We start from the raw sequence: 70900 nt of genomic DNA on the forward strand, positions 1-70900 counted from the left end.
TGCCACACATCATACGCCAAACGGCCGGCCGAGAGAAAGGTTAAAAAAAAGGACATTTATCATTTCTTCTCCAGCCAGCCAGCCAGCCAGCCCTTCTCATGGTTTTTACAAAGTACACAGCACAGCAGATTCTGCAATATCCTTACACATCAATTACACATGGAAACCTACCTACCTACTTCTGTCTTCATTCTAAACAATTACACTTTCTGGAAAGTGCTTTCAATAAAACACAAAACAAAGCCATCTTTTCTTTGCTTTTTTTTATTCAACATCTCTTCACGGTGTAGTGAGGAAGGCGAAAAGCAAAGAGAGCATATCAAGGTAATATTCAAGTAGGCGCACTTTTGAAGTGGTGAAAGGCAAAGGCATGAGTGCAAGCCTAATAAAAGCTAATAGGAGAGATGTCGAGCAGGCGGAGGACTTGGCTGGAGCAGGAAAAAGCAAAAAGGAAAGGCGAGTGCACGTCTCCCCGCCCCCCAAGCCAGGCCGAGAGAAGGCTTGAAAAAAAAGGACATTTATCATTTCTTCTTCAGCCAGCTGTTTTTCTCATGGTTTTTCCAAAGTACACAGCACAGCAGATTCTGCAATATTCTTACACACTAATTAAGCATTGGAAACCTACCTACTTCTTTGTTCATTGTAAACAATTGTACTTTCTGTAAAGTGGTTTGAATTAAAGAGAAAAGAAAAGTATGTTTTGTTTTGTTTTTTTTCTTCAAGATCTGTTCACATGTACTTAGCAAGAGTGAGTACACAGCGTTAAAAAATGGTACTTAGTGTAGTGAGGAAGGCGAAAAGCAAAGAGAGCATATGAAGGTAATATTGAAGTAGGCGCAGTTTTGAAGTGGTGAAAGGCAAAGGCATGAGTGCAAGCGTAATAAAAGCTAATAGGAGAGATGTCGAGCAGGCGGAGGACTTGGCTGGAGCAGGAAAAGGCAAAAGGGGAAACGCGAATGCGCATCCCCGCCCCCCAAGCTAGGGCCGTGGCAGCGAGATCGTGGGGGTTCGAACTGGTGGCGCTCTGTACCAGAGTGCTCTGCCACACATCATACGCCAAACTGCCGGCCGAGAGAACGGTTAAAAAAAAGGACATTTATCATTTCTTCTCCAGCCAGCCAGCCAGCCAGCCCTTCTCATGGTTTTTACAAAGTACACAGCACAGCAGATTCTGCAATATTCTTACACATCAATTACACATGGAAACCTACCTACCTACTTCTGTCTTCATTCTAAACAATTACACTTTCTGGAAAGTGCTTTCAATAAAACACAAAACAAAACCATCTTTTCTTTGCTTTTTTTTATTCAACATCTCTTCACGGTGTAGTGAGGAAGGCCAAAAACAAAGAGAGCCTATCAAGGTAATATTCAAGTAGGCGCACTTTTGAAGTGGTGAAAGGCAAAGGCATGAGTGCAAGCCTAATAAAAGCTAATAGGAGAGATAGAGCCGGCAGAGGACTTGGCAAGAGCAGGAAAAAGCAAAAAGGAAAGGCGAGTGCACGTCTCCCCGCCCCCCAAGCCAGGCCGAGAGAAGGCTTGAAAAAAAAGGACATTTATCATTTCTTCTTCAGCCAGCTGTTTTTCTCATGGTTTTTCCAAAGTACACAGCACAGCAGATTCTGCAATATTCTTACACACTAATTAAGCATTGGAAACCTACCTACTTCTTTGTTCATTGTAAACAATTGTACTTTCTGTAAAGTGGTTTGAATTAAAGAGAAAAGAAAAGTATGTTTTGTTTTGTTTTTTTTCTTCAAGATCTGTTCACATGTACTTAGCAAGAGTGAGTACACAGCGTTAAAAAATGGTACTTAGTGTAGTGAGGAAGGCGAAAAGCAAAGAGAGCATATGAAGGTAATATTGAAGTAGGCGCAGTTTTGAAGTGGTGAAAGGCAAAGGCATGAGTGCAAGCGTAATAAAAGCTAATAGGAGAGATGTCGAGCAGGCGGAGGACTTGGCTGGAGCAGGAAAAGGCAAAAGGGGAAACGCGAATGCCCGCCCCCCAAGCTAGGGCCGTGGCAGCGAGATCGTGGGGGTTCGAACTGGCGGCGCTCTGTACCAGAGTGCTCTGCCACACATCATACGCCAAACTGCCGGCCGAGAGAACGGTTAAAAAAAAGGACATTTATCATTTCTTCTCCAGCCAGCCAGCCAGCCAGCCCTTCTCATGGTTTTTACAAAGTACACAGCACAGCAGATTCTGCAATATCCTTACACATCAATTACACATGGAAACCTACCTACCTACTTCTGTCTTCATTCTAAACAATTACACTTTCTGGAAAGTGCTTTCAATAAAACACAAAACAAAGCCATCTTTTCTTTGCTTTTTTTTATTCAACATCTCTTCACGGTGTAGTGAGGAAGGCGAAAAGCAAAGAGAGCATATCAAGGTAATATTCAAGTAGGCGCACTTTTGAAGTGGTGAAAGGCAAAGGCATGAGTGCAAGCGTAATAAAAGCTAATAGGAGAGATGTCGAGCAGGCGGAGGACTTGGCTGGAGCAGGAAAAAGCAAAAAGGAAAGGCGAGTGCACGTCTCCCCGCCCCCCAAGCCAGGCCGAGAGAAGGCTTGAAAAAAAAGGACATTTATCATTTCTTCTTCAGCCAGCTGTTTTTCTCATGGTTTTTCCAAAGTACACAGCACAGCAGATTCTGCAATATTCTTACACACTAATTAAGCATTGGAAACCTACCTACTTCTTTGTTCATTGTAAACAATTGTACTTTCTGTAAAGTGGTTTGAATTAAAGAGAAAAGAAAAGTATGTTTTGTTTTGTTTTTTTTCTTCAAGATCTGTTCACATGTACTTAGCAAGAGTGAGTACACAGCGTTAAAAAATGGTACTTAGTGTAGTGAGGAAGGCGAAAAGCAAAGAGAGCATATGAAGGTAATATTGAAGTAGGCGCAGTTTTGAAGTGGTGAAAGGCAAAGGCATGAGTGCAAGCGTAATAAAAGCTAATAGGAGAGATGTCGAGCAGGCGGAGGACTTGGCTGGAGCAGGAAAAGGCAAAATGGGAAACGCGAATGCGCATCCCCGCCCCCCAAGCTAGGGCCGTGGCAGCGAGATCGTGGGGGTTCGAACTGGCGGCGCTCTGTACCAGAGTGCTCTGCCACACATCATACGCCAAACTGCCGGCCGAGAGAACGGTTAAAAAAAAGGACATTTATCATTTCTTCTCCAGCCAGCCAGCCAGCCAGCCCTTCTCATGGTTTTTACAAAGTACACAGCACAGCAGATTCTGCAATATTCTTACACATCAATTACACATGGAAACCTACCTACCTACTTCTGTCTTCATTCTAAACAATTACACTTTCTGGAAAGTGCTTTCAATAAAACACAAAACAAAACCATCTTTTCTTTGCTTTTTTTTATTCAACATCTCTTCACGGTGTAGTGAGGAAGGCCAAAAACAAAGAGAGCCTATCAAGGTAATATTCAAGTAGGCGCACTTTTGAAGTGGTGAAAGGCAAAGGCATGAGTGCAAGCCTAATAAAAGCTAATAGGAGAGATAGAGCCGGCAGAGGACTTGGCAAGAGCAGGAAAAAGCAAAAAGGAAAGGCGAGTGCACGTCTCCCCGCCCCCCAAGCCAGGCCGAGAGAAGGCTTGAAAAAAAAGGACATTTATCATTTCTTCTTCAGCCAGCTGTTTTTCTCATGGTTTTTCCAAAGTACACAGCACAGCAGATTCTGCAATATTCTTACACACTAATTAAGCATTGGAAACCTACCTACTTCTTTGTTCATTGTAAACAATTGTACTTTCTGTAAAGTGGTTTGAATTAAAGAGAAAAGAAAAGTATGTTTTGTTTTGTTTTTTTTCTTCAAGATCTGTTCACATGTACTTAGCAAGAGTGAGTACACAGCGTTAAAAAATGGTACTTAGTGTAGTGAGGAAGGCGAAAAGCAAAGAGAGCATATGAAGGTAATATTGAAGTAGGCGCAGTTTTGAAGTGGTGAAAGGCAAAGGCATGAGTGCAAGCGTAATAAAAGCTAATAGGAGAGATGTCGAGCAGGCGGAGGACTTGGCTGGAGCAGGAAAAAGCAAAAAGGAAAGGCGAGTGCACGTCTCCCCGCCCCCCAAGCCAGGCCGAGAGAAGGCTTGAAAAAAAAGGACATTTATCATTTCTTCTTCAGCCAGCTGTTTTTCTCATGGTTTTTCCAAAGTACACAGCACAGCAGATTCTGCAATATTCTTACACACTAATTAAGCATTGGAAACCTACCTACTTCTTTGTTCATTGTAAACAATTGTACTTTCTGTAAAGTGGTTTGAATTAAAGAGAAAAGAAAAGTATGTTTTGTTTTGTTTTTTTTCTTCAAGATCTGTTCACATGTACTTAGCAAGAGTGAGTACACAGCGTTAAAAAATGGTACTTAGTGTAGTGAGGAAGGCGAAAAGCAAAGAGAGCATATGAAGGTAATATTGAAGTAGGCGCAGTTTTGAAGTGGTGAAAGGCAAAGGCATGAGTGCAAGCGTAATAAAAGGTAATAGGAGAGATGTCGAGCAGGCGGAGGACTTGGCTGGAGCAGGAAAAGGCAAAAGGGGAAACGCGAATGCGCATCCCCGCCCCCCAAGCTAGGGCCGTGGCAGCGAGATCGTGGGGGTTCGAACTGGCGGCGCTCTGTACCAGAGTGCTCTGCCACACATCATACGCCAAACGGCCGGCCGAGAGAACGGTTAAAAAAAAGGACATTTATCATTTCTTCTCCAGCCAGCCAGCCAGCCAGCCAGCCCTTCTCATGGTTTTTACAAAGTACACAGCACAGCAGATTCTGCAATATTCTTACACATCAATTACACATGGAAACCTACCTACCTACTTCTGTCTTCATTCTAAACAATTACACTTTCTGGAAAGTGCTTTCAATAAAACACAAAACAAAGCCATCTTTTCTTTGCTTTTTTTTATTCAACATCTCTTCACGGTGTAGTGAGGAAGGCGAAAAGCAAAGAGAGCATATCAAGGTAATATTCAAGTAGGCGCACTTTTGAAGTGGTGAAAGGCAAAGGCATGAGTGCAAGCCTAATAAAAGCTAATAGGAGAGATAGAGCCGGCAGAGGACTTGGCAAGAGCAGGAAAAAGCAAAAAGGAAAGGCGAGTGCACGTCTCCCCGCCCCCCAAGCCAGGCCGAGAGAAGGCTTGAAAAAAAAGGACATTTATCATTTCTTCTTCAGCCAGCTGTTTTTCTCATGGTTTTTCCAAAGTACACAGCACAGCAGATTCTGCAATATTCTTACACACTAATTAAGCATTGGAAACCTACCTACTTCTTTGTTCATTGTAAACAATTGTACTTTCTGTAAAGTGGTTTGAATTAAAGAGAAAAGAAAAGTATGTTTTGTTTTGTTTTTTTTCTTCAAGATCTGTTCACATGTACTTAGCAAGAGTGAGTACACAGCGTTAAAAAATGGTACTTAGTGTAGTGAGGAAGGCGAAAAGCAAAGAGAGCATATGAAGGTAATATTGAAGTAGGCGCAGTTTTGAAGTGGTGAAAGGCAAAGGCATGAGTGCAAGCGTAATAAAAGCTAATAGGAGAGATGTCGAGCAGGCGGAGGACTTGGCTGGAGCAGGAAAAGGCAAAAGGGGAAACGCGAATGCGCATCCCCGCCCCCCAAGCTAGGGCCGTGGCAGCGAGATCGTGGGGGTTCGAACTGGCGGCGCTCTGTACCAGAGTGCTCTGCCACACATCATACGCCAAACGGCCGGCCGAGAGAACGGTTAAAAAAAAGGACATTTATCATTTCTTCTCCAGCCAGCCAGCCAGCCAGCCCTTCTCATGGTTTTTACAAAGTACACAGCACAGCAGATTCTGCAATATTCTTACACATCAATTACACATGGAAACCTACCTACCTACTTCTGTCTTCATTCTAAACAATTACACTTTCTGGAAAGTGCTTTCAATAAAACACAAAACAAAGCCATCTTTTCTTTGCTTTTTTTTATTCAACATCTCTTCACGGTGTAGTGAGGAAGGCGAAAAGCAAAGAGAGCATATCAAGGTAATATTCAAGTAGGCGCACTTTTGAAGTGGTGAAAGGCAAAGGCATGAGTGCAAGCCTAATAAAAGCTAATAGGAGAGATAGAGCCGGCAGAGGACTTGGCAAGAGCAGGAAAAAGCAAAAAGGAAAGGCGAGTGCACGTCTCCCCGCCCCCCAAGCCAGGCCGAGAGAAGGCTTGAAAAAAAAGGACATTTATCATTTCTTCTTCAGCCAGCTGTTTTTCTCATGGTTTTTCCAAAGTACACAGCACAGCAGATTCTGCAATATTCTTACACACTAATTAAGCATTGGAAACCTACCTACTTCTTTGTTCATTGTAAACAATTGTACTTTCTGTAAAGTGGTTTGAATTAAAGAGAAAAGAAAAGTATGTTTTGTTTTGTTTTTTTTCTTCAAGATCTGTTCACATGTACTTAGCAAGAGTGAGTACACAGCGTTAAAAAATGGTACTTAGTGTAGTGAGGAAGGCGAAAAGCAAAGAGAGCATATGAAGGTAATATTGAAGTAGGCGCAGTTTTGAAGTGGTGAAAGGCAAAGGCATGAGTGCAAGCGTAATAAAAGCTAATAGGAGAGATGTCGAGCAGGCGGAGGACTTGGCTGGAGCAGGAAAAAGCAAAAAGGAAAGGCGAGTGCACGTCTCCCCGCCCCCCAAGCCAGGCCGAGAGAAGGCTTGAAAAAAAAGGACATTTATCATTTCTTCTTCAGCCAGCTGTTTTTCTCATGGTTTTTCCAAAGTACACAGCACAGCAGATTCTGCAATATTCTTACACACTAATTAAGCATTGGAAACCTACCTACTTCTTTGTTCATTGTAAACAATTGTACTTTCTGTAAAGTGGTTTGAATTAAAGAGAAAAGAAAAGTATGTTTTGTTTTGTTTTTTTTCTTCAAGATCTGTTCACATGTACTTAGCAAGAGTGAGTACACAGCGTTAAAAAATGGTACTTAGTGTAGTGAGGAAGGCGAAAAGCAAAGAGAGCATATGAAGGTAATATTGAAGTAGGCGCAGTTTTGAAGTGGTGAAAGGCAAAGGCATGAGTGCAAGCGTAATAAAAGCTAATAGGAGAGATGTCGAGCAGGCGGAGGACTTGGCTGGAGCAGGAAAAAGCAAAAAGGAAAGGCGAGTGCACGTCTCCCCGCCCCCCAAGCCAGGCCGAGAGAAGGCTTGAAAAAAAAGGACATTTATCATTTCTTCTTCAGCCAGCTGTTTTTCTCATGGTTTTTCCAAAGTACACAGCACAGCAGATTCTGCAATATTCTTACACACTAATTAAGCATTGGAAACCTACCTACTTCTTTGTTCATTGTAAACAATTGTACTTTCTGTAAAGTGGTTTGAATTAAAGAGAAAAGAAAAGTATGTTTTGTTTTGTTTTTTTTCTTCAAGATCTGTTCACATGTACTTAGCAAGAGTGAGTACACAGCGTTAAAAAATGGTACTTAGTGTAGTGAGGAAGGCGAAAAGCAAAGAGAGCATATGAAGGTAATATTGAAGTAGGCGCAGTTTTGAAGTGGTGAAAGGCAAAGGCATGAGTGCAAGCGTAATAAAAGCTAATAGGAGAGATGTCGAGCAGGCGGAGGACTTGGCTGGAGCAGGAAAAGGCAAAAGGGGAAACGCGAATGCGCATCCCCGCCCCCCAAGCTAGGGCCGTGGCAGCGAGATCGTGGGGGTTCGAACTGGCGGCGCTCTGTACCAGAGTGCTCTGCCACACATCATACGCCAAACGGCCGGCCGAGAGAACGGTTAAAAAAAAGGACATTTATCATTTCTTCTCCAGCCAGCCAGCCAGCCAGCCCTTCTCATGGTTTTTACAAAGTACACAGCACAGCAGATTCTGCAATATTCTTACACATCAATTACACATGGAAACCTACCTACCTACTTCTGTCTTCATTCTAAACAATTACACTTTCTGGAAAGTGCTTTCAATAAAACACAAAACAAAGCCATCTTTTCTTTGCTTTTTTTTATTCAACATCTCTTCACGGTGTAGTGAGGAAGGCGAAAAGTAAAGAGAGCATATCAAGGTAATATTCAAGTAGGCGCACTTTTGAAGTGGTGAAAGGCAAAGGCATGAGTGCAAGCCTAATAAAAGCTAATAGGAGAGATAGAGCCGGCAGAGGACTTGGCAAGAGCAGGAAAAAGCAAAAAGGAAAGGCGAGTGCACGTCTCCCCGCCCCCCAAGCCAGGCCGAGAGAAGGCTTGAAAAAAAAGGACATTTATCATTTCTTCTTCAGCCAGCTGTTTTTCTCATGGTTTTTCCAAAGTACACAGCACAGCAGATTCTGCAATATTCTTACACACTAATTAAGCATTGGAAACCTACCTACTTCTTTGTTCATTGTAAACAATTGTACTTTCTGTAAAGTGGTTTGAATTAAAGAGAAAAGAAAAGTATGTTTTGTTTTGTTTTTTTTCTTCAAGATCTGTTCACATGTACTTAGCAAGAGTGAGTACACAGCGTTAAAAAATGGTACTTAGTGTAGTGAGGAAGGCGAAAAGCAAAGAGAGCATATGAAGGTAATATTGAAGTAGGCGCAGTTTTGAAGTGGTGAAAGGCAAAGGCATGAGTGCAAGCGTAATAAAAGGTAATAGGAGAGATGTCGAGCAGGCGGAGGACTTGGCTGGAGCAGGAAAAGGCAAAAGGGGAAACGCGAATGCGCATCCCCGCCCCCCAAGCTAGGGCCGTGGCAGCGAGATCGTGGGGGTTCGAACTGGTGGCGCTCTGTACCAGAGTGCTCTGCCACACATCATACGCCAAACGGCCGGCCGAGAGAACGGTTAAAAAAAAGGACATTTATCATTTCTTCTCCAGCCAGCCAGCCAGCCAGCCCTTCTCATGGTTTTTACAAAGTACACAGCACAGCAGATTCTGCAATATTCTTACACATCAATTACACATGGAAACCTACCTACCTACTTCTGTCTTCATTCTAAACAATTACACTTTCTGGAAAGTGCTTTCAATAAAACACAAAACAAAGCCATCTTTTCTTTGCTTTTTTTTATTCAACATCTCTTCACGGTGTAGTGAGGAAGGCGAAAAGCAAAGAGAGCATATCAAGGTAATATTCAAGTAGGCGCACTTTTGAAGTGGTGAAAGGCAAAGGCATGAGTGCAAGCCTAATAAAAGCTAATAGGAGAGATAGAGCCGGCAGAGGACTTGGCAAGAGCAGGAAAAAGCAAAAAGGAAAGGCGAGTGCACGTCTCCCCGCCCCCCAAGCCAGGCCGAGAGAAGGCTTGAAAAAAAAGGACATTTATCATTTCTTCTTCAGCCAGCTGTTTTTCTCATGGTTTTTCCAAAGTACACAGCACAGCAGATTCTGCAATATTCTTACACACTAATTAAGCATTGGAAACCTACCTACTTCTTTGTTCATTGTAAACAATTGTACTTTCTGTAAAGTGGTTTGAATTAAAGAGAAAAGAAAAGTATGTTTTGTTTTGTTTTTTTTCTTCAAGATCTGTTCACATGTACTTAGCAAGAGTGAGTACACAGCGTTAAAAAATGGTACTTAGTGTAGTGAGGAAGGCGAAAAGCAAAGAGAGCATATGAAGGTAATATTGAAGTAGGCGCAGTTTTGAAGTGGTGAAAGGCAAAGGCATGAGTGCAAGCGTAATAAAAGGTAATAGGAGAGATGTCGAGCAGGCGGAGGACTTGGCTGGAGCAGGAAAAGGCAAAAGGGGAAACGCGAATGCGGATCCCCGCCCCCCAAGCTAGGGCCGTGGCAGCGAGATCGTGGGGGTTCGAACTGGCGGCGCTCTGTACCAGAGTGCTCTGCCACACATCATACGCCAAACGGCCGGCCGAGAGAACGGTTAAAAAAAAGGACATTTATCATTTCTTCTCCAGCCAGCCAGCCAGCCAGCCAGCCAGCCCTTCTCATGGTTTTTACAAAGTACACAGCACAGCAGATTCTGCAATATTCTTACACATCAATTACACATGGAAACCTACCTACCTACTTCTGTCTTCATTCTAAACAATTACACTTTCTGGAAAGTGCTTTCAATAAAACACAAAACAAAACCATCTTTTCTTTGCTTTTTTTTATTCAACATCTCTTCACGGTGTAGTGAGGAAGGCCAAAAACAAAGAGAGCCTATCAAGGTAATATTCAAGTAGGCGCACTTTTGAAGTGGTGAAAGGCAAAGGCATGAGTGCAAGCCTAATAAAAGCTAATAGGAGAGATAGAGCCGGCAGAGGACTTGGCAAGAGCAGGAAAAAGCAAAAAGGAAAGGCGAGTGCACGTCTCCCCGCCCCCCAAGCCAGGCCGAGAGAAGGCTTGAAAAAAAAGGACATTTATCATTTCTTCTTCAGCCAGCTGTTTTTCTCATGGTTTTTCCAAAGTACACAGCACAGCAGATTCTGCAATATTCTTACACACTAATTAAGCATTGGAAACCTACCTACTTCTTTGTTCATTGTAAACAATTGTACTTTCTGTAAAGTGGTTTGAATTAAAGAGAAAAGAAAAGTATGTTTTGTTTTGTTTTTTTTCTTCAAGATCTGTTCACATGTACTTAGCAAGAGTGAGTACACAGCGTTAAAAAATGGTACTTAGTGTAGTGAGGAAGGCGAAAAGCAAAGAGAGCATATGAAGGTAATATTGAAGTAGGCGCAGTTTTGAAGTGGTGAAAGGCAAAGGCATGAGTGCAAGCGTAATAAAAGGTAATAGGAGAGATGTCGAGCAGGCGGAGGACTTGGCTGGAGCAGGAAAAGGCAAAAGGGGAAACGCGAATGCGGATCCCCGCCCCCCAAGCTAGGGCCGTGGCAGCGAGATCGTGGGGGTTCGAACTGGCGGCGCTCTGTACCAGAGTGCTCTGCCACACATCATACGCCAAACGGCCGGCCGAGAGAAAGGTTAAAAAAAAGGACATTTATCATTTCTTCTCCAGCCAGCCAGCCAGCCAGCCCTTCTCATGGTTTTTACAAAGTACACAGCACAGCAGATTCTGCAATATCCTTACACATCAATTACACATGGAAACCTACCTACCTACTTCTGTCTTCATTCTAAACAATTACACTTTCTGGAAAGTGCTTTCAATAAAACACAAAACAAAGCCATCTTTTCTTTGCTTTTTTTTATTCAACATCTCTTCACGGTGTAGTGAGGAAGGCGAAAAGCAAAGAGAGCATATCAAGGTAATATTCAAGTAGGCGCACTTTTGAAGTGGTGAAAGGCAAAGGCATGAGTGCAAGCGTAATAAAAGCTAATAGGAGAGATGTCGAGCAGGCGGAGGACTTGGCTGGAGCAGGAAAAAGCAAAAAGGAAAGGCGAGTGCACGTCTCCCCGCCCCCCAAGCCAGGCCGAGAGAAGGCTTGAAAAAAAAGGACATTTATCATTTCTTCTTCAGCCAGCTGTTTTTCTCATGGTTTTTCCAAAGTACACAGCACAGCAGATTCTGCAATATTCTTACACACTAATTAAGCATTGGAAACCTACCTACTTCTTTGTTCATTGTAAACAATTGTACTTTCTGTAAAGTGGTTTGAATTAAAGAGAAAAGAAAAGTATGTTTTGTTTTGTTTTTTTTCTTCAAGATCTGTTCACATGTACTTAGCAAGAGTGAGTACACAGCGTTAAAAAATGGTACTTAGTGTAGTGAGGAAGGCGAAAAGCAAAGAGAGCATATGAAGGTAATATTGAAGTAGGCGCAGTTTTGAAGTGGTGAAAGGCAAAGGCATGAGTGCAAGCGTAATAAAAGCTAATAGGAGAGATGTCGAGCAGGCGGAGGACTTGGCTGGAGCAGGAAAAGGCAAAAGGGGAAACGCGAATGCGCATCCCCGCCCCCCAAGCTAGGGCCGTGGCAGCGAGATCGTGGGGGTTCGAACTGGCGGCGCTCTGTACCAGAGTGCTCTGCCACACATCATACGCCAAACTGCCGGCCGAGAGAACGGTTAAAAAAAAGGACATTTATCATTTCTTCTCCAGCCAGCCAGCCAGCCAGCCCTTCTCATGGTTTTTACAAAGTACACAGCACAGCAGATTCTGCAATATTCTTACACATCAATTACACATGGAAACCTACCTACCTACTTCTGTCTTCATTCTAAACAATTACACTTTCTGGAAAGTGCTTTCAATAAAACACAAAACAAAACCATCTTTTCTTTGCTTTTTTTTATTCAACATCTCTTCACGGTGTAGTGAGGAAGGCCAAAAACAAAGAGAGCCTATCAAGGTAATATTCAAGTAGGCGCACTTTTGAAGTGGTGAAAGGCAAAGGCATGAGTGCAAGCCTAATAAAAGCTAATAGGAGAGATAGAGCCGGCAGAGGACTTGGCAAGAGCAGGAAAAAGCAAAAAGGAAAGGCGAGTGCACGTCTCCCCGCCCCCCAAGCCAGGCCGAGAGAAGGCTTGAAAAAAAAGGACATTTATCATTTCTTCTTCAGCCAGCTGTTTTTCTCATGGTTTTTCCAAAGTACACAGCACAGCAGATTCTGCAATATTCTTACACACTAATTAAGCATTGGAAACCTACCTACTTCTTTGTTCATTGTAAACAATTGTACTTTCTGTAAAGTGGTTTGAATTAAAGAGAAAAGAAAAGTATGTTTTGTTTTGTTTTTTTTCTTCAAGATCTGTTCACATGTACTTAGCAAGAGTGAGTACACAGCGTTAAAAAATGGTACTTAGTGTAGTGAGGAAGGCGAAAAGCAAAGAGAGCATATGAAGGTAATATTGAAGTAGGCGCAGTTTTGAAGTGGTGAAAGGCAAAGGCATGAGTGCAAGCGTAATAAAAGCTAATAGGAGAGATGTCGAGCAGGCGGAGGACTTGGCTGGAGCAGGAAAAAGCAAAAAGGAAAGGCGAGTGCACGTCTCCCCGCCCCCCAAGCCAGGCCGAGAGAAGGCTTGAAAAAAAAGGACATTTATCATTTCTTCTTCAGCCAGCTGTTTTTCTCATGGTTTTTCCAAAGTACACAGCACAGCAGATTCTGCAATATTCTTACACACTAATTAAGCATTGGAAACCTACCTACTTCTTTGTTCATTGTAAACAATTGTACTTTCTGTAAAGTGGTTTGAATTAAAGAGAAAAGAAAAGTATGTTTTGTTTTGTTTTTTTTCTTCAAGATCTGTTCACATGTACTTAGCAAGAGTGAGTACACAGCGTTAAAAAATGGTACTTAGTGTAGTGAGGAAGGCGAAAAGCAAAGAGAGCATATGAAGGTAATATTGAAGTAGGCGCAGTTTTGAAGTGGTGAAAGGCAAAGGCATGAGTGCAAGCGTAATAAAAGCTAATAGGAGAGATGTCGAGCAGGCGGAGGACTTGGCTGGAGCAGGAAAAGGCAAAAGGGGAAACGCGAATGCGCATCCCCGCCCCCCAAGCTAGGGCCGTGGCAGCGAGATCGTGGGGGTTCGAACTGGCGGCGCTCTGTACCAGAGTGCTCTGCCACACATCATACGCCAAACGGCCGGCCGAGAGAACGGTTAAAAAAAAGGACATTTATCATTTCTTCTCCAGCCAGCCAGCCAGCCAGCCAGCCCTTCTCATGGTTTTTACAAAGTACACAGCACAGCAGATTCTGCAATATTCTTACACATCAATTACACATGGAAACCTACCTACCTACTTCTGTCTTCATTCTAAACAATTACACTTTCTGGAAAGTGCTTTCAATAAAACACAAAACAAAGCCATCTTTTCTTTGCTTTTTTTTATTCAACATCTCTTCACGGTGTAGTGAGGAAGGCGAAAAGCAAAGAGAGCATATCAAGGTAATATTCAAGTAGGCGCACTTTTGAAGTGGTGAAAGGCAAAGGCATGAGTGCAAGCCTAATAAAAGCTAATAGGAGAGATAGAGCCGGCAGAGGACTTGGCAAGAGCAGGAAAAAGCAAAAAGGAAAGGCGAGTGCACGTCTCCCCGCCCCCCAAGCCAGGCCGAGAGAAGGCTTGAAAAAAAAGGACATTTATCATTTCTTCTTCAGCCAGCTGTTTTTCTCATGGTTTTTCCAAAGTACACAGCACAGCAGATTCTGCAATATTCTTACACACTAATTAAGCATTGGAAACCTACCTACTTCTTTGTTCATTGTAAACAATTGTACTTTCTGTAAAGTGGTTTGAATTAAAGAGAAAAGAAAAGTATGTTTTGTTTTGTTTTTTTTCTTCAAGATCTGTTCACATGTACTTAGCAAGAGTGAGTACACAGCGTTAAAAAATGGTACTTAGTGTAGTGAGGAAGGCGAAAAGCAAAGAGAGCATATGAAGGTAATATTGAAGTAGGCGCAGTTTTGAAGTGGTGAAAGGCAAAGGCATGAGTGCAAGCGTAATAAAAGCTAATAGGAGAGATGTCGAGCAGGCGGAGGACTTGGCTGGAGCAGGAAAAGGCAAAAGGGGAAACGCGAATGCGCATCCCCGCCCCCCAAGCTAGGGCCGTGGCAGCGAGATCGTGGGGGTTCGAACTGGCGGCGCTCTGTACCAGAGTGCTCTGCCACACATCATACGCCAAACGGCCGGCCGAGAGAACGGTTAAAAAAAAGGACATTTATCATTTCTTCTCCAGCCAGCCAGCCAGCCAGCCCTTCTCATGGTTTTTACAAAGTACACAGCACAGCAGATTCTGCAATATTCTTACACATCAATTACACATGGAAACCTACCTACCTACTTCTGTCTTCATTCTAAACAATTACACTTTCTGGAAAGTGCTTTCAATAAAACACAAAACAAAGCCATCTTTTCTTTGCTTTTTTTTATTCAACATCTCTTCACGGTGTAGTGAGGAAGGCGAAAAGCAAAGAGAGCATATCAAGGTAATATTCAAGTAGGCGCACTTTTGAAGTGGTGAAAGGCAAAGGCATGAGTGCAAGCCTAATAAAAGCTAATAGGAGAGATAGAGCCGGCAGAGGACTTGGCAAGAGCAGGAAAAAGCAAAAAGGAAAGGCGAGTGCACGTCTCCCCGCCCCCCAAGCCAGGCCGAGAGAAGGCTTGAAAAAAAAGGACATTTATCATTTCTTCTTCAGCCAGCTGTTTTTCTCATGGTTTTTCCAAAGTACACAGCACAGCAGATTCTGCAATATTCTTACACACTAATTAAGCATTGGAAACCTACCTACTTCTTTGTTCATTGTAAACAATTGTACTTTCTGTAAAGTGGTTTGAATTAAAGAGAAAAGAAAAGTATGTTTTGTTTTGTTTTTTTTCTTCAAGATCTGTTCACATGTACTTAGCAAGAGTGAGTACACAGCGTTAAAAAATGGTACTTAGTGTAGTGAGGAAGGCGAAAAGCAAAGAGAGCATATGAAGGTAATATTGAAGTAGGCGCAGTTTTGAAGTGGTGAAAGGCAAAGGCATGAGTGCAAGCGTAATAAAAGGTAATAGGAGAGATGTCGAGCAGGCGGAGGACTTGGCTGGAGCAGGAAAAGGCAAAAGGGGAAACGCGAATGCGCATCCCCGCCCCCCAAGCTAGGGCCGTGGCAGCGAGATCGTGGGGGTTCGAACTGGTGGCGCTCTGTACCAGAGTGCTCTGCCACACATCATACGCCAAACGGCCGGCCGAGAGAACGGTTAAAAAAAAGGACATTTATCATTTCTTCTCCAGCCAGCCAGCCAGCCAGCCCTTCTCATGGTTTTTACAAAGTACACAGCACAGCAGATTCTGCAATATTCTTACACATCAATTACACATGGAAACCTACCTACCTACTTCTGTCTTCATTCTAAACAATTACACTTTCTGGAAAGTGCTTTCAATAAAACACAAAACAAAGCCATCTTTTCTTTGCTTTTTTTTATTCAACATCTCTTCACGGTGTAGTGAGGAAGGCGAAAAGCAAAGAGAGCATATCAAGGTAATATTCAAGTAGGCGCACTTTTGAAGTGGTGAAAGGCAAAGGCATGAGTGCAAGCCTAATAAAAGCTAATAGGAGAGATAGAGCCGGCAGAGGACTTGGCAAGAGCAGGAAAAAGCAAAAAGGAAAGGCGAGTGCACGTCTCCCCGCCCCCCAAGCCAGGCCGAGAGAAGGCTTGAAAAAAAAGGACATTTATCATTTCTTCTTCAGCCAGCTGTTTTTCTCATGGTTTTTCCAAAGTACACAGCACAGCAGATTCTGCAATATTCTTACACACTAATTAAGCATTGGAAACCTACCTACTTCTTTGTTCATTGTAAACAATTGTACTTTCTGTAAAGTGGTTTGAATTAAAGAGAAAAGAAAAGTATGTTTTGTTTTGTTTTTTTTCTTCAAGATCTGTTCACATGTACTTAGCAAGAGTGAGTACACAGCGTTAAAAAATGGTACTTAGTGTAGTGAGGAAGGCGAAAAGCAAAGAGAGCATATGAAGGTAATATTGAAGTAGGCGCAGTTTTGAAGTGGTGAAAGGCAAAGGCATGAGTGCAAGCGTAATAAAAGGTAATAGGAGAGATGTCGAGCAGGCGGAGGACTTGGCTGGAGCAGGAAAAGGCAAAAGGGGAAACGCGAATGCGGATCCCCGCCCCCCAAGCTAGGGCCGTGGCAGCGAGATCGTGGGGGTTCGAACTGGCGGCGCTCTGTACCAGAGTGCTCTGCCACACATCATACGCCAAACGGCCGGCCGAGAGAACGGTTAAAAAAAAGGACATTTATCATTTCTTCTCCAGCCAGCCAGCCAGCCAGCCCTTCTCATGGTTTTTACAAAGTACACAGCACAGCAGATTCTGCAATATTCTTACACATCAATTACACATGGAAACCTACCTACCTACTTCTGTCTTCATTCTAAACAATTACACTTTCTGGAAAGTGCTTTCAATAAAACACAAAACAAAGCCATCTTTTCTTTGCTTTTTTTTATTCAACATCTCTTCACGGTGTAGTGAGGAAGGCGAAAAGCAAAGAGAGCATATCAAGGTAATATTCAAGTAGGCGCACTTTTGAAGTGGTGAAAGGCAAAGGCATGAGTGCAAGCCTAATAAAAGCTAATAGGAGAGATAGAGCCGGCAGAGGACTTGGCAAGAGCAGGAAAAAGCAAAAAGGAAAGGCGAGTGCACGTCTCCCCGCCCCCCAAGCCAGGCCGAGAGAAGGCTTGAAAAAAAAGGACATTTATCATTTCTTCTTCAGCCAGCTGTTTTTCTCATGGTTTTTCCAAAGTACACAGCACAGCAGATTCTGCAATATTCTTACACACTAATTAAGCATTGGAAACCTACCTACTTCTTTGTTCATTGTAAACAATTGTACTTTCTGTAAAGTGGTTTGAATTAAAGAGAAAAGAAAAGTATGTTTTGTTTTGTTTTTTTTCTTCAAGATCTGTTCACATGTACTTAGCAAGAGTGAGTACACAGCGTTAAAAAATGGTACTTAGTGTAGTGAGGAAGGCGAAAAGCAAAGAGAGCATATGAAGGTAATATTGAAGTAGGCGCAGTTTTGAAGTGGTGAAAGGCAAAGGCATGAGTGCAAGCGTAATAAAAGGTAATAGGAGAGATGTCGAGCAGGCGGAGGACTTGGCTGGAGCAGGAAAAGGCAAAAGGGGAAACGCGAATGCGCATCCCCGCCCCCCAAGCTAGGGCCGTGGCAGCGAGATCGTGGGGGTTCGAACTGGTGGCGCTCTGTACCAGAGTGCTCTGCCACACATCATACGCCAAACGGCCGGCCGAGAGAACGGTTAAAAAAAAGGACATTTATCATTTCTTCTCCAGCCAGCCAGCCAGCCAGCCCTTCTCATGGTTTTTACAAAGTACACAGCACAGCAGATTCTGCAATATTCTTACACATCAATTACACATGGAAACCTACCTACCTACTTCTGTCTTCATTCTAAACAATTACACTTTCTGGAAAGTGCTTTCAATAAAACACAAAACAAAGCCATCTTTTCTTTGCTTTTTTTTATTCAACATCTCTTCACGGTGTAGTGAGGAAGGCGAAAAGCAAAGAGAGCATATCAAGGTAATATTCAAGTAGGCGCACTTTTGAAGTGGTGAAAGGCAAAGGCATGAGTGCAAGCCTAATAAAAGCTAATAGGAGAGATAGAGCCGGCAGAGGACTTGGCAAGAGCAGGAAAAAGCAAAAAGGAAAGGCGAGTGCACGTCTCCCCGCCCCCCAAGCCAGGCCGAGAGAAGGCTTGAAAAAAAAGGACATTTATCATTTCTTCTTCAGCCAGCTGTTTTTCTCATGGTTTTTCCAAAGTACACAGCACAGCAGATTCTGCAATATTCTTACACACTAATTAAGCATTGGAAACCTACCTACTTCTTTGTTCATTGTAAACAATTGTACTTTCTGTAAAGTGGTTTGAATTAAAGAGAAAAGAAAAGTATGTTTTGTTTTGTTTTTTTTCTTCAAGATCTGTTCACATGTACTTAGCAAGAGTGAGTACACAGCGTTAAAAAATGGTACTTAGTGTAGTGAGGAAGGCGAAAAGCAAAGAGAGCATATGAAGGTAATATTGAAGTAGGCGCAGTTTTGAAGTGGTGAAAGGCAAAGGCATGAGTGCAAGCGTAATAAAAGGTAATAGGAGAGATGTCGAGCAGGCGGAGGACTTGGCTGGAGCAGGAAAAGGCAAAAGGGGAAACGCGAATGCGGATCCCCGCCCCCCAAGCTAGGGCCGTGGCAGCGAGATCGTGGGGGTTCGAACTGGCGGCGCTCTGTACCAGAGTGCTCTGCCACACATCATACGCCAAACGGCCGGCCGAGAGAACGGTTAAAAAAAAGGACATTTATCATTTCTTCTCCAGCCAGCCAGCCAGCCAGCCAGCCAGCCCTTCTCATGGTTTTTACAAAGTACACAGCACAGCAGATTCTGCAATATTCTTACACATCAATTACACATGGAAACCTACCTACCTACTTCTGTCTTCATTCTAAACAATTACACTTTCTGGAAAGTGCTTTCAATAAAACACAAAACAAAACCATCTTTTCTTTGCTTTTTTTTATTCAACATCTCTTCACGGTGTAGTGAGGAAGGCCAAAAACAAAGAGAGCCTATCAAGGTAATATTCAAGTAGGCGCACTTTTGAAGTGGTGAAAGGCAAAGGCATGAGTGCAAGCCTAATAAAAGCTAATAGGAGAGATAGAGCCGGCAGAGGACTTGGCAAGAGCAGGAAAAAGCAAAAAGGAAAGGCGAGTGCACGTCTCCCCGCCCCCCAAGCCAGGCCGAGAGAAGGCTTGAAAAAAAAGGACATTTATCATTTCTTCTTCAGCCAGCTGTTTTTCTCATGGTTTTTCCAAAGTACACAGCACAGCAGATTCTGCAATATTCTTACACACTAATTAAGCATTGGAAACCTACCTACTTCTTTGTTCATTGTAAACAATTGTACTTTCTGTAAAGTGGTTTGAATTAAAGAGAAAAGAAAAGTATGTTTTGTTTTGTTTTTTTTCTTCAAGATCTGTTCACATGTACTTAGCAAGAGTGAGTACACAGCGTTAAAAAATGGTACTTAGTGTAGTGAGGAAGGCGAAAAGCAAAGAGAGCATATGAAGGTAATATTGAAGTAGGCGCAGTTTTGAAGTGGTGAAAGGCAAAGGCATGAGTGCAAGCGTAATAAAAGGTAATAGGAGAGATGTCGAGCAGGCGGAGGACTTGGCTGGAGCAGGAAAAGGCAAAAGGGGAAACGCGAATGCGGATCCCCGCCCCCCAAGCTAGGGCCGTGGCAGCGAGATCGTGGGGGTTCGAACTGGCGGCGCTCTGTACCAGAGTGCTCTGCCACACATCATACGCCAAACGGCCGGCCGAGAGAAAGGTTAAAAAAAAGGACATTTATCATTTCTTCTCCAGCCAGCCAGCCAGCCAGCCCTTCTCATGGTTTTTACAAAGTACACAGCACAGCAGATTCTGCAATATCCTTACACATCAATTACACATGGAAACCTACCTACCTACTTCTGTCTTCATTCTAAACAATTACACTTTCTGGAAAGTGCTTTCAATAAAACACAAAACAAAGCCATCTTTTCTTTGCTTTTTTTTATTCAACATCTCTTCACGGTGTAGTGAGGAAGGCGAAAAGCAAAGAGAGCATATCAAGGTAATATTCAAGTAGGCGCACTTTTGAAGTGGTGAAAGGCAAAGGCATGAGTGCAAGCGTAATAAAAGCTAATAGGAGAGATGTCGAGCAGGCGGAGGACTTGGCTGGAGCAGGAAAAAGCAAAAAGGAAAGGCGAGTGCACGTCTCCCCGCCCCCCAAGCCAGGCCGAGAGAAGGCTTGAAAAAAAAGGACATTTATCATTTCTTCTTCAGCCAGCTGTTTTTCTCATGGTTTTTCCAAAGTACACAGCACAGCAGATTCTGCAATATTCTTACACACTAATTAAGCATTGGAAACCTACCTACTTCTTTGTTCATTGTAAACAATTGTACTTTCTGTAAAGTGGTTTGAATTAAAGAGAAAAGAAAAGTATGTTTTGTTTTGTTTTTTTTCTTCAAGATCTGTTCACATGTACTTAGCAAGAGTGAGTACACAGCGTTAAAAAATGGTACTTAGTGTAGTGAGGAAGGCGAAAAGCAAAGAGAGCATATGAAGGTAATATTGAAGTAGGCGCAGTTTTGAAGTGGTGAAAGGCAAAGGCATGAGTGCAAGCGTAATAAAAGCTAATAGGAGAGATGTCGAGCAGGCGGAGGACTTGGCTGGAGCAGGAAAAGGCAAAAGGGGAAACGCGAATGCGCATCCCCGCCCCCCAAGCTAGGGCCGTGGCAGCGAGATCGTGGGGGTTCGAACTGGCGGCGCTCTGTACCAGAGTGCTCTGCCACACATCATACGCCAAACTGCCGGCCGAGAGAACGGTTAAAAAAAAGGACATTTATCATTTCTTCTCCAGCCAGCCAGCCAGCCAGCCCTTCTCATGGTTTTTACAAAGTACACAGCACAGCAGATTCTGCAATATTCTTACACATCAATTACACATGGAAACCTACCTACCTACTTCTGTCTTCATTCTAAACAATTACACTTTCTGGAAAGTGCTTTCAATAAAACACAAAACAAAACCATCTTTTCTTTGCTTTTTTTTATTCAACATCTCTTCACGGTGTAGTGAGGAAGGCCAAAAACAAAGAGAGCCTATCAAGGTAATATTCAAGTAGGCGCACTTTTGAAGTGGTGAAAGGCAAAGGCATGAGTGCAAGCCTAATAAAAGCTAATAGGAGAGATAGAGCCGGCAGAGGACTTGGCAAGAGCAGGAAAAAGCAAAAAGGAAAGGCGAGTGCACGTCTCCCCGCCCCCCAAGCCAGGCCGAGAGAAGGCTTGAAAAAAAAGGACATTTATCATTTCTTCTTCAGCCAGCTGTTTTTCTCATGGTTTTTCCAAAGTACACAGCACAGCAGATTCTGCAATATTCTTACACACTAATTAAGCATTGGAAACCTACCTACTTCTTTGTTCATTGTAAACAATTGTACTTTCTGTAAAGTGGTTTGAATTAAAGAGAAAAGAAAAGTATGTTTTGTTTTGTTTTTTTTCTTCAAGATCTGTTCACATGTACTTAGCAAGAGTGAGTACACAGCGTTAAAAAATGGTACTTAGTGTAGTGAGGAAGGCGAAAAGCAAAGAGAGCATATGAAGGTAATATTGAAGTAGGCGCAGTTTTGAAGTGGTGAAAGGCAAAGGCATGAGTGCAAGCGTAATAAAAGCTAATAGGAGAGATGTCGAGCAGGCGGAGGACTTGGCTGGAGCAGGAAAAAGCAAAAAGGAAAGGCGAGTGCACGTCTCCCCGCCCCCCAAGCCAGGCCGAGAGAAGGCTTGAAAAAAAAGGACATTTATCATTTCTTCTTCAGCCAGCTGTTTTTCTCATGGTTTTTCCAAAGTACACAGCACAGCAGATTCTGCAATATTCTTACACACTAATTAAGCATTGGAAACCTACCTACTTCTTTGTTCATTGTAAACAATTGTACTTTCTGTAAAGTGGTTTGAATTAAAGAGAAAAGAAAAGTATGTTTTGTTTTGTTTTTTTTCTTCAAGATCTGTTCACATGTACTTAGCAAGAGTGAGTACACAGCGTTAAAAAATGGTACTTAGTGTAGTGAGGAAGGCGAAAAGCAAAGAGAGCATATGAAGGTAATATTGAAGTAGGCGCAGTTTTGAAGTGGTGAAAGGCAAAGGCATGAGTGCAAGCGTAATAAAAGCTAATAGGAGAGATGTCGAGCAGGCGGAGGACTTGGCTGGAGCAGGAAAAGGCAAAAGGGGAAACGCGAATGCGCATCCCCGCCCCCCAAGCTAGGGCCGTGGCAGCGAGATCGTGGGGGTTCGAACTGGCGGCGCTCTGTACCAGAGTGCTCTGCCACACATCATACGCCAAACGGCCGGCCGAGAGAACGGTTAAAAAAAAGGACATTTATCATTTCTTCTCCAGCCAGCCAGCCAGCCAGCCAGCCCTTCTCATGGTTTTTACAAAGTACACAGCACAGCAGATTCTGCAATATTCTTACACATCAATTACACATGGAAACCTACCTACCTACTTCTGTCTTCATTCTAAACAATTACACTTTCTGGAAAGTGCTTTCAATAAAACACAAAACAAAGCCATCTTTTCTTTGCTTTTTTTTATTCAACATCTCTTCACGGTGTAGTGAGGAAGGCGAAAAGCAAAGAGAGCATATCAAGGTAATATTCAAGTAGGCGCACTTTTGAAGTGGTGAAAGGCAAAGGCATGAGTGCAAGCCTAATAAAAGCTAATAGGAGAGATAGAGCCGGCAGAGGACTTGGCAAGAGCAGGAAAAAGCAAAAAGGAAAGGCGAGTGCACGTCTCCCCGCCCCCCAAGCCAGGCCGAGAGAAGGCTTGAAAAAAAAGGACATTTATCATTTCTTCTTCAGCCAGCTGTTTTTCTCATGGTTTTTCCAAAGTACACAGCACAGCAGATTCTGCAATATTCTTACACACTAATTAAGCATTGGAAACCTACCTACTTCTTTGTTCATTGTAAACAATTGTACTTTCTGTAAAGTGGTTTGAATTAAAGAGAAAAGAAAAGTATGTTTTGTTTTGTTTTTTTTCTTCAAGATCTGTTCACATGTACTTAGCAAGAGTGAGTACACAGCGTTAAAAAATGGTACTTAGTGTAGTGAGGAAGGCGAAAAGCAAAGAGAGCATATGAAGGTAATATTGAAGTAGGCGCAGTTTTGAAGTGGTGAAAGGCAAAGGCATGAGTGCAAGCGTAATAAAAGCTAATAGGAGAGATGTCGAGCAGGCGGAGGACTTGGCTGGAGCAGGAAAAGGCAAAAGGGGAAACGCGAATGCGCATCCCCGCCCCCCAAGCTAGGGCCGTGGCAGCGAGATCGTGGGGGTTCGAACTGGCGGCGCTCTGTACCAGAGTGCTCTGCCACACATCATACGCCAAACGGCCGGCCGAGAGAACGGTTAAAAAAAAGGACATTTATCATTTCTTCTCCAGCCAGCCAGCCAGCCAGCCCTTCTCATGGTTTTTACAAAGTACACAGCACAGCAGATTCTGCAATATTCTTACACATCAATTACACATGGAAACCTACCTACCTACTTCTGTCTTCATTCTAAACAATTACACTTTCTGGAAAGTGCTTTCAATAAAACACAAAACAAAGCCATCTTTTCTTTGCTTTTTTTTATTCAACATCTCTTCACGGTGTAGTGAGGAAGGCGAAAAGCAAAGAGAGCATATCAAGGTAATATTCAAGTAGGCGCACTTTTGAAGTGGTGAAAGGCAAAGGCATGAGTGCAAGCCTAATAAAAGGTAATAGGAGAGATGTCGAGCCGGCAGAGGACTTGGCAAGAGCAGGAAAAAGCAAAAAGGAAAGGCGAGTGCACGTCTCCCCGCCCCCCAAGCCAGGCCGAGAGAAGGCTTGAAAAAAAAGGACATTTATCATTTCTTCTTCAGCCAGCTGTTTTTCTCATGGTTTTTCCAAAGTACACAGCACAGCAGATTCTGCAATATTCTTACACACTAATTAAGCATTGGAAACCTACCTACTTCTTTGTTCATTGTAAACAATTGTACTTTCTGTAAAGTGGTTTGAATTAAAGAGAAAAGAAAAGTATGTTTTGTTTTGTTTTTTTTCTTCAAGATCTGTTCACATGTACTTAGCAAGAGTGAGTACACAGCGTTAAAAAATGGTACTTAGTGTAGTGAGGAAGGCGAAAAGCAAAGAGAGCATATGAAGGTAATATTGAAGTAGGCGCAGTTTTGAAGTGGTGAAAGGCAAAGGCATGAGTGCAAGCGTAATAAAAGGTAATAGGAGAGATGTCGAGCAGGCGGAGGACTTGGCTGGAGCAGGAAAAGGCAAAAGGGGAAACGCGAATGCGCATCCCCGCCCCCCAAGCTAGGGCCGTGGCAGCGAGATCGTGGGGGTTCGAACTGGCGGCGCTCTGTACCAGAGTGCTCTGCCACACATCATACGCCAAACGGCCGGCCGAGAGAACGGTTAAAAAAAAGGACATTTATCATTTCTTCTCCAGCCAGCCAGCCAGCCAGCCCTTCTCATGGTTTTTACAAAGTACACAGCACAGCAGATTCTGCAATATTCTTACACATCAATTACACATGGAAACCTACCTACCTACTTCTGTCTTCATTCTAAACAATTACACTTTCTGGAAAGTGCTTTCAATAAAACACAAAACAAAGCCATCTTTTCTTTGCTTTTTTTTATTCAACATCTCTTCACGGTGTAGTGAGGAAGGCGAAAAGCAAAGAGAGCATATCAAGGTAATATTCAAGTAGGCGCACTTTTGAAGTGGTGAAAGGCAAAGGCATGAGTGCAAGCCTAATAAAAGCTAATAGGAGAGATAGAGCCGGCAGAGGACTTGGCAAGAGCAGGAAAAAGCAAAAAGGAAAGGCGAGTGCACGTCTCCCCGCCCCCCAAGCCAGGCCGAGAGAAGGCTTGAAAAAAAAGGACATTTATCATTTCTTCTTCAGCCAGCTGTTTTTCTCATGGTTTTTCCAAAGTACACAGCACAGCAGATTCTGCAATATTCTTACACACTAATTAAGCATTGGAAACCTACCTACTTCTTTGTTCATTGTAAACAATTGTACTTTCTGTAAAGTGGTTTGAATTAAAGAGAAAAGAAAAGTATGTTTTGTTTTGTTTTTTTTCTTCAAGATCTGTTCACATGTACTTAGCAAGAGTGAGTACACAGCGTTAAAAAATGGTACTTAGTGTAGTGAGGAAGGCGAAAAGCAAAGAGAGCATATGAAGGTAATATTGAAGTAGGCGCAGTTTTGAAGTGGTGAAAGGCAAAGGCATGAGTGCAAGCGTAATAAAAGGTAATAGGAGAGATGTCGAGCAGGCGGAGGACTTGGCTGGAGCAGGAAAAGGCAAAAGGGGAAACGCGAATGCGCATCCCCGCCCCCCAAGCTAGGGCCGTGGCAGCGAGATCGTGGGGGTTCGAACTGGCGGCGCTCTGTACCAGAGTGCTCTGCCACACATCATACGCCAAACGGCCGGCCGAGAGAACGGTTAAAAAAAAGGACATTTATCATTTCTTCTCCAGCCAGCCAGCCAGCCAGCCCTTCTCATGGTTTTTACAAAGTACACAGCACAGCAGATTCTGCAATATTCTTACACATCAATTACACATGGAAACCTACCTACCTACTTCTGTCTTCATTCTAAACAATTACACTTTCTGGAAAGTGCTTTCAATAAAACACAAAACAAAGCCATCTTTTCTTTGCTTTTTTTTATTCAACATCTCTTCACGGTGTAGTGAGGAAGGCGAAAAGCAAAGAGAGCATATCAAGGTAATATTCAAGTAGGCGCACTTTTGAAGTGGTGAAAGGCAAAGGCATGAGTGCAAGCCTAATAAAAGCTAATAGGAGAGATAGAGCCGGCAGAGGACTTGGCAAGAGCAGGAAAAAGCAAAAAGGAAAGGCGAGTGCACGTCTCCCCGCCCCCCAAGCCAGGCCGAGAGAAGGCTTGAAAAAAAAGGACATTTATCATTTCTTCTTCAGCCAGCTGTTTTTCTCATGGTTTTTCCAAAGTACACAGCACAGCAGATTCTGCAATATTCTTACACACTAATTAAGCATTGGAAACCTACCTACTTCTTTGTTCATTGTAAACAATTGTACTTTCTGTAAAGTGGTTTGAATTAAAGAGAAAAGAAAAGTATGTTTTGTTTTGTTTTTTTTCTTCAAGATCTGTTCACATGTACTTAGCAAGAGTGAGTACACAGCGTTAAAAAATGGTACTTAGTGTAGTGAGGAAGGCGAAAAGCAAAGAGAGCATATGAAGGTAATATTGAAGTAGGCGCAGTTTTGAAGTGGTGAAAGGCAAAGGCATGAGTGCAAGCGTAATAAAAGGTAATAGGAGAGATGTCGAGCAGGCGGAGGACTTGGCTGGAGCAGGAAAAGGCAAAAGGGGAAACGCGAATGCGCATCCCCGCCCCCCAAGCTAGGGCCGTGGCAGCGAGATCGTGGGGGTTCGAACTGGTGGCGCTCTGTACCAGAGTGCTCTGCCACACATCATACGCCAAACGGCCGGCCGAGAGAACGGTTAAAAAAAAGGACATTTATCATTTCTTCTCCAGCCAGCCAGCCAGCCAGCCCTTCTCATGGTTTTTACAAAGTACACAGCACAGCAGATTCTGCAATATTCTTACACATCAATTACACATGGAAACCTACCTACCTACTTCTGTCTTCATTCTAAACAATTACACTTTCTGGAAAGTGCTTTCAATAAAACACAAAACAAAGCCATCTTTTCTTTGCTTTTTTTTATTCAACATCTCTTCACGGTGTAGTGAGGAAGGCGAAAAGCAAAGAGAGCATATCAAGGTAATATTCAAGTAGGCGCACTTTTGAAGTGGTGAAAGGCAAAGGCATGAGTGCAAGCCTAATAAAAGCTAATAGGAGAGATAGAGCCGGCAGAGGACTTGGCAAGAGCAGGAAAAAGCAAAAAGGAAAGGCGAGTGCACGTCTCCCCGCCCCCCAAGCCAGGCCGAGAGAAGGCTTGAAAAAAAAGGACATTTATCATTTCTTCTTCAGCCAGCTGTTTTTCTCATGGTTTTTCCAAAGTACACAGCACAGCAGATTCTGCAATATTCTTACACACTAATTAAGCATTGGAAACCTACCTACTTCTTTGTTCATTGTAAACAATTGTACTTTCTGTAAAGTGGTTTGAATTAAAGAGAAAAGAAAAGTATGTTTTGTTTTGTTTTTTTTCTTCAAGATCTGTTCACATGTACTTAGCAAGAGTGAGTACACAGCGTTAAAAAATGGTACTTAGTGTAGTGAGGAAGGCGAAAAGCAAAGAGAGCATATGAAGGTAATATTGAAGTAGGCGCAGTTTTGAAGTGGTGAAAGGCAAAGGCATGAGTGCAAGCGTAATAAAAGGTAATAGGAGAGATGTCGAGCAGGCGGAGGACTTGGCTGGAGCAGGAAAAGGCAAAAGGGGAAACGCGAATGCGGATCCCCGCCCCCCAAGCTAGGGCCGTGGCAGCGAGATCGTGGGGGTTCGAACTGGCGGCGCTCTGTACCAGAGTGCTCTGCCACACATCATACGCCAAACGGCCGGCCGAGAGAACGGTTAAAAAAAAGGACATTTATCATTTCTTCTCCAGCCAGCCAGCCAGCCAGCCCTTCTCATGGTTTTTACAAAGTACACAGCACAGCAGATTCTGCAATATTCTTACACATCAATTACACATGGAAACCTACCTACCTACTTCTGTCTTCATTCTAAACAATTACACTTTCTGGAAAGTGCTTTCAATAAAACACAAAACAAAGCCATCTTTTCTTTGCTTTTTTTTATTCAACATCTCTTCACGGTGTAGTGAGGAAGGCGAAAAGCAAAGAGAGCATATCAAGGTAATATTCAAGTAGGCGCACTTTTGAAGTGGTGAAAGGCAAAGGCATGAGTGCAAGCGTAATAAAAGCTAATAGGAGAGATGTCGAGCAGGCGGAGGACTTGGCTGGAGCAGGAAAAAGCAAAAAGGAAAGGCGAGTGCACGTCTCCCCGCCCCCCAAGCCAGGCCGAGAGAAGGCTTGAAAAAAAAGGACATTTATCATTTCTTCTTCAGCCAGCTGTTTTTCTCATGGTTTTTCCAAAGTACACAGCACAGCAGATTCTGCAATATTCTTACACACTAATTAAGCATTGGAAACCTACCTACTTCTTTGTTCATTGTAAACAATTGTACTTTCTGTAAAGTGGTTTGAATTAAAGAGAAAAGAAAAGTATGTTTTGTTTTGTTTTTTTTCTTCAAGATCTGTTCACATGTACTTAGCAAGAGTGAGTACACAGCGTTAAAAAATGGTACTTAGTGTAGTGAGGAAGGCGAAAAGCAAAGAGAGCATATGAAGGTAATATTGAAGTAGGCGCAGTTTTGAAGTGGTGAAAGGCAAAGGCATGAGTGCAAGCGTAATAAAAGGTAATAGGAGAGATGTCGAGCAGGCGGAGGACTTGGCTGGAGCAGGAAAAGGCAAAAGGGGAAACGCGAATGCGGATCCCCGCCCCCCAAGCTAGGGCCGTGGCAGCGAGATCGTGGGGGTTCGAACTGGCGGCGCTCTGTACCAGAGTGCTCTGCCACACATCATACGCCAAACGGCCGGCCGAGAGAAAGGTTAAAAAAAAGGACATTTATCATTTCTTCTCCAGCCAGCCAGCCAGCCAGCCCTTCTCATGGTTTTTACAAAGTACACAGCACAGCAGATTCTGCAATATCCTTACACATCAATTACACATGGAAACCTACCTACCTACTTCTGTCTTCATTCTAAACAATTACACTTTCTGGAAAGTGCTTTCAATAAAACACAAAACAAAGCCATCTTTTCTTTGCTTTTTTTTATTCAACATCTCTTCACGGTGTAGTGAGGAAGGCGAAAAGCAAAGAGAGCATATCAAGGTAATATTCAAGTAGGCGCACTTTTGAAGTGGTGAAAGGCAAAGGCATGAGTGCAAGCGTAATAAAAGCTAATAGGAGAGATGTCGAGCAGGCGGAGGACTTGGCTGGAGCAGGAAAAAGCAAAAAGGAAAGGCGAGTGCACGTCTCCCCGCCCCCCAAGCCAGGCCGAGAGAAGGCTTGAAAAAAAAGGACATTTATCATTTCTTCTTCAGCCAGCTGTTTTTCTCATGGTTTTTCCAAAGTACACAGCACAGCAGATTCTGCAATATTCTTACACACTAATTAAGCATTGGAAACCTACCTACTTCTTTGTTCATTGTAAACAATTGTACTTTCTGTAAAGTGGTTTGAATTAAAGAGAAAAGAAAAGTATGTTTTGTTTTGTTTTTTTTCTTCAAGATCTGTTCACATGTACTTAGCAAGAGTGAGTACACAGCGTTAAAAAATGGTACTTAGTGTAGTGAGGAAGGCGAAAAGCAAAGAGAGCATATGAAGGTAATATTGAAGTAGGCGCAGTTTTGAAGTGGTGAAAGGCAAAGGCATGAGTGCAAGCGTAATAAAAGCTAATAGGAGAGATGTCGAGCAGGCGGAGGACTTGGCTGGAGCAGGAAAAGGCAAAAGGGGAAACGCGAATGCGCATCCCCGCCCCCCAAGCTAGGGCCGTGGCAGCGAGATCGTGGGGGTTCGAACTGGTGGCGCTCTGTACCAGAGTGCTCTGCCACACATCATACGCCAAACTGCCGGCCGAGAGAACGGTTAAAAAAAAGGACATTTATCATTTCTTCTCCAGCCAGCCAGCCAGCCAGCCCTTCTCATGGTTTTTACAAAGTACACAGCACAGCAGATTCTGCAATATTCTTACACATCAATTACACATGGAAACCTACCTACCTACTTCTGTCTTCATTCTAAACAATTACACTTTCTGGAAAGTGCTTTCAATAAAACACAAAACAAAACCATCTTTTCTTTGCTTTTTTTTATTCAACATCTCTTCACGGTGTAGTGAGGAAGGCCAAAAACAAAGAGAGCCTATCAAGGTAATATTCAAGTAGGCGCACTTTTGAAGTGGTGAAAGGCAAAGGCATGAGTGCAAGCCTAATAAAAGCTAATAGGAGAGATAGAGCCGGCAGAGGACTTGGCAAGAGCAGGAAAAAGCAAAAAGGAAAGGCGAGTGCACGTCTCCCCGCCCCCCAAGCCAGGCCGAGAGAAGGCTTGAAAAAAAAGGACATTTATCATTTCTTCTTCAGCCAGCTGTTTTTCTCATGGTTTTTCCAAAGTACACAGCACAGCAGATTCTGCAATATTCTTACACACTAATTAAGCATTGGAAACCTACCTACTTCTTTGTTCATTGTAAACAATTGTACTTTCTGTAAAGTGGTTTGAATTAAAGAGAAAAGAAAAGTATGTTTTGTTTTGTTTTTTTTCTTCAAGATCTGTTCACATGTACTTAGCAAGAGTGAGTACACAGCGTTAAAAAATGGTACTTAGTGTAGTGAGGAAGGCGAAAAGCAAAGAGAGCATATGAAGGTAATATTGAAGTAGGCGCAGTTTTGAAGTGGTGAAAGGCAAAGGCATGAGTGCAAGCGTAATAAAAGCTAATAGGAGAGATGTCGAGCAGGCGGAGGACTTGGCTGGAGCAGGAAAAGGCAAAAGGGGAAACGCGAATGCGCATCCCCGCCCCCCAAGCTAGGGCCGTGGCAGCGAGATCGTGGGGGTTCGAACTGGCGGCGCTCTGTACCAGAGTGCTCTGCCACACATCATACGCCAAACTGCCGGCCGAGAGAACGGTTAAAAAAAAGGACATTTATCATTTCTTCTCCAGCCAGCCAGCCAGCCAGCCCTTCTCATGGTTTTTACAAAGTACACAGCACAGCAGATTCTGCAATATCCTTACACATCAATTACACATGGAAACCTACCTACCTACTTCTGTCTTCATTCTAAACAATTACACTTTCTGGAAAGTGCTTTCAATAAAACACAAAACAAAGCCATCTTTTCTTTGCTTTTTTTTATTCAACATCTCTTCACGGTGTAGTGAGGAAGGCGAAAAGCAAAGAGAGCATATCAAGGTAATATTCAAGTAGGCGCACTTTTGAAGTGGTGAAAGGCAAAGGCATGAGTGCAAGCGTAATAAAAGCTAATAGGAGAGATGTCGAGCAGGCGGAGGACTTGGCTGGAGCAGGAAAAAGCAAAAAGGAAAGGCGAGTGCACGTCTCCCCGCCCCCCAAGCCAGGCCGAGAGAAGGCTTGAAAAAAAAGGACATTTATCATTTCTTCTTCAGCCAGCTGTTTTTCTCATGGTTTTTCCAAAGTACACAGCACAGCAGATTCTGCAATATTCTTACACACTAATTAAGCATTGGAAACCTACCTACTTCTTTGTTCATTGTAAACAATTGTACTTTCTGTAAAGTGGTTTGAATTAAAGAGAAAAGAAAAGTATGTTTTGTTTTGTTTTTTTTCTTCAAGATCTGTTCACATGTACTTAGCAAGAGTGAGTACACAGCGTTAAAAAATGGTACTTAGTGTAGTGAGGAAGGCGAAAAGCAAAGAGAGCATATGAAGGTAATATTGAAGTAGGCGCAGTTTTGAAGTGGTGAAAGGCAAAGGCATGAGTGCAAGCGTAATAAAAGCTAATAGGAGAGATGTCGAGCAGGCGGAGGACTTGGCTGGAGCAGGAAAAGGCAAAAGGGGAAACGCGAATGCGCATCCCCGCCCCCCAAGCTAGGGCCGTGGCAGCGAGATCGTGGGGGTTCGAACTGGCGGCGCTCTGTACCAGAGTGCTCTGCCACACATCATACGCCAAACTGCCGGCCGAGAGAACGGTTAAAAAAAAGGACATTTATCATTTCTTCTCCAGCCAGCCAGCCAGCCAGCCCTTCTCATGGTTTTTACAAAGTACACAGCACAGCAGATTCTGCAATATTCTTACACATCAATTACACATGGAAACCTACCTACCTACTTCTGTCTTCATTCTAAACAATTACACTTTCTGGAAAGTGCTTTCAATAAAACACAAAACAAAACCATCTTTTCTTTGCTTTTTTTTATTCAACATCTCTTCACGGTGTAGTGAGGAAGGCCAAAAACAAAGAGAGCCTATCAAGGTAATATTCAAGTAGGCGCACTTTTGAAGTGGTGAAAGGCAAAGGCATGAGTGCAAGCCTAATAAAAGCTAATAGGAGAGATAGAGCCGGCAGAGGACTTGGCAAGAGCAGGAAAAAGCAAAAAGGAAAGGCGAGTGCACGTCTCCCCGCCCCCCAAGCCAGGCCGAGAGAAGGCTTGAAAAAAAAGGACATTTATCATTTCTTCTTCAGCCAGCTGTTTTTCTCATGGTTTTTCCAAAGTACACAGCACAGCAGATTCTGCAATATTCTTACACACTAATTAAGCATTGGAAACCTACCTACTTCTTTGTTCATTGTAAACAATTGTACTTTCTGTAAAGTGGTTTGAATTAAAGAGAAAAGAAAAGTATGTTTTGTTTTGTTTTTTTTCTTCAAGATCTGTTCACATGTACTTAGCAAGAGTGAGTACACAGCGTTAAAAAATGGTACTTAGTGTAGTGAGGAAGGCGAAAAGCAAAGAGAGCATATGAAGGTAATATTGAAGTAGGCGCAGTTTTGAAGTGGTGAAAGGCAAAGGCATGAGTGCAAGCGTAATAAAAGCTAATAGGAGAGATGTCGAGCAGGCGGAGGACTTGGCTGGAGCAGGAAAAAGCAAAAAGGAAAGGCGAGTGCACGTCTCCCCGCCCCCCAAGCCAGGCCGAGAGAAGGCTTGAAAAAAAAGGACATTTATCATTTCTTCTTCAGCCAGCTGTTTTTCTCATGGTTTTTCCAAAGTACACAGCACAGCAGATTCTGCAATATTCTTACACACTAATTAAGCATTGGAAACCTACCTACTTCTTTGTTCATTGTAAACAATTGTACTTTCTGTAAAGTGGTTTGAATTAAAGAGAAAAGAAAAGTATGTTTTGTTTTGTTTTTTTTCTTCAAGATCTGTTCACATGTACTTAGCAAGAGTGAGTACACAGCGTTAAAAAATGGTACTTAGTGTAGTGAGGAAGGCGAAAAGCAAAGAGAGCATATGAAGGTAATATTGAAGTAGGCGCAGTTTTGAAGTGGTGAAAGGCAAAGGCATGAGTGCAAGCGTAATAAAAGGTAATAGGAGAGATGTCGAGCAGGCGGAGGACTTGGCTGGAGCAGGAAAAGGCAAAAGGGGAAACGCGAATGCGCATCCCCGCCCCCCAAGCTAGGGCCGTGGCAGCGAGATCGTGGGGGTTCGAACTGGCGGCGCTCTGTACCAGAGTGCTCTGCCACACATCATACGCCAAACGGCCGGCCGAGAGAACGGTTAAAAAAAAGGACATTTATCATTTCTTCTCCAGCCAGCCAGCCAGCCAGCCAGCCCTTCTCATGGTTTTTACAAAGTACACAGCACAGCAGATTCTGCAATATTCTTACACATCAATTACACATGGAAACCTACCTACCTACTTCTGTCTTCATTCTAAACAATTACACTTTCTGGAAAGTGCTTTCAATAAAACACAAAACAAAGCCATCTTTTCTTTGCTTTTTTTTATTCAACATCTCTTCACGGTGTAGTGAGGAAGGCGAAAAGCAAAGAGAGCATATCAAGGTAATATTCAAGTAGGCGCACTTTTGAAGTGGTGAAAGGCAAAGGCATGAGTGCAAGCCTAATAAAAGCTAATAGGAGAGATAGAGCCGGCAGAGGACTTGGCAAGAGCAGGAAAAAGCAAAAAGGAAAGGCGAGTGCACGTCTCCCCGCCCCCCAAGCCAGGCCGAGAGAAGGCTTGAAAAAAAAGGACATTTATCATTTCTTCTTCAGCCAGCTGTTTTTCTCATGGTTTTTCCAAAGTACACAGCACAGCAGATTCTGCAATATTCTTACACACTAATTAAGCATTGGAAACCTACCTACTTCTTTGTTCATTGTAAACAATTGTACTTTCTGTAAAGTGGTTTGAATTAAAGAGAAAAGAAAAGTATGTTTTGTTTTGTTTTTTTTCTTCAAGATCTGTTCACATGTACTTAGCAAGAGTGAGTACACAGCGTTAAAAAATGGTACTTAGTGTAGTGAGGAAGGCGAAAAGCAAAGAGAGCATATGAAGGTAATATTGAAGTAGGCGCAGTTTTGAAGTGGTGAAAGGCAAAGGCATGAGTGCAAGCGTAATAAAAGCTAATAGGAGAGATGTCGAGCAGGCGGAGGACTTGGCTGGAGCAGGAAAAGGCAAAAGGGGAAACGCGAATGCGCATCCCCGCCCCCCAAGCTAGGGCCGTGGCAGCGAGATCGTGGGGGTTCGAACTGGCGGCGCTCTGTACCAGAGTGCTCTGCCACACATCATACGCCAAACGGCCGGCCGAGAGAACGGTTAAAAAAAAGGACATTTATCATTTCTTCTCCAGCCAGCCAGCCAGCCAGCCCTTCTCATGGTTTTTACAAAGTACACAGCACAGCAGATTCTGCAATATTCTTACACATCAATTACACATGGAAACCTACCTACCTACTTCTGTCTTCATTCTAAACAATTACACTTTCTGGAAAGTGCTTTCAATAAAACACAAAACAAAGCCATCTTTTCTTTGCTTTTTTTTATTCAACATCTCTTCACGGTGTAGTGAGGAAGGCGAAAAGCAAAGAGAGCATATCAAGGTAATATTCAAGTAGGCGCACTTTTGAAGTGGTGAAAGGCAAAGGCATGAGTGCAAGCCTAATAAAAGCTAATAGGAGAGATAGAGCCGGCAGAGGACTTGGCAAGAGCAGGAAAAAGCAAAAAGGAAAGGCGAGTGCACGTCTCCCCGCCCCCCAAGCCAGGCCGAGAGAAGGCTTGAAAAAAAAGGACATTTATCATTTCTTCTTCAGCCAGCTGTTTTTCTCATGGTTTTTCCAAAGTACACAGCACAGCAGATTCTGCAATATTCTTACACACTAATTAAGCATTGGAAACCTACCTACTTCTTTGTTCATTGTAAACAATTGTACTTTCTGTAAAGTGGTTTGAATTAAAGAGAAAAGAAAAGTATGTTTTGTTTTGTTTTTTTTCTTCAAGATCTGTTCACATGTACTTAGCAAGAGTGAGTACACAGCGTTAAAAAATGGTACTTAGTGTAGTGAGGAAGGCGAAAAGCAAAGAGAGCATATGAAGGTAATATTGAAGTAGGCGCAGTTTTGAAGTGGTGAAAGGCAAAGGCATGAGTGCAAGCGTAATAAAAGCTAATAGGAGAGATGTCGAGCAGGCGGAGGACTTGGCTGGAGCAGGAAAAAGCAAAAAGGAAAGGCGAGTGCACGTCTCCCCGCCCCCCAAGCCAGGCCGAGAGAAGGCTTGAAAAAAAAGGACATTTATCATTTCTTCTTCAGCCAGCTGTTTTTCTCATGGTTTTTCCAAAGTACACAGCACAGCAGATTCTGCAATATTCTTACACACTAATTAAGCATTGGAAACCTACCTACTTCTTTGTTCATTGTAAACAATTGTACTTTCTGTAAAGTGGTTTGAATTAAAGAGAAAAGAAAAGTATGTTTTGTTTTGTTTTTTTTCTTCAAGATCTGTTCACATGTACTTAGCAAGAGTGAGTACACAGCGTTAAAAAATGGTACTTAGTGTAGTGAGGAAGGCGAAAAGCAAAGAGAGCATATGAAGGTAATATTGAAGTAGGCGCAGTTTTGAAGTGGTGAAAGGCAAAGGCATGAGTGCAAGCGTAATAAAAGCTAATAGGAGAGATGTCGAGCAGGCGGAGGACTTGGCTGGAGCAGGAAAAAGCAAAAAGGAAAGGCGAGTGCACGTCTCCCCGCCCCCCAAGCCAGGCCGAGAGAAGGCTTGAAAAAAAAGGACATTTATCATTTCTTCTTCAGCCAGCTGTTTTTCTCATGGTTTTTCCAAAGTACACAGCACAGCAGATTCTGCAATATTCTTACACACTAATTAAGCATTGGAAACCTACCTACTTCTTTGTTCATTGTAAACAATTGTACTTTCTGTAAAGTGGTTTGAATTAAAGAGAAAAGAAAAGTATGTTTTGTTTTGTTTTTTTTCTTCAAGATCTGTTCACATGTACTTAGCAAGAGTGAGTACACAGCGTTAAAAAATGGTACTTAGTGTAGTGAGGAAGGCGAAAAGCAAAGAGAGCATATGAAGGTAATATTGAAGTAGGCGCAGTTTTGAAGTGGTGAAAGGCAAAGGCATGAGTGCAAGCGTAATAAAAGCTAATAGGAGAGATGTCGAGCAGGCGGAGGACTTGGCTGGAGCAGGAAAAGGCAAAAGGGGAAACGCGAATGCGCATCCCCGCCCCCCAAGCTAGGGCCGTGGCAGCGAGATCGTGGGGGTTCGAACTGGCGGCGCTCTGTACCAGAGTGCTCTGCCACACATCATACGCCAAACGGCCGGCCGAGAGAACGGTTAAAAAAAAGGACATTTATCATTTCTTCTCCAGCCAGCCAGCCAGCCAGCCCTTCTCATGGTTTTTACAAAGTACACAGCACAGCAGATTCTGCAATATTCTTACACATCAATTACACATGGAAACCTACCTACCTACTTCTGTCTTCATTCTAAACAATTACACTTTCTGGAAAGTGCTTTCAATAAAACACAAAACAAAGCCATCTTTTCTTTGCTTTTTTTTATTCAACATCTCTTCACGGTGTAGTGAGGAAGGCGAAAAGTAAAGAGAGCATATCAAGGTAATATTCAAGTAGGCGCACTTTTGAAGTGGTGAAAGGCAAAGGCATGAGTGCAAGCCTAATAAAAGCTAATAGGAGAGATAGAGCCGGCAGAGGACTTGGCAAGAGCAGGAAAAAGCAAAAAGGAAAGGCGAGTGCACGTCTCCCCGCCCCCCAAGCCAGGCCGAGAGAAGGCTTGAAAAAAAAGGACATTTATCATTTCTTCTTCAGCCAGCTGTTTTTCTCATGGTTTTTCCAAAGTACACAGCACAGCAGATTCTGCAATATTCTTACACACTAATTAAGCATTGGAAACCTACCTACTTCTTTGTTCATTGTAAACAATTGTACTTTCTGTAAAGTGGTTTGAATTAAAGAGAAAAGAAAAGTATGTTTTGTTTTGTTTTTTTTCTTCAAGATCTGTTCACATGTACTTAGCAAGAGTGAGTACACAGCGTTAAAAAATGGTACTTAGTGTAGTGAGGAAGGCGAAAAGCAAAGAGAGCATATGAAGGTAATATTGAAGTAGGCGCAGTTTTGAAGTGGTGAAAGGCAAAGGCATGAGTGCAAGCGTAATAAAAGGTAATAGGAGAGATGTCGAGCAGGCGGAGGACTTGGCTGGAGCAGGAAAAGGCAAAAGGGGAAACGCGAATGCGCATCCCCGCCCCCCAAGCTAGGGCCGTGGCAGCGAGATCGTGGGGGTTCGAACTGGTGGCGCTCTGTACCAGAGTGCTCTGCCACACATCATACGCCAAACGGCCGGCCGAGAGAACGGTTAAAAAAAAGGACATTTATCATTTCTTCTCCAGCCAGCCAGCCAGCCAGCCCTTCTCATGGTTTTTACAAAGTACACAGCACAGCAGATTCTGCAATATTCTTACACATCAATTACACATGGAAACCTACCTACCTACTTCTGTCTTCATTCTAAACAATTACACTTTCTGGAAAGTGCTTTCAATAAAACACAAAACAAAGCCATCTTTTCTTTGCTTTTTTTTATTCAACATCTCTTCACGGTGTAGTGAGGAAGGCGAAAAGCAAAGAGAGCATATCAAGGTAATATTCAAGTAGGCGCACTTTTGAAGTGGTGAAAGGCAAAGGCATGAGTGCAAGCCTAATAAAAGCTAATAGGAGAGATAGAGCCGGCAGAGGACTTGGCAAGAGCAGGAAAAAGCAAAAAGGAAAGGCGAGTGCACGTCTCCCCGCCCCCCAAGCCAGGCCGAGAGAAGGCTTGAAAAAAAAGGACATTTATCATTTCTTCTTCAGCCAGCTGTTTTTCTCATGGTTTTTCCAAAGTACACAGCACAGCAGATTCTGCAATATTCTTACACACTAATTAAGCATTGGAAACCTACCTACTTCTTTGTTCATTGTAAACAATTGTACTTTCTGTAAAGTGGTTTGAATTAAAGAGAAAAGAAAAGTATGTTTTGTTTTGTTTTTTTTCTTCAAGATCTGTTCACATGTACTTAGCAAGAGTGAGTACACAGCGTTAAAAAATGGTACTTAGTGTAGTGAGGAAGGCGAAAAGCAAAGAGAGCATATGAAGGTAATATTGAAGTAGGCGCAGTTTTGAAGTGGTGAAAGGCAAAGGCATGAGTGCAAGCGTAATAAAAGCTAATAGGAGAGATGTCGAGCAGGCGGAGGACTTGGCTGGAGCAGGAAAAAGCAAAAAGGAAAGGCGAGTGCACGTCTCCCCGCCCCCCAAGCCAGGCCGAGAGAAGGCTTGAAAAAAAAGGACATTTATCATTTCTTCTTCAGCCAGCTGTTTTTCTCATGGTTTTTCCAAAGTACACAGCACAGCAGATTCTGCAATATTCTTACACACTAATTAAGCATTGGAAACCTACCTACTTCTTTGTTCATTGTAAACAATTGTACTTTCTGTAAAGTGGTTTGAATTAAAGAGAAAAGAAAAGTATGTTTTGTTTTGTTTTTTTTCTTCAAGATCTGTTCACATGTACTTAGCAAGAGTGAGTACACAGCGTTAAAAAATGGTACTTAGTGTAGTGAGGAAGGCGAAAAGCAAAGAGAGCATATGAAGGTAATATTGAAGTAGGCGCAGTTTTGAAGTGGTGAAAGGCAAAGGCATGAGTGCAAGCGTAATAAAAGCTAATAGGAGAGATGTCGAGCAGGCGGAGGACTTGGCTGGAGCAGGAAAAAGCAAAAAGGAAAGGCGAGTGCACGTCTCCCCGCCCCCCAAGCCAGGCCGAGAGAAGGCTTGAAAAAAAAGGACATTTATCATTTCTTCTTCAGCCAGCTGTTTTTCTCATGGTTTTTCCAAAGTACACAGCACAGCAGATTCTGCAATATTCTTACACACTAATTAAGCATTGGAAACCTACCTACTTCTTTGTTCATTGTAAACAATTGTACTTTCTGTAAAGTGGTTTGAATTAAAGAGAAAAGAAAAGTATGTTTTGTTTTGTTTTTTTTCTTCAAGATCTGTTCACATGTACTTAGCAAGAGTGAGTACACAGCGTTAAAAAATGGTACTTAGTGTAGTGAGGAAGGCGAAAAGCAAAGAGAGCATATGAAGGTAATATTGAAGTAGGCGCAGTTTTGAAGTGGTGAAAGGCAAAGGCATGAGTGCAAGCGTAATAAAAGCTAATAGGAGAGATGTCGAGCAGGCGGAGGACTTGGCTGGAGCAGGAAAAGGCAAAAGGGGAAACGCGAATGCGGATCCCCGCCCCCCAAGCTAGGGCCGTGGCAGCGAGATCGTGGGGGTTCGAACTGGCGGCGCTCTGTACCAGAGTGCTCTGCCACACATCATACGCCAAACGGCCGGCCGAGAGAACGGTTAAAAAAAAGGACATTTATCATTTCTTCTCCAGCCAGCCAGCCAGCCAGCCCTTCTCATGGTTTTTACAAAGTACACAGCACAGCAGATTCTGCAATATTCTTACACATCAATTACACATGGAAACCTACCTACCTACTTCTGTCTTCATTCTAAACAATTACACTTTCTGGAAAGTGCTTTCAATAAAACACAAAACAAAGCCATCTTTTCTTTGCTTTTTTTTATTCAACATCTCTTCACGGTGTAGTGAGGAAGGCGAAAAGCAAAGAGAGCATATCAAGGTAATATTCAAGTAGGCGCACTTTTGAAGTGGTGAAAGGCAAAGGCATGAGTGCAAGCCTAATAAAAGCTAATAGGAGAGATAGAGCCGGCAGAGGACTTGGCAAGAGCAGGAAAAAGCAAAAAGGAAAGGCGAGTGCACGTCTCCCCGCCCCCCAAGCCAGGCCGAGAGAAGGCTTGAAAAAAAAGGACATTTATCATTTCTTCTTCAGCCAGCTGTTTTTCTCATGGTTTTTCCAAAGTACACAGCACAGCAGATTCTGCAATATTCTTACACACTAATTAAGCATTGGAAACCTACCTACTTCTTTGTTCATTGTAAACAATTGTACTTTCTGTAAAGTGGTTTGAATTAAAGAGAAAAGAAAAGTATGTTTTGTTTTGTTTTTTTTCTTCAAGATCTGTTCACATGTACTTAGCAAGAGTGAGTACACAGCGTTAAAAAATGGTACTTAGTGTAGTGAGGAAGGCGAAAAGCAAAGAGAGCATATGAAGGTAATATTGAAGTAGGCGCAGTTTTGAAGTGGTGAAAGGCAAAGGCATGAGTGCAAGCGTAATAAAAGCTAATAGGAGAGATGTCGAGCAGGCGGAGGACTTGGCTGGAGCAGGAAAAGGCAAAAGGGGAAACGCGAATGCGCATCCCCGCCCCCCAAGCTAGGGCCGTGGCAGCGAGATCGTGGGGGTTCGAACTGGCGGCGCTCTGTACCAGAGTGCTCTGCCACACATCATACGCCAAACGGCCGGCCGAGAGAACGGTTAAAAAAAAGGACATTTATCATTTCTTCTCCAGCCAGCCAGCCAGCCAGCCAGCCCTTCTCATGGTTTTTACAAAGTACACAGCACAGCAGATTCTGCAATATTCTTACACATCAATTACACATGGAAACCTACCTACCTACTTCTGTCTTCATTCTAAACAATTACACTTTCTGGAAAGCGCTTTCAATAAAACACAAAACAAAGCCATCTTTTCTTTGCTTTTTTTTATTCAACATCTCTTCACGGTGTAGTGAGGAAGGCGAAAAGCAAAGAGAGCATATCAAGGTAATATTCAAGTAGGCGCACTTTTGAAGTGGTGAAAGGCAAAGGCATGAGTGCAAGCCTAATAAAAGCTAATAGGAGAGATAGAGCCGGCAGAGGACTTGGCAAGAGCAGGAAAAAGCAAAAAGGAAAGGCGAGTGCACGTCTCCCCGCCCCCCAAGCCAGGCCGAGAGAAGGCTTGAAAAAAAAGGACATTTATCATTTCTTCTTCAGCCAGCTGTTTTTCTCATGGTTTTTCCAAAGTACACAGCACAGCAGATTCTGCAATATTCTTACACACTAATTAAGCATTGGAAACCTACCTACTTCTTTGTTCATTGTAAACAATTGTACTTTCTGTAAAGTGGTTTGAATTAAAGAGAAAAGAAAAGTATGTTTTGTTTTGTTTTTTTTCTTCAAGATCTGTTCACATGTACTTAGCAAGAGTGAGTACACAGCGTTAAAAAATGGTACTTAGTGTAGTGAGGAAGGCGAAAAGCAAAGAGAGCATATGAAGGTAATATTGAAGTAGGCGCAGTTTTGAAGTGGTGAAAGGCAAAGGCATGAGTGCAAGCGTAATAAAAGGTAATAGGAGAGATGTCGAGCAGGCGGAGGACTTGGCTGGAGCAGGAAAAGGCAAAAGGGGAAACGCGAATGCGCATCCCCGCCCCCCAAGCTAGGGCCGTGGCAGCGAGATCGTGGGGGTTCGAACTGGCGGCGCTCTGTACCAGAGTGCTCTGCCACACATCATACGCCAAACGGCCGGCCGAGAGAACGGTTAAAAAAAAGGACATTTATCATTTCTTCTCCAGCCAGCCAGCCAGCCAGCCCTTCTCATGGTTTTTACAAAGTACACAGCACAGCAGATTCTGCAATATTCTTACACATCAATTACACATGGAAACCTACCTACCTACTTCTGTCTTCATTCTAAACAATTACACTTTCTGGAAAGTGCTTTCAATAAAACACAAAACAAAGCCATCTTTTCTTTGCTTTTTTTTATTCAACATCTCTTCACGGTGTAGTGAGGAAGGCGAAAAGCAAAGAGAGCATATCAAGGTAATATTCAAGTAGGCGCACTTTTGAAGTGGTGAAAGGCAAAGGCATGAGTGCAAGCCTAATAAAAGCTAATAGGAGAGATAGAGCCGGCAGAGGACTTGGCAAGAGCAGGAAAAAGCAAAAAGGAAAGGCGAGTGCACGTCTCCCCGCCCCCCAAGCCAGGCCGAGAGAAGGCTTGAAAAAAAAGGACATTTATCATTTCTTCTTCAGCCAGCTGTTTTTCTCATGGTTTTTCCAAAGTACACAGCACAGCAGATTCTGCAATATTCTTACACACTAATTAAGCATTGGAAACCTACCTACTTCTTTGTTCATTGTAAACAATTGTACTTTCTGTAAAGTGGTTTGAATTAAAGAGAAAAGAAAAGTATGTTTTGTTTTGTTTTTTTTCTTCAAGATCTGTTCACATGTACTTAGCAAGAGTGAGTACACAGCGTTAAAAAATGGTACTTAGTGTAGTGAGGAAGGCGAAAAGCAAAGAGAGCATATGAAGGTAATATTGAAGTAGGCGCAGTTTTGAAGTGGTGAAAGGCAAAGGCATGAGTGCAAGCGTAATAAAAGCTAATAGGAGAGATGTCGAGCAGGCGGAGGACTTGGCTGGAGCAGGAAAAGGCAAAAGGGGAAACGCGAATGCGCATCCCCGCCCCCCAAGCTAGGGCCGTGGCAGCGAGATCGTGGGGGTTCGAACTGGCGGCGCTCTGTACCAGAGTGCTCTGCCACACATCATACGCCAAACGGCCGGCCGAGAGAACGGTTAAAAAAAAGGACATTTATCATTTCTTCTCCAGCCAGCCAGCCAGCCAGCCCTTCTCATGGTTTTTACAAAGTACACAGCACAGCAGATTCTGCAATATTCTTACACATCAATTACACATGGAAACCTACCTACCTACTTCTGTCTTCATTCTAAACAATTACACTTTCTGGAAAGTGCTTTCAATAAAACACAAAACAAAACCATCTTTTCTTTGCTTTTTTTTATTCAACATCTCTTCACGGTGTAGTGAGGAAGGCCAAAAACAAAGAGAGCCTATCAAGGTAATATTCAAGTAGGCGCACTTTTGAAGTGGTGAAAGGCAAAGGCATGAGTGCAAGCCTAATAAAAGCTAATAGGAGAGATAGAGCCGGCAGAGGACTTGGCAAGAGCAGGAAAAAGCAAAAAGGAAAGGCGAGTGCACGTCTCCCCGCCCCCCAAGCCAGGCCGAGAGAAGGCTTGAAAAAAAAGGACATTTATCATTTCTTCTTCAGCCAGCTGTTTTTCTCATGGTTTTTCCAAAGTACACAGCACAGCAGATTCTGCAATATTCTTACACACTAATTAAGCATTGGAAACCTACACTGTTAGACATTTTATTGTATTTTTACAGCAACTTACTGGCAACACTATTGCCAGTAAGTTACTGTAATTACTAATCTACAGTATCTTTACTGTTGTGATGTTTTACAGTTCAACCACTTTACTGTAAACATATATTACAGTATAACAGCTTTACTGTAAACGTGGTTTACAGTTAGAAAGACTTACCGTGATTAAGTTTTATAGTATCACTGTACTGCAAATGTGGTTTATGGTATAACACTAATTGTGTACAGTATAATTTGTTTAGACTGTAATTGTGTTTTACAGCATATAAAATAATATTAACATTCATATTCAATATAAGAACATTTACAAAAAACAATATAATTCAATAAAGTAGTCTCAGAATAGTGAATTAAACCAACATTTATTGTTGATATTTTTTTAACAAGAAAAACATTTTTCAACTGAATAAAAACAATGTCAATAACCAAAATAAATAGAAGCGTACATGAAAACTACACAGTCCTTCACCTTTCCGTGTCTGATTTTTTTAAGGAAAACAGTTTTTCATTCCACTAAAAACAGGACAAACCCACCAGCATGAACATTAAATAAACTATTACAATTGTAAAACAAAAATCATTTACAAAATGTAATAATTATCAGTGGGTCCCAGGAAATAGAATGTGACATGGGATTTAGATTTCCGTTACCAGGATGGTCGGGTTCAGCGTAGTCTTTATCACCACCTGTCAAAGACACATCATCAATATTCATGTTTGCTCAGGTTATTCACTTGTTCACATCTGTCTGAGATCATTCATACTGTTGTATGGATGTGTGTACAGTATGTATATAATTATCAGCTATGTAAAAGATATTATCATCTCTGTATTCTTACCTAGTTGGAAGTCCTCCATTCAAACTCAGAGAGCCGCTGGAGGAAGGTGGTGATCCGAGGGCTGATGCTTGTAACCTTCCTCTTTACGACACGACCTGTCTTGCAGCTTGTACCAAGTTTTGCAGGGCATTTTGTTCCCATGTCTGGATTGATCCTCACAAAGAACCTTTTAACGGAAAAAAGGCTGCTTTAATTTCAAAATTAAAACATACATTACAGCAATCACCTATATGTTTCTGCAACTGTAGTCAAGCTATCACATATATTTCATTCTTAAATGGTGTAAGCTTTAATGGTGTAAAGTATTTACCTCTGTATCATCTCCTGTGTGATGGACGCTGACTCCTGATACTCAAGGTTGAAAACGTAGTATGACGCAAAGAAGACAGCAAGGGTGCTGGCAAAGTCATGCATCTGCTCAGGCTCATAAAATACCTTGCCCTCCAAACTGATCATCCAGCGACTTGCAGACATGAAATTATTCCCTAAAAACAGACAAGAGTCCAATAAGACAATGTGCTCACCCTTACAAATAAGGTTTCCACAAGAATGCTGGATAGCAGGCCTCACACTGTAAAAAAATAGAATCCACACAGTTTGCTGCTATTTCTCTTATTATTTATTATGTAATGAAAATTATGATCAATTACAGGAAAAAACTGCCTAATGTTTTGGCATTTTGGCCTGTGCTGAAATGTTAGGCTGTTTTTTCCTGTTGGTCATTGTGTATAATAAATAATAAGAGAAACAGCAGCAAACTGTGTGTATTCTATTTTTATACAATATAAAACAGACAAACCCCTGTTAAGTAAGTTGTTGTGGGTACAAATACCACAATAATTACATAGATTTTTTACAAAAATATTACAAGAGGATTGAAACTATTTACTTACCAAGCGCTATTACCCTTGGTGTGATGGGTAAGGTCATCTCTCTCTCAACAGACATCTTGGTGGAAAAAGCCTTTAAAACACAAACACTGAGGCTACATCACACTGTCAGCGCAGCCAGCAAGGGCAGGAGGACAGCAATGCACCACACTGGGCGGGAAAAGACAGAGAGACAATTGTTAATTTAATGTTGCATTTATTTAACCCTTGAAAAATATATTTACATACCGGTAAGTAAATAAAAGAAAAAAAACACACAACCCATCTTTTCAAGAATAATTCAACTAATTGCTCTTTTGACCAACCTAACACAGACGTTACACGGTTTTCCTATGAAAAAGACCCTGGAAGACGTTGTATTAAAGGAAAAAAAACATGCTCCCCTTCCCACTTAAAAAAATAATAAATATTAAACTTAGGTTGGAGTTCCTCATGCCACCAACCTAATGTTATATTAACTTTTTAGTGTTGTGTACTGCAGCTCACACAAAATTAAATAAAGCAGGCTAACCTACATGAGCAAGCTCAAAACTGGATAAGATTGTTTTAGCAGTCTCTAAATTTCCAAAAAAAAGTTGTCTTTCTTTATTCTCATTAAATGTGTATTTTTACCTGCTGCTTTAGCTGAAGCTAAATGTCCCACTGTTAGCGTGGCCAGCTTCTCAATAGTCATAGAACAGAAGCGCAGGAGGACAATGCACCACACTCGGCGGGAAAAAGACAAAGACTGTCGTTGTGCCTGTGTTCTTCGCCCCTCCCCGTGGAAAATATATATCTAAATATATATTTAAATAAGAAAAGAAAAAAACACACACAACCTATTTTTTCCAGAATAATTCAGCTAATGTGCTATTTCGATCAAGCTAACACCGATTTTAAGCCCCCCCCCTCCCCCCCCACACACAAAAAATATATATGCTCTTAAGAATTAATAAATGAGTATGTTAGGTAGGAGAGTCCTTTGCATTACCTTATGACGTCCCGTTTGCAGTTTCCACACAGAGGTCCAACAATAAGGAGGTGCAAAATCTTTTGTCCTCTCGAGCATATCGTAACGAAGAGTTAACAAAGTTGGACTGTCTTTCCTCTCCTGTCAATCACTGGATCACAGGTCATGTCAGTCAGGATATGGAGTGGTGGTTGGTAGAGGTAGGTGGGTAGGCGGGGCCAGCACGCATTCAGTGTGTGTTTCACTAAGTTGGGTTGACTAGTTCCCAGAAGAGTTCTGTACATGTTGCACGTTCAGTAAATGAGCAATTCAGTTACTGCTCGACTGAGAAGCCTCCGCCAAATTATTACAATATTCTCCACTGACTGAAGTTCGCCTTTGGCAACGCAGTGGCAAGCACACATTTGCAGCAGCTGTGCATGTGCATACAACTGCATGCAGCAGATTAGATGATCAGAATTCTTGAACCTTACACACAGGCAAGTCCCCTAAAAAGTCAAAACCATAATACTTTCACTGGTATCATACTGACAAATGGCATAGGTTGGAGGAAAATCTGGAAATGGTTGGCAGTGAAAGAGTTAAAATGTAATGCACTATTGCAACCAACCACTGAAAGAGTAAAAATACACAAACAGTATGATGAACCATTCAAATCACATAATACAGTAGCACTACTGCTAATGTGTTAACGGTAGGTATAACTACTACCGCAATTTTAAAAAATACAGTAAGTAAATGTAAATAACCTTAATATACCCATAATGCAAAGCAAATTACAGTAATTAACTGTAGAAATGTTTTCAGGTAAGTTACTGGGCATTTTGTGGTATTTTACTGTGAAAAATACAGCAAAGGTTAACAGTGTACCTACTTCTTTGTTCATTGTAAACAATTGTACTTTCTGTAAAGTGGTTTGAATTAAAGAGAAAAGAAAAGTATGTTTTGTTTTTTTTTTTTTTCTTCAAGATCTGTTCACATGTACTTAGCAAGAGTGAGTACACAGCGTTAAAAAATGGTACTTAGTGTAGTGAGGAAGGCGAAAAGCAAAGAGAGCATATGAAGGTAATATTGAAGTAGGCGCAGTTTTGAAGTGGTGAAAGGCAAAGGCATGAGTGCAAGCGTAATAAAAGCTAATAGGAGAGATGTCGAGCAGGCGGAGGACTTGGCTGGAGCAGGAAAAGGCAAAAGGGGAAACGCGAATGCGCATCCCCGCCCCCCAAGCTAGGGCCGTGGCAGCGAGATCGTGGGGGTTCGAACTGGCGGCGCTCTGTACCAGAGTGCTCTGCCACACATCATACGCCAAACGGCCGGCCGAGAGAACGGTTAAAAAAAAGGACATTTATCATTTCTTCTCCAGCCAGCCAGCCAGCCAGCCAGCCAGCCCTTCTCATGGTTTTTACAAAGTACACAGCACAGCAGATTCTGCAATATTCTTACACATCAATTACACATGGAAACCTACCTACCTACTTCTGTCTTCATTCTAAACAATTACACTTTCTGGAAAGTGCTTTCAATAAAACACAAAACAAAACCATCTTTTCTTTGCTTTTTTTTATTCAACATCTCTTCACGGTGTAGTGAGGAAGGCCAAAAACAAAGAGAGCCTATCAAGGTAATATTCAAGTAGGCGCACTTTTGAAGTGGTGAAAGGCAAAGGCATGAGTGCAAGCCTAATAAAAGCTAATAGGAGAGATAGAGCCGGCAGAGGACTTGGCAAGAGCAGGAAAAAGCAAAAAGGAAAGGCGAGTGCACGTCTCCCCGCCCCCCAAGCCAGGCCGAGAGAAGGCTTGAAAAAAAAGGACATTTATCATTTCTTCTTCAGCCAGCTGTTTTTCTCATGGTTTTTCCAAAGTACACAGCACAGCAGATTCTGCAATATTCTTACACACTAATTAAGCATTGGAAACCTACCTACTTCTTTGTTCATTGTAAACAATTGTACTTTCTGTAAAGTGGTTTGAATTAAAGAGAAAAGAAAAGTATGTTTTGTTTTGTTTTTTTTCTTCAAGATCTGTTCACATGTACTTAGCAAGAGTGAGTACACAGCGTTAAAAAATGGTACTTAGTGTAGTGAGGAAGGCGAAAAGCAAAGAGAGCATATGAAGGTAATATTGAAGTAGGCGCAGTTTTGAAGTGGTGAAAGGCAAAGGCATGAGTGCAAGCGTAATAAAAGGTAATAGGAGAGATGTCGAGCAGGCGGAGGACTTGGCTGGAGCAGGAAAAGGCAAAAGGGGAAACGCGAATGCGGATCCCCGCCCCCCAAGCTAGGGCCGTGGCAGCGAGATCGTGGGGGTTCGAACTGGCGGCGCTCTGTACCAGAGTGCTCTGCCACACATCATACGCCAAACGGCCGGCCGAGAGAACGGTTAAAAAAAAGGACATTTATCATTTCTTCTCCAGCCAGCCAGCCAGCCAGCCCTTCTCATGGTTTTTACAAAGTACACAGCACAGCAGATTCTGCAATATTCTTACACATCAATTACACATGGAAACCTACCTACCTACTTCTGTCTTCATTCTAAACAATTACACTTTCTGGAAAGTGCTTTCAATAAAACACAAAACAAAGCCATCTTTTCTTTGCTTTTTTTTATTCAACATCTCTTCACGGTGTAGTGAGGAAGGCGAAAAGCAAAGAGAGCATATCAAGGTAATATTCAAGTAGGCGCACTTTTGAAGTGGTGAAAGGCAAAGGCATGAGTGCAAGCCTAATAAAAGCTAATAGGAGAGATAGAGCCGGCAGAGGACTTGGCAAGAGCAGGAAAAAGCAAAAAGGAAAGGCGAGTGCACGTCTCCCCGCCCCCCAAGCCAGGCCGAGAGAAGGCTTGAAAAAAAAGGACATTTATCATTTCTTCTTCAGCCAGCTGTTTTTCTCATGGTTTTTCCAAAGTACACAGCACAGCAGATTCTGCAATATTCTTACACACTAATTAAGCATTGGAAACCTACCTACTTCTTTGTTCATTGTAAACAATTGTACTTTCTGTAAAGTGGTTTGAATTAAAGAGAAAAGAAAAGTATGTTTTGTTTTGTTTTTTTTCTTCAAGATCTGTTCACATGTACTTAGCAAGAGTGAGTACACAGCGTTAAAAAATGGTACTTAGTGTAGTGAGGAAGGCGAAAAGCAAAGAGAGCATATGAAGGTAATATTGAAGTAGGCGCAGTTTTGAAGTGGTGAAAGGCAAAGGCATGAGTGCAAGCGTAATAAAAGCTAATAGGAGAGATGTCGAGCAGGCGGAGGACTTGGCTGGAGCAGGAAAAGGCAAAAGGGGAAACGCGAATGCGGATCCCCGCCCCCCAAGCTAGGGCCGTGGCAGCGAGATCGTGGGGGTTCGAACTGGCGGTGCTCTGTACCAGAGTGCTCTGCCACACATCATACGCCAAACGGCCGGCCGAGAGAACGGTTAAAAAAAAGGACATTTATCATTTCTTCTCCAGCCAGCCAGCCAGCCAGCCAGCCAGCCCTTCTCATGGTTTTTACAAAGTACACAGCACAGCAGATTCTGCAATATTCTTACACATCAATTACACATGGAAACCTACCTACCTACTTCTGTCTTCATTCTAAACAATTACACTTTCTGGAAAGTGCTTTCAATAAAACACAAAACAAAACCATCTTTTCTTTGCTTTTTTTTATTCAACATCTCTTCACGGTGTAGTGAGGAAGGCCAAAAACAAAGAGAGCCTATCAAGGTAATATTCAAGTAGGCGCACTTTTGAAGTGGTGAAAGGCAAAGGCATGAGTGCAAGCCTAATAAAAGCTAATAGGAGAGATAGAGCCGGCAGAGGACTTGGCAAGAGCAGGAAAAAGCAAAAAGGAAAGGCGAGTGCACGTCTCCCCGCCCCCCAAGCCAGGCCGAGAGAAGGCTTGAAAAAAAAGGACATTTATCATTTCTTCTTCAGCCAGCTGTTTTTCTCATGGTTTTTCCAAAGTACACAGCACAGCAGATTCTGCAATATTCTTACACACTAATTAAGCATTGGAAACCTACCTACTTCTTTGTTCATTGTAAACAATTGTACTTTCTGTAAAGTGGTTTGAATTAAAGAGAAAAGAAAAGTATGTTTTGTTTTGTTTTTTTTCTTCAAGATCTGTTCACATGTACTTAGCAAGAGTGAGTACACAGCGTTAAAAAATGGTACTTAGTGTAGTGAGGAAGGCGAAAAGCAAAGAGAGCATATGAAGGTAATATTGAAGTAGGCGCAGTTTTGAAGTGGTGAAAGGCAAAGGCATGAGTGCAAGCGTAATAAAAGCTAATAGGAGAGATGTCGAGCAGGCGGAGGACTTGGCTGGAGCAGGCAAAGGCAAAAGGGGAAACGCGAATGCGCATCCCCGCCCCCCAAGCTAGGGCCGTGGCAGCGAGATCGTGGGGGTTCGAACTGGCGGCGCTCTGTACCAGAGTGCTCTGCCACACATCATACGCCAAACGGCCGGCCGAGAGAACGGTTAAAAAAAAGGACATTTATCATTTCTTCTCCAGCCAGCCAGCCAGCCAGCCAGCCAGCCCTTCTCATGGTTTTTACAAAGTACACAGCACAGCAGATTCTGCAATATTCTTACACATCAATTACACATGGAAACCTACCTACCTACTTCTGTCTTCATTCTAAACAATTACACTTTCTGGAAAGTGCTTTCAATAAAACACAAAACAAAGCCATCTTTTCTTTGCTTTTTTTTATTCAACATCTCTTCACGGTGTAGTGAGGAAGGCGAAAAGCAAAGAGAGCATATCAAGGTAATATTCAAGTAGGCGCACTTTTGAAGTGGTGAAAGGCAAAGGCATGAGTGCAAGCCTAATAAAAGCTAATAGGAGAGATAGAGCCGGCAGAGGACTTGGCAAGAGCAGGAAAAAGCAAAAAGGAAAGGCGAGTGCACGTCTCCCCGCCCCCCAAGCCAGGCCGAGAGAAGGCTTGAAAAAAAAGGACATTTATCATTTCTTCTTCAGCCAGCTGTTTTTCTCATGGTTTTTCCAAAGTACACAGCACAGCAGATTCTGCAATATTCTTACACACTAATTAAGCATTGGAAACCTACCTACTTCTTTGTTCATTGTAAACAATTGTACTTTCTGTAAAGTGGTTTGAATTAAAGAGAAAAGAAAAGTATGTTTTGTTTTGTTTTTTTTCTTCAAGATCTGTTCACATGTACTTAGCAAGAGTGAGTACACAGCGTTAAAAAATGGTACTTAGTGTAGTGAGGAAGGCGAAAAGCAAAGAGAGCATATGAAGGTAATATTGAAGTAGGCGCAGTTTTGAAGTGGTGAAAGGCAAAGGCATGAGTGCAAGCGTAATAAAAGCTAATAGGAGAGATGTCGAGCAGGCGGAGGACTTGGCTGGAGCAGGAAAAGGCAAAAGGGGAAACGCGAATGCGGATCCCCGCCCCCCAAGCTAGGGCCGTGGCAGCGAGATCGTGGGGGTTCGAACTGGCGGCGCTCTGTACCAGAGTGCTCTGCCACACATCATACGCCAAACGGCCGGCCGAGAGAACGGTTAAAAAAAAGGACATTTATCATTTCTTCTCCAGCCAGCCAGCCAGCCAGCCAGCCAGCCCTTCTCATGGTTTTTACAAAGTACACAGCACAGCAGATTCTGCAATATTCTTACACATCAATTACACATGGAAACCTACCTACCTACTTCTGTCTTCATTCTAAACAATTACACTTTCTGGAAAGTGCTTTCAATAAAACACAAAACAAAACCATCTTTTCTTTGCTTTTTTTTATTCAACATCTCTTCACGGTGTAGTGAGGAAGGCCAAAAACAAAGAGAGCCTATCAAGGTAATATTCAAGTAGGCGCACTTTTGAAGTGGTGAAAGGCAAAGGCATGAGTGCAAGCCTAATAAAAGCTAATAGGAGAGATAGAGCCGGCAGAGGACTTGGCAAGAGCAGGAAAAAGCAAAAAGGAAAGGCGAGTGCACGTCTCCCCGCCCCCCAAGCCAGGCCGAGAGAAGGCTTGAAAAAAAAGGACATTTATCATTTCTTCTTCAGCCAGCTGTTTTTCTCATGGTTTTTCCAAAGTACACAGCACAGCAGATTCTGCAATATTCTTACACACTAATTAAGCATTGGAAACCTACCTACTTCTTTGTTCATTGTAAACAATTGTACTTTCTGTAAAGTGGTTTGAATTAAAGAGAAAAGAAAAGTATGTTTTGTTTTGTTTTTTTTCTTCAAGATCTGTTCACATGTACTTAGCAAGAGTGAGTACACAGCGTTAAAAAATGGTACTTAGTGTAGTGAGGAAGGCGAAAAGCAAAGAGAGCATATGAAGGTAATATTGAAGTAGGCGCAGTTTTGAAGTGGTGAAAGGCAAAGGCATGAGTGCAAGCGTAATAAAAGCTAATAGGAGAGATGTCGAGCAGGCGGAGGACTTGGCTGGAGCAGGAAAAGGCAAAAGGGGAAACGCGAATGCGGATCCCCGCCCCCCAAGCTAGGGCCGTGGCAGCGAGATCGTGGGGGTTCGAACTGGCGGCGCTCTGTACCAGAGTGCTCTGCCACACATCATACGCCAAACGGCCGGCCGAGAGAACGGTTAAAAAAAAGGACATTTATCATTTCTTCTCCAGCCAGCCAGCCAGCCAGCCAGCCAGCCCTTCTCATGGTTTTTACAAAGTACACAGCACAGCAGATTCTGCAATATTCTTACACATCAATTACACATGGAAACCTACCTACCTACTTCTGTCTTCATTCTAAACAATTACACTTTCTGGAAAGTGCTTTCAATAAAACACAAAACAAAACCATCTTTTCTTTGCTTTTTTTTATTCAACATCTCTTCACGGTGTAGTGAGGAAGGCCAAAAACAAAGAGAGCCTATCAAGGTAATATTCAAGTAGGCGCACTTTTGAAGTGGTGAAAGGCAAAGGCATGAGTGCAAGCCTAATAAAAGCTAATAGGAGAGATAGAGCCGGCAGAGGACTTGGCAAGAGCAGGAAAAAGCAAAAAGGAAAGGCGAGTGCACGTCTCCCCGCCCCCCAAGCCAGGCCGAGAGAAGGCTTGAAAAAAAAGGACATTTATCATTTCTTCTTCAGCCAGCTGTTTTTCTCATGGTTTTTCCAAAGTACACAGCACAGCAGATTCTGCAATATTCTTACACACTAATTAAGCATTGGAAACCTACCTACTTCTTTGTTCATTGTAAACAATTGTACTTTCTGTAAAGTGGTTTGAATTAAAGAGAAAAGAAAAGTATGTTTTGTTTTGTTTTTTTTCTTCAAGATCTGTTCACATGTACTTAGCAAGAGTGAGTACACAGCGTTAAAAAATGGTACTTAGTGTAGTGAGGAAGGCGAAAAGCAAAGAGAGCATATGAAGGTAATATTGAAGTAGGCGCAGTTTTGAAGTGGTGAAAGGCAAAGGCATGAGTGCAAGCGTAATAAAAGCTAATAGGAGAGATGTCGAGCAGGCGGAGGACTTGGCTGGAGCAGGAAAAGGCAAAAGGGGAAACGCGAATGCGGATCCCCGCCCCCCAAGCTAGGGCCGTGGCAGCGAGATCGTGGGGGTTCGAACTGGCGGCGCTCTGTACCAGAGTGCTCTGCCACACATCATACGCCAAACGGCCGGCCGAGAGAACGGTTAAAAAAAAGGACATTTATCATTTCTTCTCCAGCCAGCCAGCCAGCCAGCCAGCCAGCCCTTCTCATGGTTTTTACAAAGTACACAGCACAGCAGATTCTGCAATATTCTTACACATCAATTACACATGGAAACCTACCTACCTACTTCTGTCTTCATTCTAAACAATTACACTTTCTGGAAAGTGCTTTCAATAAAACACAAAACAAAACCATCTTTTCTTTGCTTTTTTTTATTCAACATCTCTTCACGGTGTAGTGAGGAAGGCGAAAAGCAAAGAGAGCCTATCAAGGTAATATTCAAGTAGGCGCACTTTTGAAGTGGTGAAAGGCAAAGGCATGAGTGCAAGCGTAATAAAAGCTAATAGGAGAGATGTCGAGCAGGCGGAGGACTTGGCTGGAGCAGGAAAAAGCAAAAAGGAAAGGCGAGTGCACGTCTCCCCGCCCCCCAAGCCAGGCCGAGAGAAGGCTTGAAAAAAAAGGACATTTATCATTTCTTCTTCAGCCAGCTGTTTTTCTCATGGTTTTTCCAAAGTACACAGCACAGCAGATTCTGCAATATTCTTACACACTAATTAAGCATTGGAAACCTACCTACTTCTTTGTTCATTGTAAACAATTGTACTTTCTGTAAAGTGGTTTGAATTAAAGAGAAAAGAAAAGTATGTTTTGTTTTGTTTTTTTTCTTCAAGATCTGTTCACATGTACTTAGCAAGAGTGAGTACACAGCGTTAAAAAATGGTACTTAGTGTAGTGAGGAAGGCGAAAAGCAAAGAGAGCATATGAAGGTAATATTGAAGTAGGCGCAGTTTTGAAGTGGTGAAAGGCAAAGGCATGAGTGCAAGCGTAATAAAAGCTAATAGGAGAGATGTCGAGCAGGCGGAGGACTTGGCTGGAGCAGGAAAAGGCAAAAGGGGAAACGCGAATGCGGATCCCCGCCCCCCAAGCTAGGGCCGTGGCAGCGAGATCGTGGGGGTTCGAACTGGCGGCGCTCTGTACCAGAGTGCTCTGCCACACATCATACGCCAAACGGCCGGCCGAGAGAACGGTTAAAAAAAAGGACATTTATCATTTCTTCTCCAGCCAGCCAGCCAGCCAGCCAGCCAGCCCTTCTCATGGTTTTTACAAAGTACACAGCACAGCAGATTCTGCAATATTCTTACACATCAATTACACATGGAAACCTACCTACCTACTTCTGTCTTCATTCTAAACAATTACACTTTCTGGAAAGTGCTTTCAATAAAACACAAAACAAAACCATCTTTTCTTTGCTTTTTTTTATTCAACATCTCTTCACGGTGTAGTGAGGAAGGCCAAAAACAAAGAGAGCCTATCAAGGTAATATTCAAGTAGGCGCACTTTTGAAGTGGTGAAAGGCAAAGGCATGAGTGCAAGCCTAATAAAAGCTAATAGGAGAGATAGAGCCGGCAGAGGACTTGGCAAGAGCAGGAAAAAGCAAAAAGGAAAGGCGAGTGCACGTCTCCCCGCCCCCCAAGCCAGGCCGAGAGAAGGCTTGAAAAAAAAGGACATTTATCATTTCTTCTTCAGCCAGCTGTTTTTCTCATGGTTTTTCCAAAGTACACAGCACAGCAGATTCTGCAATATTCTTACACACTAATTAAGCATTGGAAACCTACCTACTTCTTTGTTCATTGTAAACAATTGTACTTTCTGTAAAGTGGTTTGAATTAAAGAGAAAAGAAAAGTATGTTTTGTTTTGTTTTTTTTCTTCAAGATCTGTTCACATGTACTTAGCAAGAGTGAGTACACAGCGTTAAAAAATGGTACTTAGTGTAGTGAGGAAGGCGAAAAGCAAAGAGAGCATATGAAGGTAATATTGAAGTAGGCGCAGTTTTGAAGTGGTGAAAGGCAAAGGCATGAGTGCAAGCGTAATAAAAGCTAATAGGAGAGATGTCGAGCAGGCGGAGGACTTGGCTGGAGCAGGCAAAGGCAAAAGGGGAAACGCGAATGCGCATCCCCGCCCCCCAAGCTAGGGCCGTGGCAGCGAGATCGTGGGGGTTCGAACTGGCGGCGCTCTGTACCAGAGTGCTCTGCCACACATCATACGCCAAACGGCCGGCCGAGAGAACGGTTAAAAAAAAGGACATTTATCATTTCTTCTCCAGCCAGCCAGCCAGCCAGCCAGCCAGCCCTTCTCATGGTTTTTACAAAGTACACAGCACAGCAGATTCTGCAATATTCTTACACATCAATTACACATGGAAACCTACCTACCTACTTCTGTCTTCATTCTAAACAATTACACTTTCTGGAAAGTGCTTTCAATAAAACACAAAACAAAGCCATCTTTTCTTTGCTTTTTTTTATTCAACATCTCTTCACGGTGTAGTGAGGAAGGCGAAAAGCAAAGAGAGCATATCAAGGTAATATTCAAGTAGGCGCACTTTTGAAGTGGTGAAAGGCAAAGGCATGAGTGCAAGCCTAATAAAAGCTAATAGGAGAGATAGAGCCGGCAGAGGACTTGGCAAGAGCAGGAAAAAGCAAAAAGGAAAGGCGAGTGCACGTCTCCCCGCCCCCCAAGCCAGGCCGAGAGAAGGCTTGAAAAAAAAGGACATTTATCATTTCTTCTTCAGCCAGCTGTTTTTCTCATGGTTTTTCCAAAGTACACAGCACAGCAGATTCTGCAATATTCTTACACACTAATTAAGCATTGGAAACCTACCTACTTCTTTGTTCATTGTAAACAATTGTACTTTCTGTAAAGTGGTTTGAATTAAAGAGAAAAGAAAAGTATGTTTTGTTTTGTTTTTTTTCTTCAAGATCTGTTCACATGTACTTAGCAAGAGTGAGTACACAGCGTTAAAAAATGGTACTTAGTGTAGTGAGGAAGGCGAAAAGCAAAGAGAGCATATGAAGGTAATATTGAAGTAGGCGCAGTTTTGAAGTGGTGAAAGGCAAAGGCATGAGTGCAAGCGTAATAAAAGCTAATAGGAGAGATGTCGAGCAGGCGGAGGACTTGGCTGGAGCAGGAAAAAGCAAAAAGGAAAGGCGAGTGCACGTCTCCCCGCCCCCCAAGCCAGGCCGAGAGAAGGCTTGAAAAAAAAGGACATTTATCATTTCTTCTTCAGCCAGCTGTTTTTCTCATGGTTTTTCCAAAGTACACAGCACAGCAGATTCTGCAATATTCTTACACACTAATTAAGCATTGGAAACCTACCTACTTCTTTGTTCATTGTAAACAATTGTACTTTCTGTAAAGTGGTTTGAATTAAAGAGAAAAGAAAAGTATGTTTTGTTTTGTTTTTTTTCTTCAAGATCTGTTCACATGTACTTAGCAAGAGTGAGTACACAGCGTTAAAAAATGGTACTTAGTGTAGTGAGGAAGGCGAAAAGCAAAGAGAGCATATGAAGGTAATATTGAAGTAGGCGCAGTTTTGAAGTGGTGAAAGGCAAAGGCATGAGTGCAAGCGTAATAAAAGGTAATAGGAGAGATGTCGAGCAGGCGGAGGACTTGGCTGGAGCAGGAAAAGGCAAAAGGGGAAACGCGAATGCGGATCCCCGCCCCCCAAGCTAGGGCCGTGGCAGCGAGATCGTGGGGGTTCGAACTGGCGGCGCTCTGTACCAGAGTGCTCTGCCACACATCATACGCCAAACGGCCGGCCGAGAGAACGGTTAAAAAAAAGGACATTTATCATTTCTTCTCCAGCCAGCCAGCCAGCCAGCCAGCCAGCCCTTCTCATGGTTTTTACAAAGTACACAGCACAGCAGATTCTGCAATATTCTTACACATCAATTACACATGGAAACCTACCTACCTACTTCTGTCTTCATTCTAAACAATTACACTTTCTGGAAAGTGCTTTCAATAAAACACAAAACAAAACCATCTTTTCTTTGCTTTTTTTTATTCAACATCTCTTCACGGTGTAGTGAGGAAGGCCAAAAACAAAGAGAGCCTATCAAGGTAATATTCAAGTAGGCGCACTTTTGAAGTGGTGAAAGGCAAAGGCATGAGTGCAAGCCTAATAAAAGCTAATAGGAGAGATAGAGCCGGCAGAGGACTTGGCAAGAGCAGGAAAAAGCAAAAAGGAAAGGCGAGTGCACGTCTCCCCGCCCCCCAAGCCAGGCCGAGAGAAGGCTTGAAAAAAAAGGACATTTATCATTTCTTCTTCAGCCAGCTGTTTTTCTCATGGTTTTTCCAAAGTACACAGCACAGCAGATTCTGCAATATTCTTACACACTAATTAAGCATTGGAAACCTACCTACTTCTTTGTTCATTGTAAACAATTGTACTTTCTGTAAAGTGGTTTGAATTAAAGAGAAAAGAAAAGTATGTTTTGTTTTGTTTTTTTTCTTCAAGATCTGTTCACATGTACTTAGCAAGAGTGAGTACACAGCGTTAAAAAATGGTACTTAGTGTAGTGAGGAAGGCGAAAAGCAAAGAGAGCATATGAAGGTAATATTGAAGTAGGCGCAGTTTTGAAGTGGTGAAAGGCAAAGGCATGAGTGCAAGCGTAATAAAAGGTAATAGGAGAGATGTCGAGCAGGCGGAGGACTTGGCTGGAGCAGGAAAAGGCAAAAGGGGAAACGCGAATGCGGATCCCCGCCCCCCAAGCTAGGGCCGTGGCAGCGAGATCGTGGGGGTTCGAACTGGCGGCGCTCTGTACCAGAGTGCTCTGCCACACATCATACGCCAAACGGCCGGCAGAGAGAACGGTTAAAAAAAAGGACATTTATCATTTCTTCTCCAGCCAGCCAGCCAGCCAGCCAGCCCTTCTCATGGTTTTTACAAAGTACACAGCACAGCAGATTCTGCAATATTCTTACACATCAATTACACATGGAAACCTACCTACCTACTTCTGTCTTCATTCTAAACAATTACACTTTCTGGAAAGTGCTTTCAATAAAACACAAAACAAAGCCATCTTTTCTTTGCTTTTTTTTATTCAACATCTCTTCACGGTGTAGTGAGGAAGGCGAAAAGCAAAGAGAGCATATCAAGGTAATATTCAAGTAGGCGCACTTTTGAAGTGGTGAAAGGCAAAGGCATGAGTGCAAGCCTAATAAAAGCTAATAGGAGAGATAGAGCCGGCAGAGGACTTGGCAAGAGCAGGAAAAAGCAAAAAGGAAAGGCGAGTGCACGTCTCCCCGCCCCCCCAAGCCAGGCCGAGAGAAGGCTTGAAAAAAAAGGACATTTATCATTTCTTCTTCAGCCAGCTGTTTTTCTCATGGTTTTTCCAAAGTACACAGCACAGCAGATTCTGCAATATTCTTACACACTAATTAAGCATTGGAAACCTACCTACTTCTTTGTTCATTAGTGTGAATGCTTGAAAAGCATTCACAGTATTGTTCTTCTAATCTTTATTATTAGTGTGAATGCTTGAAAAGCATTCACAGTATTGTTCTTCTAATCTTTATTATTATATTTTATTATTATTATCTATTCCGTACGTTTTTTGAAAGCCAACTCCTTCAAAACCGTTCAACTTAGAAAAACCATTCAAACACCGTTAGATTCCTATTCTTTTGGACAACATTGCTTCTATTTTTCTCATTTTTAACATTTATATTTTTAATTTTATTCAACTTTTTTCAACAAAAATTTATAATGTATTTCAATGGGGAGACCCTTCAAATTCTCATTCAACTTCATCCTCTTTAAACTGTATCTACTTCCACATACATTGACATAGAGCCACCATTCAAACTTTAAAACGAAGACAAGACATTCAACTATTCAACTTGTATTTATCTTTTCAATATCTATTATACTTTTTCTTCAGTTCCAGTTTAAGTTTCATGATGTTTTTTCACCCGTTTCAGAGTTTATAATGGGTGTGTATGGGACGGAATGTTGGGGCTAGAGTGAGGCAGCTCAACTGCTAGAGTGAGAGGAGCAAAAAAATTAATCTTAAAATCTTTTTTAAAACTGCTGCTGTGTCCGCAGCGTTTGCTCTACAGGTATGATTTTACCCTCAAAATGTAGCCATCGCTGTCCTCTTTCATCCAATGTGTTTACTATTGTACTAGGTGTTATGGTTCTTTCATAAATGTCACCAATGCACAGCCTCCTCCCTCCAACTCTTCCATAGACTCTAATGTTAAAATCGCTCAGAAGGTTGGTTTGAAAATCAGAAGAGCATGGTGTCTTTCCACTGTCACCATGTCCATATAATAAACTCCACAGGCATGAAAACTGAGAATTCAGTAGACTAGAAGCTGCTGTCGCTCACGGTGAAAGAATTTTGTCAATACGACTTTTACTTTTCATTTGGGAACGATTTGTTTCGGCCTGACTTTTCTGTTCATTTTAAGCAGCAAAAGTGAGGCGCATGTCTGTGTACGTGTGTATGGAGCCATTGGGTGCGGTCACTATAGCAACCAGGCTCACACCTGCCTGCTTAACGAGCTCTGCCTGCCACTGTACCAAGATTCATCTTAAGCACTTCTCTTTCAACTGCTGCTGTGTCCACAGTGTTACAGCCATCATTTTACCCTCAAAACGTCGCCATTATTGTTCTCTTTCCAACACCGTGTCTTTCAAAGCTCAGGCATTTAAACTTTTTAAACCGTGTGGATCAAAGTGGAGGGATCACATTTTCTTCATTCAGTGATTCAAAGAATATGACCTTTTAATATTCATTCAGATGTTTTCTGACTCTAAATGTTCTTTTCTCATTTCTTAGGGTTTTCTAATTTACATTTAAAGCATTTTCAGCTTTTTTCCAACTTCTTCTTCTGTGTAACCTTCAGCTTTTAGCAGTTCAGCACCTTTGTTTTCAGGTTAAATTTGATTTTTTGATTTTTTTTTTAATTTCATTCAATATTTTTAACTCAAAATTCAGCAATTAATTCATTTCAGTGCATACATTCAGATTCAAGCATTCACACTGCAGTTTCTTCAGAAAATGCACTTTCTAGTTATTATTCTATTTTATTATTATCTATTCCGTACGTTTTTTGAAAGCCTACTCCTTCAAAACCGTTCAACTTAGAAAAACCATTCAAACACCGTTAGATTCCTATTCTTTTGGACAACATTGCTTCTATTTTTCTCATTTTTAACATTTATATTTTTAATTTTATTCAACTTTATTCAACAAAAATTTCCCATGTATTTCAATGGGGAGACCCTTCAAATCCTCATTCAACTTACTCATTTTTAAACTCTTACTACTTCCACATACATTGACATAGAGCCACCATTCAAACTTTAAAACGAAGACAAGACATTCAACTATTCAACTTGTATTTATCTTTTCAATATCTATTATACTTTTTCTTCAGTTCCAGTTTAAGTTTCATGATGTTTTTTCACCCGTTTCAAAGTTTATAATGGGTGTGTATGGGACGGAATGTTGGGGCTAGAGTGAGACAGCTCAACTGCTAGAGTGAGAGGAGCAAAAAAATTAATCTTAAAATCTTTTTTAAAACTGCTGCTGTGTCCGCAGCGTTTGCTCTACAGGTATGATTTTACCCTCAAAACGTAGCCATCGCTGTCCTCTTTCATCCAATGTGTTTACTATTGTCCTAGGTGTTATGGTTCTTTCATAAATGTCACCAATGTACAGCCTCCTCCCTCCAACTCTTCCATAGACTCTAATGTTAAAATGGCTCAGAAGGTTCGTTTGAAAATCAGAAGAGCATGGTGTCTTTACACTGTCACCACGTCCATATAATAAACTCCACAGGCATGAAAACTGAGAATTCAGTAGACTAGAAGCTGCTGTCGCTCACGGTGAAAGAATTTCGTCAATACGACTTGTACTTTTCATATGGGAACGATTTGTTTCGGCCTGACTTTTCTGTTCATTTTAAGCAGCAAAAGTGAGGTGCATGTCTGTGTCGTGTGTATGGAGCCATTGGGTGCGGTCACTATAGCAACCAGGCTCACACCTGCCTGCTTAACGAGCTCTCTCTCACTCTGTGCCAAGATTCATCTTAAACACTTCTCTTTCAACTGCTGCTGTGTCCAGAGTGTTACAGCCATCATTTTACCCTCAAAACGTCACCATCATTGTTCTCTTCCCAACACTGTGTCTTTCAAAGCTCAGGCATTTAAACTTTTTAAACTGTGTGGATCAAAGTGGAGGGATAACATTTGAGTCATTCAGTGATTCAAAGAATATGACCTTTTAATATTCCTTCAGATGTTTTCTTTTTTGTTTTTAGTCTAAATTACTTTTCTCATTTCTTAGATTTTTCTCATTTACATTTAAAACATTTTCAGCTATTTTCCAACTTCTTCTGTGTGGTTTTCAGCTTTTAGCAGTTCAGCACTTTTTTTTTCCGGGTACAAATTTCTGTATTTTTCATCTCATTCAACATTTTTAACTTAAAATTCAGCAATTAATTCATTTCAGTGCATACATTCAGATTCAAGCATTCACACTGCAGTTTCTTCAGAAAATGCACTTTCTAGTTGTAAACAATTGTACTTTCTGTAAAGTGGTTTGAATTAAAGAGAAAAGAAAAGTATGTTTTGTTTTGTTTTTTTTCTTCAAGATCTGTTCACATGTACTTAGCAAGAGTGAGTACACAGCGTTAAAAAATGGTACTTAGTGTAGTGAGGAAGGCGAAAAGCAAAGAGAGCATATGAAGGTAATATTGAAGTAGGCGCAGTTTTGAAGTGGTGAAAGGCAAAGGCATGAGTGCAAGCGTAATAAAAGCTAATAGGAGAGATGTCGAGCAGGCGGAGGACTTGGCTGGAGCAGGAAAAGGCAAAAGGGGAAACGCGAATGCGCATCCCCGCCCCCCAAGCTAGGGCCGTGGCAGCGAGATCGTGGGGGTTCGAACTGGCGGCGCTCTGTACCAGAGTGCTCTGCCACACATCATACGCCAAACTGCCGGCCGAGAGAACGGTTAAAAAAAAGGACATTTATCATTTCTTCTCCAGCCAGCCAGCCAGCCAGCCCTTCTCATGGTTTTTACAAAGTACACAGCACAGCAGATTCTGCAATATTCTTACACATCAATTACACATGGAAACCTACCTACCTACTTCTGTCTTCATTCTAAACAATTACACTTTCTGGAAAGTGCTTTCAATAAAACACAAAACAAAACCATCTTTTCTTTGCTTTTTTTTATTCAACATCTCTTCACGGTGTAGTGAGGAAGGCCAAAAACAAAGAGAGCCTATCAAGGTAATATTCAAGTAGGCGCACTTTTGAAGTGGTGAAAGGCAAAGGCATGAGTGCAAGCCTAATAAAAGCTAATAGGAGAGATAGAGCCGGCAGAGGACTTGGCAAGAGCAGGAAAAAGCAAAAAGGAAAGGCGAGTGCACGTCTCCCCGCCCCCCAAGCCAGGCCGAGAGAAGGCTTGAAAAAAAAGGACATTTATCATTTCTTCTTCAGCCAGCTGTTTTTCTCATGGTTTTTCCAAAGTACACAGCACAGCAGATTCTGCAATATTCTTACACACTAATTAAGCATTGGAAACCTACCTACTTCTTTGTTCATTGTAAACAATTGTACTTTCTGTAAAGTGGTTTGAATTAAAGAGAAAAGAAAAGTATGTTTTGTTTTGTTTTTTTTCTTCAAGATCTGTTCACATGTACTTAGCAAGAGTGAGTACACAGCGTTAAAAAATGGTACTTAGTGTAGTGAGGAAGGCGAAAAGCAAAGAGAGCATATGAAGGTAATATTGAAGTAGGCGCAGTTTTGAAGTGGTGAAAGGCAAAGGCATGAGTGCAAGCGTAATAAAAGGTAATAGGAGAGATGTCGAGCAGGCGGAGGACTTGGCTGGAGCAGGAAAAGGCAAAAGGGGAAACGCGAATGCGCATCCCCGCCCCCCAAGCTAGGGCCGTGGCAGCGAGATCGTGGGGGTTCGAACTGGCGGCGCTCTGTACCAGAGTGCTCTGCCACACATCATACGCCAAACGGCCGGCCGAGAGAACGGTTAAAAAAAAGGACATTTATCATTTCTTCTCCAGCCAGCCAGCCAGCCAGCCCTTCTCATGGTTTTTACAAAGTACACAGCACAGCAGATTCTGCAATATTCTTACACATCAATTACACATGGAAACCTACCTACCTACTTCTGTCTTCATTCTAAACAATTACACTTTCTGGAAAGTGCTTTCAATAAAACACAAAACAAAGCCATCTTTTCTTTGCTTTTTTTTATTCAACATCTCTTCACGGTGTAGTGAGGAAGGCGAAAAGCAAAGAGAGCATATCAAGGTAATATTCAAGTAGGCGCACTTTTGAAGTGGTGAAAGGCAAAGGCATGAGTGCAAGCCTAATAAAAGCTAATAGGAGAGATAGAGCCGGCAGAGGACTTGGCAAGAGCAGGAAAAAGCAAAAAGGAAAGGCGAGTGCACGTCTCCCCGCCCCCCAAGCCAGGCCGAGAGAAGGCTTGAAAAAAAAGGACATTTATCATTTCTTCTTCAGCCAGCTGTTTTTCTCATGGTTTTTCCAAAGTACACAGCACAGCAGATTCTGCAATATTCTTACACACTAATTAAGCATTGGAAACCTACCTACTTCTTTGTTCATTGTAAACAATTGTACTTTCTGTAAAGTGGTTTGAATTAAAGAGAAAAGAAAAGTATGTTTTGTTTTGTTTTTTTTCTTCAAGATCTGTTCACATGTACTTAGCAAGAGTGAGTACACAGCGTTAAAAAATGGTACTTAGTGTAGTGAGGAAGGCGAAAAGCAAAGAGAGCATATGAAGGTAATATTGAAGTAGGCGCAGTTTTGAAGTGGTGAAAGGCAAAGGCATGAGTGCAAGCGTAATAAAAGGTAATAGGAGAGATGTCGAGCAGGCGGAGGACTTGGCTGGAGCAGGAAAAGGCAAAAGGGGAAACGCGAATGCGCATCCCCGCCCCCCAAGCTAGGGCCGTGGCAGCGAGATCGTGGGGGTTCGAACTGGCGGCGCTCTGTACCAGAGTGCTCTGCCACACATCATACGCCAAACGGCCGGCCGAGAGAACGGTTAAAAAAAAGGACATTTATCATTTCTTCTCCAGCCAGCCAGCCAGCCAGCCCTTCTCATGGTTTTTACAAAGTACACAGCACAGCAGATTCTGCAATATTCTTACACATCAATTACACATGGAAACCTACCTACCTACTTCTGTCTTCATTCTAAACAATTACACTTTCTGGAAAGTGCTTTCAATAAAACACAAAACAAAACCATCTTTTCTTTGCTTTTTTTTATTCAACATCTCTTCACGGTGTAGTGAGGAAGGCCAAAAACAAAGAGAGCCTATCAAGGTAATATTCAAGTAGGCGCACTTTTGAAGTGGTGAAAGGCAAAGGCATGAGTGCAAGCCTAATAAAAGCTAATAGGAGAGATAGAGCCGGCAGAGGACTTGGCAAGAGCAGGAAAAAGCAAAAAGGAAAGGCGAGTGCACGTCTCCCCGCCCCCCAAGCCAGGCCGAGAGAAGGCTTGAAAAAAAAGGACATTTATCATTTCTTCTTCAGCCAGCTGTTTTTCTCATGGTTTTTCCAAAGTACACAGCACAGCAGATTCTGCAATATTCTTACACACTAATTAAGCATTGGAAACCTACCTACTTCTTTGTTCATTGTAAACAATTGTACTTTCTGTAAAGTGGTTTGAATTAAAGAGAAAAGAAAAGTATGTTTTGTTTTGTTTTTTTTCTTCAAGATCTGTTCACATGTACTTAGCAAGAGTGAGTACACAGCGTTAAAAAATGGTACTTAGTGTAGTGAGGAAGGCGAAAAGCAAAGAGAGCATATGAAGGTAATATTGAAGTAGGCGCAGTTTTGAAGTGGTGAAAGGCAAAGGCATGAGTGCAAGCGTAATAAAAGCTAATAGGAGAGATGTCGAGCAGGCGGAGGACTTGGCTGGAGCAGGAAAAAGCAAAAAGGAAAGGCGAGTGCACGTCTCCCCGCCCCCCAAGCCAGGCCGAGAGAAGGCTTGAAAAAAAAGGACATTTATCATTTCTTCTTCAGCCAGCTGTTTTTCTCATGGTTTTTCCAAAGTACACAGCACAGCAGATTCTGCAATATTCTTACACACTAATTAAGCATTGGAAACCTACCTACTTCTTTGTTCATTGTAAACAATTGTACTTTCTGTAAAGTGGTTTGAATTAAAGAGAAAAGAAAAGTATGTTTTGTTTTGTTTTTTTTCTTCAAGATCTGTTCACATGTACTTAGCAAGAGTGAGTACACAGCGTTAAAAAATGGTACTTAGTGTAGTGAGGAAGGCGAAAAGCAAAGAGAGCATATGAAGGTAATATTGAAGTAGGCGCAGTTTTGAAGTGGTGAAAGGCAAAGGCATGAGTGCAAGCGTAATAAAAGCTAATAGGAGAGATGTCGAGCAGGCGGAGGACTTGGCTGGAGCAGGAAAAGGCAAAAGGGGAAACGCGAATGCGCATCCCCGCCCCCCAAGCTAGGGCCGTGGCAGCGAGATCGTGGGGGTTCGAACTGGCGGCGCTCTGTACCAGAGTGCTCTGCCACACATCATACGCCAAACGGCCGGCCGAGAGAACGGTTAAAAAAAAGGACATTTATCATTTCTTCTCCAGCCAGCCAGCCAGCCAGCCCTTCTCATGGTTTTTACAAAGTACACAGCACAGCAGATTCTGCAATATTCTTACACATCAATTACACATGGAAACCTACCTACCTACTTCTGTCTTCATTCTAAACAATTACACTTTCTGGAAAGTGCTTTCAATAAAACACAAAACAAAGCCATCTTTTCTTTGCTTTTTTTTATTCAACATCTCTTCACGGTGTAGTGAGGAAGGCGAAAAGCAAAGAGAGCATATCAAGGTAATATTCAAGTAGGCGCACTTTTGAAGTGGTGAAAGGCAAAGGCATGAGTGCAAGCCTAATAAAAGCTAATAGGAGAGATAGAGCCGGCAGAGGACTTGGCAAGAGCAGGAAAAAGCAAAAAGGAAAGGCGAGTGCACGTCTCCCCGCCCCCCAAGCCAGGCCGAGAGAAGGCTTGAAAAAAAAGGACATTTATCATTTCTTCTTCAGCCAGCTGTTTTTCTCATGGTTTTTCCAAAGTACACAGCACAGCAGATTCTGCAATATTCTTACACACTAATTAAGCATTGGAAACCTACCTACTTCTTTGTTCATTGTAAACAATTGTACTTTCTGTAAAGTGGTTTGAATTAAAGAGAAAAGAAAAGTATGTTTTGTTTTGTTTTTTTTCTTCAAGATCTGTTCACATGTACTTAGCAAGAGTGAGTACACAGCGTTAAAAAATGGTACTTAGTGTAGTGAGGAAGGCGAAAAGCAAAGAGAGCATATGAAGGTAATATTGAAGTAGGCGCAGTTTTGAAGTGGTGAAAGGCAAAGGCATGAGTGCAAGCGTAATAAAAGCTAATAGGAGAGATGTCGAGCAGGCGGAGGACTTGGCTGGAGCAGGAAAAAGCAAAAAGGAAAGGCGAGTGCACGTCTCCCCGCCCCCCAAGCCAGGCCGAGAGAAGGCTTGAAAAAAAAGGACATTTATCATTTCTTCTTCAGCCAGCTGTTTTTCTCATGGTTTTTCCAAAGTACACAGCACAGCAGATTCTGCAATATTCTTACACACTAATTAAGCATTGGAAACCTACCTACTTCTTTGTTCATTGTAAACAATTGTACTTTCTGTAAAGTGGTTTGAATTAAAGAGAAAAGAAAAGTATGTTTTGTTTTGTTTTTTTTCTTCAAGATCTGTTCACATGTACTTAGCAAGAGTGAGTACACAGCGTTAAAAAATGGTACTTAGTGTAGTGAGGAAGGCGAAAAGCAAAGAGAGCATATGAAGGTAATATTGAAGTAGGCGCAGTTTTGAAGTGGTGAAAGGCAAAGGCATGAGTGCAAGCGTAATAAAAGCTAATAGGAGAGATGTCGAGCAGGCGGAGGACTTGGCTGGAGCAGGAAAAGGCAAAAGGGGAAACGCGAATGCGCATCCCCGCCCCCCAAGCTAGGGCCGTGGCAGCGAGATCGTGGGGGTTCGAACTGGCGGCGCTCTGTACCAGAGTGCTCTGCCACACATCATACGCCAAACGGCCGGCCGAGAGAACGGTTAAAAAAAAGGACATTTATCATTTCTTCTCCAGCCAGCCAGCCAGCCAGCCCTTCTCATGGTTTTTACAAAGTACACAGCACAGCAGATTCTGCAATATTCTTACACATCAATTACACATGGAAACCTACCTACCTACTTCTGTCTTCATTCTAAACAATTACACTTTCTGGAAAGTGCTTTCAATAAAACACAAAACAAAGCCATCTTTTCTTTGCTTTTTTTTATTCAACATCTCTTCACGGTGTAGTGAGGAAGGCGAAAAGCAAAGAGAGCATATCAAGGTAATATTCAAGTAGGCGCACTTTTGAAGTGGTGAAAGGCAAAGGCATGAGTGCAAGCCTAATAAAAGCTAATAGGAGAGATAGAGCCGGCAGAGGACTTGGCAAGAGCAGGAAAAAGCAAAAAGGAAAGGCGAGTGCACGTCTCCCCGCCCCCCAAGCCAGGCCGAGAGAAGGCTTGAAAAAAAAGGACATTTATCATTTCTTCTTCAGCCAGCTGTTTTTCTCATGGTTTTTCCAAAGTACACAGCACAGCAGATTCTGCAATATTCTTACACACTAATTAAGCATTGGAAACCTACCTACTTCTTTGTTCATTGTAAACAATTGTACTTTCTGTAAAGTGGTTTGAATTAAAGAGAAAAGAAAAGTATGTTTTGTTTTGTTTTTTTTCTTCAAGATCTGTTCACATGTACTTAGCAAGAGTGAGTACACAGCGTTAAAAAATGGTACTTAGTGTAGTGAGGAAGGCGAAAAGCAAAGAGAGCATATGAAGGTAATATTGAAGTAGGCGCAGTTTTGAAGTGGTGAAAGGCAAAGGCATGAGTGCAAGCGTAATAAAAGCTAATAGGAGAGATGTCGAGCAGGCGGAGGACTTGGCTGGAGCAGGAAAAAGCAAAAAGGAAAGGCGAGTGCACGTCTCCCCGCCCCCCAAGCCAGGCCGAGAGAAGGCTTGAAAAAAAAGGACATTTATCATTTCTTCTTCAGCCAGCTGTTTTTCTCATGGTTTTTCCAAAGTACACAGCACAGCAGATTCTGCAATATTCTTACACACTAATTAAGCATTGGAAACCTACCTACTTCTTTGTTCATTGTAAACAATTGTACTTTCTGTAAAGTGGTTTGAATTAAAGAGAAAAGAAAAGTATGTTTTGTTTTGTGTTTTTTTCTTCAAGATCTGTTCACATGTACTTAGCAAGAGTGAGTACACAGCGTTAAAAAATGGTACTTAGTGTAGTGAGGAAGGCGAAAAGCAAAGAGAGCATATGAAGGTAATATTGAAGTAGGCGCAGTTTTGAAGTGGTGAAAGGCAAAGGCATGAGTGCAAGCGTAATAAAAGGTAATAGGAGAGATGTCGAGCAGGCGGAGGACTTGGCTGGAGCAGGAAAAGGCAAAAGGGGAAACGCGAATGCGCATCCCCGCCCCCCAAGCTAGGGCCGTGGCAGCGAGATCGTGGGGGTTCGAACTGGCGGCGCTCTGTACCAGAGTGCTCTGCCACACATCATACGCCAAACGGCCGGCCGAGAGAACGGTTAAAAAAAAGGACATTTATCATTTCTTCTCCAGCCAGCCAGCCAGCCAGCCCTTCTCATGGTTTTTACAAAGTACACAGCACAGCAGATTCTGCAATATTCTTACACATCAATTACACATGGAAACCTACCTACCTACTTCTGTCTTCATTCTAAACAATTACACTTTCTGGAAAGCGCTTTCAATAAAACACAAAACAAAGCCATCTTTTCTTTGCTTTTTTTTATTCAACATCTCTTCACGGTGTAGTGAGGAAGGCGAAAAGCAAAGAGAGCATATCAAGGTAATATTCAAGTAGGCGCACTTTTGAAGTGGTGAAAGGCAAAGGCATGAGTGCAAGCCTAATAAAAGCTAATAGGAGAGATAGAGCCGGCAGAGGACTTGGCAAGAGCAGGAAAAAGCAAAAAGGAAAGGCGAGTGCACGTCTCCCCGCCCCCCAAGCCAGGCCGAGAGAAGGCTTGAAAAAAAAGGACATTTATCATTTCTTCTTCAGCCAGCTGTTTTTCTCATGGTTTTTCCAAAGTACACAGCACAGCAGATTCTGCAATATTCTTACACACTAATTAAGCATTGGAAACCTACCTACTTCTTTGTTCATTGTAAACAATTGTACTTTCTGTAAAGTGGTTTGAATTAAAGAGAAAAGAAAAGTATGTTTTGTTTTGTGTTTTTTTCTTCAAGATCTGTTCACATGTACTTAGCAAGAGTGAGTACACAGCGTTAAAAAATGGTACTTAGTGTAGTGAGGAAGGCGAAAAGCAAAGAGAGCATATGAAGGTAATATTGAAGTAGGCGCAGTTTTGAAGTGGTGAAAGGCAAAGGCATGAGTGCAAGCGTAATAAAAGCTAATAGGAGAGATGTCGAGCAGGCGGAGGACTTGGCTGGAGCAGGAAAAAGCAAAAAGGAAAGGCGAGTGCACGTCTCCCCGCCCCCCAAGCCAGGCCGAGAGAAGGCTTGAAAAAAAAGGACATTTATCATTTCTTCTTCAGCCAGCTGTTTTTCTCATGGTTTTTCCAAAGTACACAGCACAGCAGATTCTGCAATATTCTTACACACTAATTAAGCATTGGAAACCTACCTACTTCTTTGTTCATTGTAAACAATTGTACTTTCTGTAAAGTGGTTTGAATTAAAGAGAAAAGAAAAGTATGTTTTGTTTTGTTTTTTTTCTTCAAGATCTGTTCACATGTACTTAGCAAGAGTGAGTACACAGCGTTAAAAAATGGTACTTAGTGTAGTGAGGAAGGCGAAAAGCAAAGAGAGCATATGAAGGTAATATTGAAGTAGGCGCAGTTTTGAAGTGGTGAAAGGCAAAGGCATGAGTGCAAGCGTAATAAAAGCTAATAGGAGAGATGTCGAGCAGGCGGAGGACTTGGCTGGAGCAGGCAAAGGCAAAAGGGGAAACGCGAATGCGCATCCCCGCCCCCCAAGCTAGGGCCGTGGCAGCGAGATCGTGGGGGTTCGAACTGGCGGCGCTCTGTACCAGAGTGCTCTGCCACACATCATACGCCAAACGGCCGGCCGAGAGAACGGTTAAAAAAAAGGACATTTATCATTTCTTCTCCAGCCAGCCAGCCAGCCAGCCCTTCTCATGGTTTTTACAAAGTACACAGCACAGCAGATTCTGCAATATTCTTACACATCAATTACACATGGAAACCTACCTACCTACTTCTGTCTTCATTCTAAACAATTACACTTTCTGGAAAGTGCTTTCAATAAAACACAAAACAAAACCATCTTTTCTTTGCTTTTTTTTATTCAACATCTCTTCACGGTGTAGTGAGGAAGGCCAAAAACAAAGAGAGCCTATCAAGGTAATATTCAAGTAGGCGCACTTTTGAAGTGGTGAAAGGCAAAGGCATGAGTGCAAGCCTAATAAAAGCTAATAGGAGAGATAGAGCCGGCAGAGGACTTGGCAAGAGCAGGAAAAAGCAAAAAGGAAAGGCGAGTGCACGTCTCCCCGCCCCCCAAGCCAGGCCGAGAGAAGGCTTGAAAAAAAAGGACATTTATCATTTCTTCTTCAGCCAGCTGTTTTTCTCATGGTTTTTCCAAAGTACACAGCACAGCAGATTCTGCAATATTCTTACACACTAATTAAGCA

General features: G+C 42.4%; 1 protein-coding gene across 2 annotated transcripts; it reads right to left on the minus strand.

Moving 5' to 3' along the window:
- Positions 1-43360: 43360 nt before the first annotated feature.
- On the minus strand, positions 43361-45785 carry LOC146687973 (uncharacterized). Of its 2 annotated transcripts, XM_085438864.1 has the most exons (5): positions 45715-45785; positions 44748-44894; positions 44165-44339; positions 43855-44020; positions 43361-43702 (listed from the first exon to the last, which is right to left on the minus strand). In XM_085438864.1, exons 2-4 carry the CDS (start codon positions 44800-44802, stop codon positions 43855-43857), a joined length of 396 nt encoding a protein of 131 aa, XP_085294990.1. In that variant the 5' UTR covers positions 44803-44894; positions 45715-45785; the 3' UTR covers positions 43361-43702. The 2 variants fall into 2 exon arrangements, with proteins under 2 accessions (XP_085294990.1, XP_085294989.1); XM_085438863.1 differs by lacking the exon at positions 45715-45785 and having other exon boundaries at positions 44748-44955.
- Between the last annotated feature and the right edge of the window lie 25115 nt (positions 45786-70900).

The sequence above is a fragment of the Copadichromis virginalis genome, linkage group LG18, assembly GCF_057382275.1.
Source record: "Copadichromis virginalis isolate Kocher_CV1m ecotype Utaka linkage group LG18, C_Virginalis_male_GT1.1, whole genome shotgun sequence".
Taxonomy (NCBI): Eukaryota; Metazoa; Chordata; class Actinopteri; order Cichliformes; family Cichlidae; genus Copadichromis; species Copadichromis virginalis.

Bases quoted from the DNA above. Each gene is read 5' to 3' on its own strand.
- LOC146687973 (XM_085438864.1), bottom strand. From the start codon at position 44,802: ATGTCTGTTGAGAGAGAGATGACCTTACCCATCACACCAAGGGTAATA. The intron at 44,340-44,747 runs GTAAGTAAATAG...GTCTGTTTTTAG, and splicing joins ACCAAGGGTAATAGCGCTTG to GGAATAATTTCATGTCTGCA. The intron at 44,021-44,164 runs GTAAATACTTTA...TTCCGTTAAAAG, and splicing joins ACACAGGAGATGATACAGAG to GTTCTTTGTGAGGATCAATC.